The sequence below is a fragment of the Malania oleifera genome, chromosome 4 (genome assembly GCF_029873635.1).
Source record: "Malania oleifera isolate guangnan ecotype guangnan chromosome 4, ASM2987363v1, whole genome shotgun sequence".
NCBI lineage: Eukaryota > Viridiplantae > Streptophyta > Magnoliopsida > Santalales > Ximeniaceae > Malania > Malania oleifera.
In genome coordinates this window covers 119,593,081-119,665,169 of record NC_080420.1, presented here as the reverse complement: position 1 = coordinate 119,665,169, position 72,089 = coordinate 119,593,081, and the positions used below count along the sequence as shown (strand labels likewise).

The window sequence follows — 72,089 nt, the reverse complement described above, 5'->3', positions numbered from 1 at the left end:
GGGTGGTAGCTAATAGTGCAGTCGTAATCCTTTATTAGCTCCAACCATCTCCTCTGCCTCATATTCAATTCCTTCTGCGTGAAGAAATACTTTAAACTCTTATGGTCAGTAAATATCTCACACCTACCCCCATATAGATAATGCCTCCAAATCTTCAGCGCGTAAACAACCGCCGCCAACTCCAGATCGTGGGTAGGGTAGTTCTTCTCATATTCTTTCAACTTTCGTGAGGCATAGGCTATCACTCTCCCCCGCTGCATCAACACGCATCCGAGCCCTTTATGGAACGCATCACTGTAAATTACGAACCCCTCTTCTCCTGAAGGAATCGTCAACACAGGCGCAGTGATGAGTCGCTGCTTCAACTCCTGGAAGCTCTACTCACATTCATCAGACCACTCAAACTTCGCTCCTTTCCTAGTCAATCTGGTCAACGGGCCTGATAATCGAGAAAAGCCCTCAACAAACCTGCGGTAGTACCCAGCCAATCCTAGGAAACTCCTGATCTCGTGCACATTCTTTGGTCGTACCCAGTCAACTACCACCTCAATCTTACTCGGATCAACAGAAATACCACCCTTGGATACAACGTGTCCAAGGAAGGTAACCTGTTCCAGCCAGAACTCACACTTCTTGAGTTTTGCATATAGCTTCTTCTCTCGCAGCACCTGCAACACTATACTCAAATGCTCCTCATGCTCCTCTGCACTCTTCGAATATACCAGTATATCATCAATAAATACTACCACAAACTGATCCAAATACTGGTGAAAAACCCTGTTCATAAGATCCATAAACACCGCAGGAGCATTCGTCAACCCAAACGGCATAACTAGAAATTCATAGTGACCATACCGTGTTCTAAATGCCGTCTTCAGAACATCTTCGGCCCTGACTTTCACCTGATGATACCCGGAGCGTAAATCTATCTTCGAAAAGATCTGTCTCCCCTGTAACTGGTCAAACAAATCATCAATACGCGGGAGCGGTTATTTATTCTTGATAGTTACTTTATTGATTTCTCGATAGTCGATGCATAATCTCATCGAGCCATCCTTCTTCCTCACAAACAAAACTGGTGCTCCCCAGGGTGACACACTGGGCCGAATGAACCCCTTATCTAATAGCTCCTGCAACTGCTCTTTCAATTCTTTCAGCTCTGCCGGTGCCATTCTATACGGCGCCTTCGAAATCGGTGCTGTCCCCAGAACCAGATCAATAACGAACTCTACCTCACGATCAGGAGGTAGTCCCGGAAAATCCTCTGGAAATACATCAGGAAAATCTCTCACCACTGGGATATCCTCCACCCTCAATTCCCCTTCTGATACAGTCTTCATATAGGCTAAATATCCGTGACAACCTTTTGATAGCAATCTACACGCCTGAATAGCAGATAATAACTGAGGTGGGGTGCGCACACGTGATCCCACAAATCTGTACTCCTGTCCCTCTGGAGGTATAAACACTACCACTCTTTGATGGCAATCAATGCTAGCATAGTGGGCAGCTAGCCAATCCATGCCCAAGATTACCTCAAACCCATGCATGTCTAAAATCACCAGATTAGCTAACAAATACCTCCCTAGAATATCCACTGGACAGTCCCTGAGTACCTTCCTACATACCCCTACGGTCCCAGTTGGCGTAGCAACAGACAAACTAATTTCTAACTGCTGAGGCTCAAACCCACACAATTTAACATAATCCCAGGCGATAAATGAATGCGTCGCCCCAGAATCAAACAAAACAGTAACTTTAAATGACAGTATTGAAACAGTACTTGTCATCATATCTCCTGCCGCCTCAACATCACCCGGTGTCAAAGAAAAAACTCTGGCTGGGGCCGTATTCCTCTGCTGGCCTCCTCGTGGTGCCTGGTAACCTCCTCGTGCAAGTCTAGGAACAATACCAATCTGTGTCGGACACTCCCTCATCATATGTCCTGGCTCCCCGCACCTGTAGTAGACACCTCGCCCAGCACGACACTCTCCCAGGTGTCTCTTCCCGCAAGATGGGCAAGCGGGAGATGGCTGTGCACCCTGGAAACCGCGATTCCCTGTCCTCTGTCTCCGGTCCCTATAATAGCCACCTTTCTTCCACGCGGCACGGTCGGCTCCCTGCTGGAAATCAGAAGGTATGGATCTCTTCTTCTGCCTCTGCTCCTCAGCCTCCAATCGCTCACCAATCTCTGCTATAGTGGCTCGGTCGACCAACTCGGTGAAGTCCTGCAACTTCAATATCGATACCTGCTTGTAAATTTCTCTCCTCAAGCCTCTTTCAAACTGTCGTACCTTCTTCGTTTCATCTGGAATAATGTACGGGGCGAAGCGAGATAGCTCGATGAACCTCGCCGCGTACTGCTGTACTGACAGCTGTCCCTACTTCAAATTCAGGAACTCCGTAATCTTAGCCTCCCTGGAAGAGGCTGGAAAATACCTATTGAAGAATATCTCTCTAAATCGCTCCCAAGTCATCTCTACAGGTATAGTCCTCTGCTGCTCTAATACTCTCATCGCTGACCACCACCTCTCGGCCTCTCCAGTCAGTCTGTAGGTGGCAAACAGCACCTTCTGCTCCTCTGAACACTGCAGTATTGCAAATATTTTCTCCATCTCCTGCGCCCAATTCTCAGCAACTGCGGGGTCCGTTCCTCCTGAGAAAGCTGGAGGATTCATCTTTATGAACTTCTCAATCGTACAACCGTGGCTTACAGACAGACCACCCTGTTCTCTCGAACTCCTAGCAATTTCTGCCATAACCTGCTGTGCTACGCTGCGTAAGACTGCACCTGAATCACTACCCGCAGCGCCTGAGGGTCCAACGCCCTCACTCCCACTGGCGTGGGCACTATTTCCACCATGGTCCATCCTGAAAGAAGAAATAACTTAACTCAAAATCTCATTCTCTATACATATCACTCAGCTCATATGGTATATTTTCCTAATTAACTCGTCACTCTTGATCTTATTTCAAGGTTCAATCCTGCAACCTAGATACCCGACCCGACGATAGTTTACAATGAATTTCCTGAAATTGTCACCCCAGGAAAATCATACAAACCACCACGGAAGTCCTGCATCTAGACTACAAAACCAGACCTCAAATCCCCTTATCCTATACTCTGGTATTAATACTGCTGCACTCTAGAGTCTACAGAACCTAGTATCCTAGGCTCTGATACCAAATGTAACGTCCCTCAATTTCTTAACATAAAATATCACATAATAAATAAAATGGTCAACCCGAACCCGTGGGTAGCGGGGACACCTGTCATACACAGCGAAAAACCTAGCAGCAGTACACATAAAATCTCAAACATCCAGTCATAAAATATAATACCAGAGCTTTCTATAACATTATGATACTGTACTACTATACATCCTCATATACATCAAAATATCTCTAGGGTCAAACACAAAATAATTCTAACCCTAGTACAAAATCTTACCCTCCTCACGGGGTAATCTCACTAATCTCAACGGCGGCCTTGACCCGCCAGTCTCTCAGGGACTCCTGAAAAATGTAATAATATTGGGGGTGAGACACTTCTCAGTAAGGGAAAATAAACTAAATACAGCTGTGTGGCAACATGAATATTTAATGCATTTATACGTATATAGTACATTTCATAATTCCATAAACATCATCATATCGTACTGGGTAAACATATATTTTCACATCTGTTAATAATTCATATCATACATAAAATCATTTGTTATAACTGTAGTACTAAAAATAAACACAGGATGAATAGCTAGCTGGTGTCATGTATTACCCCCCATGACGGGTTGTGCAGCCCGAAGGCGGGACCCGACAATGGCTGGCCGACCACTGCCGAATCAAATATGTCTGTAAGTACGATGAGCCCGCCACACCCTGGTCCGGACTGCCAGGTGGACGTCCACACTCTACTGAAAGCCACATCGACTATCCATCTCCCATCCCCTCGTGGGACGGTAGCACTAATAAGGCCTCGTGCCAAAATGAACCCATAGCTACGGTACCGAGCTCCTAGTCTGAACTAAACTAACATCCTGGTTGTGAAAACATATAATACATGATCATACGTAACATCATTACGGCCTCGTGCCGAAAACATAGATACGGCCTCGCGCCGAAATCATACATATGGCCTCGCGCCAAAATCATAGTAAATATGGCCTCGCGCCAATAATATAAATACGGCCTCGTGCCGATAGCATAGATTCGGCCTCGTGCCGATAACATAAATATATGGCCTCGCGCCAAAATTGTTTCAGGTATATATATACTGAAAATACATCATTTATCACAACATAACTCATATTTCCATAAATGCTTGGTTCGTAAAATCTTTCACATCATAATACATTTCACATAAAATAATATTCATGCCACACATATGCTGTTAAAAGTCATACTTCATATTCTAAAATCGTGAATTCTTTACATCTCATACATACATATACATTTTAATCATCATAGCAGTATTTTCCCAATCGTACATTTCATTCGAAATACACAATATAACATATGTTTTTCTAAAAATAAATTTACTCATAATCAATAATAATTTGTATGGAAAATTACTGCTTTAGTTTATTCCCTTACCTGACTATTAAGAAATTCCTTAGGACCCAAAATTTGACGCCCTTGGCGCCCGAAATTTAATTCCTGCAATTTACATTTTTTCCCAGATTAATTAATCTATTTCTCCAAAATAATACTCATCTAGCCTTCCTTAGGCTCTATATACCTCAAATTAATATTTAAACTATTATTTAATATCCCTACTTAATTTTTCAAATTTTGCCTGCGGGTCCCAAAATTACACCCGCGGCGCTCACCCGAGCCCTAAATTTCGGAAATCCTATTTCAGTCGCAGATGCTTAATATTTTAGCATTTCTAAATTAATGCTAATTAATTAAAAATAAGCCCCTTAATAATCGCCGCACCCCAAATTTGGAGTTTTGGCCCGACACCCCCATGAGAATTTCGTCCCACTAGACTTGTAGAGAATCATCCCTAGATTCTCGTGGTGGTGTCCGTTCGTCAATTGGGCTTATATTTTGCAAGAAATTAAAGAAAAATGGGGAAATGGCTTACCACAGGGAATATGCCTACGCCGCTCCTATCACCGATCCGCTTCGGTAGAAATGACGGCAGCAGCGAATGGAGTCCAGTGGTATCTTCGGATTTTCGATCGGGCGAAAATCCGTCGCGAAATCGAGGAGAGAGGGAGAGAGAACGTGAGGAGAGAGAGAGAGCTCAGAGAGTTACAGAGAAAGAAAAGAAAAGAAAAGAATGGAGAAGAAGAAAGGTGGGGTGGGGGGCGTGAATCAAATTGAGAAATCACCTGAAGCTTCTTTGAAGCTTGAGGTGATTATATATATATATATATATATATATATATATATATAATAATAATAATAATAATAATAATATATTTAATTAATATTAATAATAATATATTTTATTAATAAAATAAAAATAAATTTTAATTAATTATTTTTTTTTCTTTTTCTTTTAAAATCTGATTAATTAATTAACTAATTAATAATTTTTTTTAATTAATTAATTAATTAATTTTTATTTTTTTTTGGAAATCAATCCACTAATATTTTATATTTCTTTTTTTTTTTTTTTTATATCTCTGTTTTAGGGGTTTTTACACGGGCGCGTAGGGGGTGCTCGTACCTTCCCCTCGCGTAACCGAACTCTCGACCCCAGCTCTGGTAACGTAGACCCATTCTACCCCTAACGGGGTAGTAATCATGTGTTCTAACCACACTAAAAGATTAGTGGCGACTCCGACATTCCCTATTTTTCCTTGAAAATTAAACCATTGATTTTTATTTCGCCGCCCGGGGCACACGCGCTCTGGGACGTCGCGACACTTCTTATTTCTAAACACCCATTTTGTTCCTATAATTGATTTATCTTTGGGTTTTGGTATTAGTTCCCATACTTGACTTCTTTCAAATTGATTTAATTCCTCTAACATAACTATAATCCAAGAGTTATCATTTAAGGCATCTTCAATATTTTTTGGTTCATGTTGGGATAAGAAAGCACAATGATTGCAAATATTTTTTAGTGAGGCTCTAGTAGTTATTCCTTTTGATGTTTCACCAAGAATTTATTCTTTTGGGTGATTTTTGTCATATTTTCACTCTTTAGGAAGTTTCAGTTTCTCTGAAAGGTTTTCATTTAATGCATCATTGTTCTTTTCTTCTTTTATTTCAAGAACATCTTCCTTTTGTGAAGTGACTTCTTTTTCATCATTCATCATTCATATCTTTAATGTTATAATGATTTGATTCATCAAAAGTTATATGAATTGATTCCATAATTGTAGAAGTTCTTTTATTATAAATCCTATAAGCTTTACTATTTGTAGAATAACTTAAGAAAATACCTTCATCCGACTTTGCATCAAATTTTCCTAGGTCATCTTTAGTATTTAATATAAAACATTTGCAACCGAATGCATGAAAGTAGGATATGTTTGGTTTTCTATCTTTCCAAAGTTCATATGGTGTTTTATCTATTTTTGATCTTATTGATACCCTGTTTACAATATAACATGTTGTATTTACAGTTTCTGCCCAAAAATATTTAGGTAAACTATTTTCATTAAGCATTGTTCGTGCCATTTCTTGCAAAGTTCTATTTTTCCTTTCAACAATTCCATTTTGTTGTGGAGTTCTAGGTGCTGAAAAATTGTGAGTTATTCCATGTTCATTATAAAATTTATCAACTTCTTTATTATTGAACTCTCTTCCTTGGTCATTCTAAAGCTTGTTACATTATAACCTTTCTCATTTTGTAGTTTCTTGCATAAGGTTATTAATTGATTGCAAGCTTCATCTTTGTTTGCTAAAAAGATTACCCAAGTAAATCTTGTAAAATTATCTACTATTACAAAAGCATATTGTTTTCCACCTAAACTTAAGGTTCTCGTTGGACCAAACAAGTCTAGATGTAGGAGTTCTAGGGGTCTTTTGGTGGATATGAATTTTTTCTTTTTAAAGCTTGTTTTTACTTATTTTCCCTTTTGACAAGCATCACATATCTTGTCTTTTACATACTTAATATTTGGTAATCCTTTTACAAGATTTTTCTTAGATAATTTAGATAGTAGCTCCATGCCGGCATGTCCTAATTTCCTATGTCATAACCAACTTGCTTCATTTATAATTGTTAAACAAGTTATGTTTTGATTTGTTATTTTCTCAAGATTTATACAGTAAACATTATTTATTCTATGAGCCATAAACAAGGTTTCTTCATTTTTGGTATTCTGGATGACACATTTTTCTTTCATGAACATTACTTCGAACCCTTTATCACTTAATTGACTGATACTTAAAAGATTATGTTTTAGTCGTTCTACTAATAGCACATTATCTATAGAAAGTGAAGGTTCTTTACCAATTTTACCCATACCAACAATTTTACCTTTGGCATTGTCGCCGAAGGTGACGTATCCCCCATCTTTTTGTTTTAAGGTGGTGAACTTGGTCTTGTTACCAGTCATATGTCTTGAGCATCTACTATCCAAGTACCATTTGTTCGTTGTCGTTGTTGTCCTAAGGCAAACCTATAATAAGGGACACTATGTGTTAGTTTTTGAAACCCAAATTCTTTTGACTTTCATTGTTTTACTGTTGGTTCCATTATTTGTTTTTCATTCTCCTTCGACTTTAACATATTTCTTCTTTAATGGGCAATTAAACATTATATGACCTTTAGTCTTGCACATATAGCAAGTGGTGTGTTCATGTTTGTTATTTGATGAAGTGCTAGTATAAAACCTAGCTTCCTTATTGAAGTATCCCATGTATAGCTTTTTATTCTTGTTATTTGTTTTACCATTGTAGCCTATTCCTTCTTTATTTCCATAAAGCCTTTGCTATCCAATCATCTTTTCAAAGTTCTCTTTACCTTTAGTAAAGTTATAGATAATCTTTTCCTTGTCCTCAACTATCTTTTTGAGTTCATTTATTTCTAAATCTTTCTTATTCAAACCATCTATATGAGTTTTATCTAATTCTTGTTTTATTTCTTCTTCCAGCTTCTTAATATAAATATTTTTTTCTTCTTCAATAACTTTGAATGATTCTAGTTGCTTTACTAGTTCTTGATTCTGATCTTTCAAAGTTATATTTCTTTTAGACACTTTTATAAATCTTTTATGTAGTGAAAATAATTCAGTTTGTAATTCCTTATAAGAAGGCAAACTGTCACATGATTCATCACAAGACACATTTTGAGATTCTATTGAAGAGTAATAAGAATTTACCTCTTCATCATTTGCCATGAAGCATATATTTGTCATCTCTTGTTCACTTGATTCAGTTTCAGTTTCGCTGGAGTTTGAATCATCCTAAGTAGCTTTCATTGCTTCCTTCTTTTTCTTCTTGTCCTTCTTGAACAATGAACACTCTGGTTTAATATGTCCTGGCTTTTTGCAATGATAACAGATTGGTAATTCATTCTTACCTTTATTTTCTTTCCTACTTGTATCTTCTTTTTCAGTTTTCTTTTTGTAGAATTTTCTAGGAAACCTTTTATTTCTTCTATAGAATTTTCCTAGTCTCTTAGTAATGAATGCCAATTCATCTTGATCTAAGTCACTTGTTTCGCTTTCTTCTTCACTAGAGCTATGGCTAGATGCTTTTAGAGCTATGGATGTTTTATGCTTTGGTTCGGGATTCCTTTCTTTCAGTGCCATTTCATATGTAAGAAGTGAACTTATAAGTTTATCCAAAGAAGTAGTCTTAAGGTTTCTACCTTCCGTGATAGCTGTGGCCTTTGGTTCCCAAATAGAGGGTAGGCATCTTAGAATTTTTCTAATCATTTCATATGTAGTATAGGTTTTTCCTAAGGCACTTAAAGAGTTTATTATGTGGGTAAATCTGGTGTACATGCTTGATATCGTTTCATCAGAATTCATTTTGAATGCTTCGTATTCACTTGTTAGCATGTCTATCCTATTGTCCCTAACATCAACAATTCCTTCATAAGTTACTTCTAATTTATCCCAAATTTCCTTAGCTGTTTTGTAAGCCATGACTCGATTAAACTCATTAGCATCTAATGCACAATATAACGCGTTTATAGCACTTGCAGTTATTTGAAGCATTTTATAGTCTAAGTCTATCATGTCTTTCTTTTCCTTTGGAATATGTTTTCCATCAACTAACTTAGTGGGAATAAGATTTCCATCCATAACAACTTCCCAAGCTTTCCAATCCATGTGTTGGAGATATATTTCCATTCTCTTTTTCCAAAAAGTGCAATTGTGTTCACAAAAGATTGGTGGACAGGTTGAGGATTGTCCTTCACCAAAGGGTACTACTCCAATATTTGCCATTTGATCTTTTTATAGTTTCTTGTTAGGAATTTCTATAACTAGTCTCTGATACTAATTGAAATGAAAAATAGCTTCCCAAGGGGGGGTGAATTGGATTCTTTTAAATATTTTAATGATTTTTAGACTTTTGATTTTAACAACTCAAAAAACAAGATATATATGAATGATAAACACACTTAAGAATATTGAAATTTAAATTTACAAGTCAATCAATGAAATCATGATAATTCAATCACTCAATCAAAATGTAAAAGCTTTTGTTGATTTCCCTGTAAACTCTTAGTATACACTTTACTTGATCAAGATTTTCGCAGATTAATCAACGTACTCCCTTCTTGGGTTTCCGCAAACGATTAATCAAAACGTACTTTCTAAATATCAAGTACTTTTGTTCCTTTCTCAATTTAAAACTTGCAACCTGCACTTATAAATCATATAACAATAGCAAGTAAAAAATGTAAAGTAAATCAGAGAGAAAGAGACAAGAATTTTTACGAGGTTCCGCTTCAACACAGCCTACGTCCTCGCCTTTAGCAAAACATCAAAGGATTCCACTATATCAGTTCCATTACCTGGTGGAACAATACCAATTTACAACCACTCCTTCTGTCAGGCTAGAGCCCGCCTCTCCAAACAGTAACCCCTTGTTTGGTCTAACGATTCAACAACTCTGAATCGTTTAAGAATGGTGATAAAAAAATTTGTGTACAAAAGAGAACTCTCACAATAAAGTAAATTAGTAAATGATCAGCTCACTTATACTCCAAGGTAATTTAAATATAAGAAATTTGAAACTCAACGCTTAGTATGAATTACCAAATGATTTTTCAAAGAAAATGAAAGATTCTGATTTTTGAAAGCTTTGCTTCAAAAATATAAATCAATATCAGATCAGAAATTTTCAGCACAAGAAAGTTTTAGATCCTTTGAGAAATTTGAATACTTGAAAATCACTTGATCTAAAAACCTTTGAAAAGTTGTTTGATCTAAAAACTTTGAAGATTGCTGGATCTGAGAACTTTGAAGATTTCTGGATCTAAAACTTTTGAGAATTGCTTAATTTCAAAAACCTTTCAATATTGCCTCTACAATCATTATGTCAAACCTTTGAAGCTTTTGACTATTTATAGATGTTTTTAGAAGCCATTCATTACTCCCAAAGATTCCTAAAATTCATTTCCAAATATTTTGAAATAAATATGTTTAAAAACATGATTTAAAAAATCTTCCCATTGAGAGAATTAATGCCAACGTTCAAGTGGCAGTCGCCTATCATAGAACAACTTCTCAACACAGAATGCTAGCAGTCGCCTGCCAGAACCAAGGCAGTCTCCTAGCTTGTTCACACAGGCGCTTGTCAGTTTAAGCAGTCGTCTGTCTAGCTACTGACTTTTTGAAAAACCTTCTATTTAATTTGGCATTCGCCTGACCCTTCATTATTTCAAAAAAATTTTCTTTTCATAAACCCTTTCTTTTTATTGATTTGAAAATTATTCTTTAGGGTATATGTATAAAAACATATTTTTGAATTTCTATGAGCTTCAAACCACTTTATACTTGAGATTTACTTTGAAGTACTTACGTTTTAGAATATCCTTAAAAGTATAATTCTTTTAGTCTTCAAACTTGTTCTTCCATCATCTTTGTAGTTGCAATCTTTCCTTTGAACTTTTCACAATATAACTTTGTTTTTCATGCTCTTTGTAATCCATGAGCTATACTTTGTGTTCTTTAAGAATTCTTTGTAATCCATAAACTTCCTTATGCACTTGAGCTTTGTTATTTTCATGAAAACTTTTACTTGAAACACATTAAACATATCATTTGATTTGTTATCATCAAAATAAGAATTGTAAACCTTATTAGGCCAACATTGGGTTCAATGTAGTATTTTTATTCATCCACGCATTTGGACATGAACATTATGAGATGATGAGAGCATTTAATTTAAATAATTATGAAATTGATGCTCCCTGTGAATTATGTATATATTCAACGTATGCCTTTTTCAAATTTTCAAATCCTCAGCCAAGTGTATATAATATTTTCAATGATTTCGGAACAGCAATGAATGCTTTAAACTTACCGAACCAAAAACATATAAATGAATGTCCGTTCTAAATGAACTAAGTCTACATTACCTCATTTATTATGATTCATAAGTTTCACTCATCCTTTCAAAAATATTTTAACATTAAACTAAGCTTATCTTTTCTTTTTTTTTTTGGAAAAATTTTAACGCAATTTCGACAGCATGTCGTCTATAAATTGGACGTTTTCCCACAAAACCTGCATTAGATAGGTTCAAATAGACCATTTATAAGAAATTGAAGGCACACGAGAACCTATATCCACTACCAGCATGCAATACACATCAACTGCATCCTCCATGCAGAAGGCATTCTAGACTAGCATGAAATCATGTAGCATATTCACGACAATAATCCATGTAACCATATCTTAAATTCATAATTTAAATAAAAATTGTTATCTCGAGTCATCCGATAATATGCTCGTTGAAAAGCTTTTAAATGACTTAAACATATCTTGAAAAATCGATGTGAGACCCAAATAGACATGAATCTGCTTTGCCACTATCGTACTATATAGAAAATAACATGCCTCCGAATCATCTAGGTATTGAAGTAGCTAATGAACTGAGACACAAATGTTCTAATATCATATGCGTAAAACTGAAAATTAACATAGTCTATGAGGTTCTCATAACTCTTCCACAGAGCCAAGTAATGTTTCTGAACTTCATTATCATCAAATGGAGTTATAGAAGCAAAAAAGATTACCCCATTCTCCTTAAGGGTCACTATGAGCTACCCTATGCACTTTAGGATCAACTTTAAAATGTTACTTTGACATTCGAATGTTTACCCTTGATGGAAGAAACATGGGAGGGTTTGAGATCATCTGAATCCCAGAAGATGCTTAAGTTTCCATTTGTTGGACGAGAAGAAGATAAGGTAATGTAATCAATGGCAAAGGAGAGAATGAAGTGGAATTGGACTTATGGGTTAATGGGTACGTCTGAAAACATGACATGTTTGAACTCAGCTCCTGTAAAAATGTTTGTTTTTATCAACTCATGATATGCTATGCTCATTTGGCAGCCACTCAGGTGGGACAATTCATGAAGTTTGAAGAAGCATTCGAAACATCTTTGAGCCATGGTGGGATGACAACTGCAAGGGTAATTCCTGTCCCTCAGTTGCCAAAATTACAACAAAATGTGTGCAACTCCATGTTCTTCTATTGAATGGCTTGGATAAACTTCTTTTGGAGGGGGGGGGGGGGTTAAAATGACTGAGCACAGCATGCATTGCTTCTGCATAGTTTCTGGATTTTATTCCGTGTGTTGGACAACGTGAATCTTTAGAGGTAATAGTAAAAAAAAATGACAGCAAGTCCTTCAAACATTATAAAGAAGCTCTACTATTACTTCTAAAGATTCAAATTGTGCAACACACGAAACAAAATCCAGAAACTATACAGAAGCCATGCATGTTGTGCTCAATCATTTTAACCCCCCCGCCCCCCAAAAAAGAAGTTTATCCAAGCCATTCAATAGAAGAACATGGAGTTGCACACATTTTCTTGTAATTTTGGCAACTAAGGGATAGGAACTGCCCCTACAGTTGTCATCCCACCATGCCTCGAAAATGTTTTGGATGCTTCTTCAAACTTCATGAATTGTCCCACCTGAGTGGCTGTGAAATGAACATAGCATAGCATATCATGTTTGAAACAGTTTTTATAGGGGAAAAGTTTGGAAATAAGTTGGATGTGTTAGATAACTATTCCATCTCTGAATCGTTATCAAACATAAATCAGGATAAAAAAATCTTTCCTGAGTTGACAAAAACAGACGATTTGGCACAAAAAGCCAACAGATAAAAGGTGCCCAAATCATATCAAAATAATTCAATTATCATTAAAAGCACATTTGCAAACCTTAGAAACCAAGCTTGCAAAGGACTAGAAGAGGAAGTAACATCATGGGGAGGAATTCAAACTTGTAGAGCACACACATATTCAAATGTTTGGACCCCAAAACCTTCAAAGTAAATGTTTTAAATGAAGTTTAGATCTTTTTGTCCAATCTCCATGCAACATATATTGCAACTACTGAAAGTAACTTGGCTTTCAAGTCGCTGTTGGCGCAAAAAGCCAATAGATAAAAGGCAATAGACAAAAAAATCAAAAAAAAAAATTAAACTAATTTTGAAAGTTCCACTATAAATTTGGATTTAGGAGATTATAATGAATCACTTCAAATCAAATGTACATAAATTTGTAATCTACATTCTAAATCTAAACTCCGTAGTCTATAGTCTACCTCTAAATTGTAAATTTGTAACTAAGTAACAATTATATTTATATAAAATAAATACTTCACTAATTTACAACTAGAAAAATTAGAAAACATTTAAAGACAAGTAGAGATAATATATCTAGAGACAATATCTCTAAGTTAGAATGATCAGATATATATCCTAAACCATGAAGAATCAAAGCAAAAAAGCAAGGGAAGCCACATTTTAACCCTGCAAACAAATCCTGGCTTGAAGACCCTCGGTCCTTCAAAATCTTGATTTGAAGCTTCAAAATCAGTTTTTGATGCACAGTATCAGCTCACACAGCTTAAAAAATCAATTTGAGAGACTCGGAGACAAGAAACAAGCTGAACGAGGTTATAGGATGTCATGTGATGAATTCTTGTACTTCCATTCAATCAACCCATAACATGCTCGTTCTTACAATATGTAAATATATGCTTGAAAGTAAAAAAGATAAAGGGAAAGAAGAACCTGAGCTTGTGGCCGAGAGCAGGGGGAGACTGGGAGAGAGGATCGTCAGAGCAGGAGGGGTGGCTTGCGGCCGAGACCAAGGGGATACTGAGAGAGATCTAGAAGATCGCCGGAGCAGGATGAGAGGGGAAGAGGACGAGCTGGAGTGCACTTGTAGCCGATCGAGAGTAGGGGGAGACTAGGAGAGACGATCGCTAGAGTAGGAGGGGAAGGGGAGGAGCTGGCGCGGTGGCTTGCGGCAAAGAGTAGCGAGAGATCGACTGGGATTTCTATTCACAGAAGCAGGTGGAGGGGAAGGGGAAGAAGCCAGGAGGAGGGAAAATATCTCGCGGACAGCAATAAAGGTTTTTGGGTATTAGTGACGGTTTCAAAGCCGTCACTACTACTCTCCATTTATTTTTTTAATAAATAACAATGCATTAGTGACGGTCCAAATTCATCACTAATATAGAAATTCGTCACTAATAAGACACCAATGGTGACGAATTTATAAATTCGTCACTAATATTCTTGATATTAGTGACGATTTCAAAATCGTCACTACTATTCTTCATTTATTTTTTTATAAATAACACAGCATTAGTGACGGTCCAAATTCATCACTAATATAGAATTCATCACTAATAAGACACCAATGGTGACGAATTTATAAATTCGTCACTAATATTTTGAACTTAAATTTTTTTATATTTTTTTAAAAAAAGGAAGTATTAGTGACAAATCCAAAAATTTGTCACTCTTAGTCTCTTATTCGTGATGAATGTACAACATTGTCACTAATACTCTGAATTGAAATTTTTTTAATTTGTTAAAAAAAAAAAAGAATTATTAGTGACGATTTTCAAATCCGTCACTAATAAAGGACAAATAGTGATGAAATCATAAATTCGCCACTAATACTCTGAACCTAATATTTTTAATTTTTTTAAAACAGGTAGTATTAGTGACGGTTGTCAACCGTCACTAATAATGGCCAATAGTGACGAATCTACAAATTCGTCATTAATAGTCTGAACTTAAATTTTTTTAGTAGTGACAGTTGTCAAATCCATCACTAATGCCCTATTAGTAGTGAGGGCTCTCCCAAACCGTCAATAATACCCTTAACTAAATTTATTTTATATTTTTTAAATAAAAAACTAGTAGTGACGGTTTCAAAACCGTCGGATCTCCCAATCCGTCACTAATACCCTTTACTTAATTTTTTTATATTTTTTTCAATAAAAACACTAGTAGTGACGGTTCAAAACCGTCACTAATATGATCTTATTAGTGAAGGATCTCCCAATCACTAATACCATTTACTTAATTTTTTTTTTATATTTTTTTAAATAAAAACACTAGTAGTGACGGTTTCAAAACCGTCACTAATACGCTATTATTAGTGACGGATATCCCAATCCGTTACTAATACCATTAACTAAATTTTTTTAATATATTCATAACTATTAGTAGTGACGGTTTATTAATCGTCACTAATACCATAAAATCGTCGCTAAAATTTTTTTGAACAAATTTTCACGCGAAAATTGTTTGCCGCGCGATTTTAGTGACAAAATGTATTAGTGACGATTCTAAACTGTCACTAATAGTTTTGTATTAGTGACGGCTGCTAAAACTGTCACTAATGCTTACACTATTAGTGACGGTTGTCAAAAATCGTGACTAATCAAAACACTATTAGTGACAGTTTTAAAATCATCACTAATACTTTCGTCACTAAAAACTAATTTTTTTATAGTGTGAGTAAGGTAAGTGCTCTGATATGCTTCAGTTGTGACCATTGGTTACCTAATGTATCATAGCAGAGGGGTGCTACTTTTATGGGCAGGTAATCACCCCAATCCTTAGGTATTCTCGTGGGTAAAATACCTTGCATGTGTTTGATTAGGCTCAAGAAAGGATTTTAGAAATTATGATAATGATTTGCAAATGATGAATACATATACATATGTTATTTACAAACCTCATGTTGGTCACACACTAATTTAATATATTGTTTCTTTCCTTACTAAGATATGTCTTACCCGAATACAAATTTGTCTTTTTTTGGACCTCCACGTGATCGAGCTTAGAGAGTTTGGGGTTATTATAGCATTTTTGGTTATAGAAAGGAAAAAGGGTATAAACTTTGATGATACTTTTGGGATGTATAAGTTTTATGTTTTTTGTTTTATGTTTTAAGTCTTCTGAGTTGTGAATACTAGAAGTTGTGGCTTATGTTTTTTGGATATATGTATATATGTGGATACAAGTGGATGGATGGTTTATTTTGGAATGTAGATAGAGGTAGAAAACTCTGGTATTGTCTTGGTTGAGGTTTGTGTTGACTTTGGTATATTCCCAAGAGGGGGGGTGAATTGGGTATTTAAAATTTCTCCTTAGGTTTAACCAGACATTTGCAGTATTACACAACCTAGAGTCTGTCTATGTAATCCCAAATGCGCAAATAAGTATAATATGTGGGAATTTAAATCATGCGCATCATTCACACAATAACATACACATGCAAAAATATAAAGTGTGGAAATATAAACAGACACACGATATGTTATCGGGGTTCGGCCAACTATGCCTACGTCCCCGCCTCTAGCTCGCAAGTCCAAGGATTCCACTAATGCTCACTTAACGGGTGGAGCAGCACCAGTTACAATTAGGTCAATTCATGAGACTGACCTCAACCTACACCTTACCAGGATGGTACACCTAACTTTCCTAACCGAGTTTAAGCCAATTCGGGACTATTCAACAGGGCTAGTCTCCCTCTTTACGCCCAAGCCTGAAATACAACGAATGTAAATAATTTTTGGGTACAAATAAATGCTTCTTAACTAAGCAGACATGTACCACTAACAATCAATCAATGCACATCAATGATATAGGAACAGTAAGCTCGGTGATGTGATTTTTGTGCAAGTAACACTCAACAAAATATAATCACAAGTATGCTCAAGAGTGTATAAACAAGTTATTTCTTTGAAACAAGATATTCAAATCTCAATAATAAATTAGGGTTTCAAAGAATCGCAACAATATTCAAATCAACTCAAAAAATATTTTCTTCAACGAAATAGGCTCAAGAGTTGTTTGAAAAATAATATAGCTTGTAAAATATTTGCAACCCAAAAGTATAGCTAAAGGAATCTTGCAATGACAATGCAAAGATCCTTAAACTAATGAGTTTTTCCCAACACTAGATTTATCAAATAAAATCTATGGGATAACTCTTTGCTTAACTCTCAAAAATTAACAAACAATCAAGCATAATGTTGAGAATATTAAGCAATGTAGGATGGATCTCTAGCGCTCAAGGTACTCTCACTAAGCTTGGTTTAATCAAGAAAATCGGATTGGGAGAGTGTATGGGAGTAGTATGAGCAAAATAGGGTTTTGAAAAATAGAGAAAATTTTAGCTTAATCCTAACTGCTAATCCATGCTTAATTTTTCCAAATGAATGGATATATATAGAGGAAGGAAAAAAATAAACATTGGGGGACACGCTTGTCTTTTCAAAATTGTTCTAATTAGACTTAGAAAATTAATCCCACAATTTCCCTTAATTTTCTTGGGTAAAAATTCACCAACCCGAGAGTTTCAGTCGACCAAACTTATGGTCTGGTTGCCCGAATAGACATAACGAAAACGCACGTTTTCATTGTTCGGTAACCCAAAGGAATGTTCGGGTGGCTGAACAAGGCGATTTCCTAAAGGTCCGCGATTCGGTCGCTTGTCCCTAAGTTCGGTAGCTCGAACTTGTCAATTCGGTCGCCCAAGAGTAAAATGAACTGTAGGTTCGGGCGCCCAAGGACGATGGAAAAGTACATAGTACTGGTTCGGTTGACCGAGGAGGCTACGGTCCTTTTTGAGTTCGGTTGCCCGAACCGAGGTCAACATTTTAACTAGTCAGCTGTTCGGTCGATCAAGCCAAAATACACTGCCAAGTTCGGCCGCCCAAAGTCATATGATTTTGCATTTAAAGTCCAATTTCAAAACATAATATTCCCCAGATAATATATGTGATAATGGAGACTTTCCTAAGTATTGTGCAAGGACCTAGGGTCTTTCTAAGGTCATTTGAGGACAACCGAAAAAATCTGACATCGGTCCTTAAGGTCTTTCTATGGTCTGTGTATGATCATTTGCTGAACTTACTTCCTATATGCATGACATGCAGAAATTATTACAGACCCATTTAAACTGAAATTATTACAGACCCAATGATAAAAAAATACAACAATAAATATGTTGGGTCTTCGCTTCTCTTCAAGTTGCCACATACTCTCATATGAACTTGTCAATAAGAACCTGCACACAAATTTGGAAACCATTAAATATCAGAGTATTTGTCATCATCAAAACAAGGGTGTGACCCATAGGGTCAACAGTTTGTAGTTATGTTTTCCGCTACATAATTGTAAATGGAATAACTAGTATAGGAAAATGGATTATGTGGCACCTGAGTCCCACCAGGCGGGTTCGGGGCACCACGAAGCACGATTCATTCAAGTATAATACACCAAACTGGGTTTTCAGGTTCGGGGTGTTACAAACCCAATCTATATTGAAACCTAAATCAAACCTAAACCTAATCTCGTTTGGCTCACGGGAAGTTGTTAGAAAACAATGATAAAATCCAAAGAAAAATAAAAGAAAAGGAATCAGAGAAAATAATAAAGGTACTTATCATCAAAGTATTTAATTCGAGTTTGGATTTGAAAACAAAGAGCCCAAAGCTCTCTGTTCATGTTCCCCTTTTGATCAAAATCTGCAAAATGAGAAAAGAAAATGTAAGAACAAAAAAAGAATAGAGAAAGAGTATTAAAAAAATAGAGAAAGAGAAAGAGGCAAAGGGTTGAAAGAGAAAGATCTGTGCGAGAATAGAGAGAGAGAGAGAGAGAGAGAGAGAGAGAGAGAGGAGAGAGAGAGAGAGAGAGAGAGAGAGAGAGAGAAGAAGAAGAAGAAGAAAGAGGAGGTGAAATCTGTAAAAAAAAGAGACCATAGGAGAGGGAAAGAGAGAGAAAAATAGAGGAAAAATATAGGGAGAGGAATTTGTATGGGAGAAAGAAGGGCAGAGAAACAAGAAAGAGAAAGAACAAAGAAGATAAAGAGGAGAATGCAGGAGAGAGAGAGAGAGAGAGAGAGAGAAGAAGAAGAAGAAGAAGAAGAAGAAAAGGAGAAAAAAAAAGTTTCTATATTAAATTTTATAATAAAAAATCATTAGTGAGACACGTGTCACCTTATGGACAATGACACATGTCGTGCCAGGACCGCACATTTAAAGAGCGGTGTAGTGTAATCCTGACCGTCTGATTTGTGTGTTTCTCTAGACAACATGTCAAATTCCCAAAACCAATCGGAATCTGCAATAAATTCAAAAAAATAAAAATAATAACAATAAAAATAGAAATGCAATGTGTCGCCATTACTGGCTAACACGTGACCACCCTTTCCCCTACTAGGTTAACCCGAGTCAACCTGAGTTGACCCATTGATTCAATTCAGATCGGTTGAACCAGTTTGATCAACCTGTTCAAGCCGCCAGTTCATTTATTTAAATTAAAATTTAATTTTAATTAATTTTTAAAAATTGGAAAAATTAGAAGAAAAAAATCAACCAAATATTTAAAAATTAATTAATTAATTAAAATTATTCAAGTTATTTTGAGTTAGATAAAAAAAAAAAAAAAAAGATAAAAATGCTAAAAATGGAGAAAAAGTCTTTAAAAATCCTAGAGAATTGCTGAAAATGTTGAAAAATTTTCAAAAAAAAAAATCTTTGAAAACCTAGGAATGTTTTAAAGACTCCTTTTACTCAAAGTTGATGAATTTGTTTGAATATTTGTATATTTTTATCTTTATGTGTGTGTGTTCTAATAATTAAACAAAGGGTAAAAATGTATTTTAAACCTCACTTATATTAGTTCTGAATAGAGTTTATCTAATAATATTTCCTTCCTTTAGAGGTTTTATTAGGCTTTCTTAAATCGCACCTTATTTTACATTTTCTTTTAAAATTTTAATATTTACTTGTTAAGGAATTAATTAAGACCATTAGATTCAATTTAGGGATAATTCATAATTAATTAGGTAACGTTCGTAGAACGAGTGCGTAAGGGATACTAGTACCTTCCCCTCGCATAACTGAACTTCTGATCTCAACTCTAGTAAATGCAGACTAAGACTTTTGGTTTATTGGCTTAGGTTTAGTTTAGAAACCAATTAACAAGTAGTAATTAGGTGAACCAATCGCACCTAGTAAAATAACAGGTTAGTGGCGACTCTATTGAACTTTTAATATTATTACCCCTTGTCATTTCGGACACTTTTTCGAAACGTTGCGACAATGGATATATGCCAAAGTAGAAAATTGCTTATATATATTATAATTTTCATCAAACATGCAATTGAAGCAATATATTTTCTTTCTTTTATATATTTATAAAATTAATTAACTCTTTAAATTTTATTTTATCTATTGTATAATTTAATTAAATTCTACTCCTATTCTTTAAGATGCATGTCAAAAAGAAAACATGAAAAAAGAATTATAGGTTTTAATAAATCATTCATGAATATTTGTTCAATATAAAGAGTTATACATTAGTTATAGGATAAGTGAAAATTTTCTATGTTGCCATTGATTTTTATATTTTAATTAATATGCAAAATGTATTGGAAGATTGTTTCATTCCTTCATCTGCAATAATATTTCTTTTTCTTGGTTAAGGCTATTTATTATAAGATTTTTTGAAAATATAGAATATTCTTCTTTAAAGGAAAATTAAAGTAGAGTCAACGATTTAAGTTTTTTTATTTATTTATTTAAGGATCTGGGTTCACATCATAGAAAGCTCATAGTTCTAGATTCTTCAATATGAGGATAAAGATTGTGACCAAAAATACTACCAAAATTGTCACAAATTTTCATGTAAAAAATTTCAATGTATACACTAATAGAATGGCATGCATTGACATATAGCTTCACAAAAACAAGAAAAGGTAACGAGCTTGACTTTGAGTTCCTGGATGGTCCAACACCAAAATCTTACCTTTTACAAATTAATGTATTTGCTAATGATTTTGGGAATAGGGAACAAAGGGTTACGCTTTGGTTTGATCCAACCATACCTTTTCATGTAATACCTATAAAATCCTTTAGAATACAAAATAAATAGTGTATGAATACACATGATCATTCCTTTCGAGTTTACCATTTTATTTCATATGATTATTACTTTTCAACACAATAGGGGTCCATTAGCCTTAGGCTGCACAAAAGATCAATCAACCTAGCTATCCCCGATTTCAAATCTTTCAACAAATATGATTTGCAATGATTTATCTTCAGGCTTTGAGTTTTTAAGAACAATGCTTGATTTGGATTAATGAATTATTCCTCTAGGGAAAGGTCCTCTCAATGCTCTAACATTCACACCGGAATGGGTTAAGTTCTGTCTCGAAACCTTGTGGGATTAGAAGTAAAACATCCCGAGGTTAGCGCATTATCACTCATGATGATAATAGGAACCATGTGGCAGGCAGCTTGGGTATTGCCTAGAGGAGCCAAAATGGATTGGTCAAAGCAACCCTTCATAGCTCAATATCAAGATTTCTACATTGATGGTTGCCTTACTATACACCAAGGCATTGCAGGTTGTAGCTCATCCAATCTTTCTTGGAACCAAAAGAAAACTACATAACCATGTGAGAAAATATAACTTATTTTATGATTATTGTAAAGACTGGAGAAGATACAATGGAACACCACCAGAATGCCAATACAACAAGCGACCCATTGGTCACGAGAGGAGTGTACTGAGATAATATAAGCTTGGGATTCAAACTCTTCCATTCATCCCATTAGGGATGGTGGTTAATTAATTTATTGTTCTTTTCTATGATTAAGATTAAAATGGTATTACGGATAATTTATGTGTGGTGTTATGATGCTTTCTTATGTTTAATGAATAAATGAATGAATTAATGTGCATAGAAGTTTTATCTCATATTATTTTGTAACGCATGAAAAGCTTGTTATGGAGGGAGGAAGAGTGGGAATTGTCCCATGGTAAGCGCTTTTTGTTCAAGTATTTTTATTCCTTGATTTTTTAAAATAATGTGTGTCACTATCTTCTTATTATTTGGTAGATGGTACTAGTCAAAATGATAATATGAAACCTGAATTGCATTCAATATTTTGCCCAAACTTTCAAATTTTAGTTATTTTAAAGTACATACATTGGGAAGGCCAAGTCGAAATTTGTTTTTTTAAAGAAAAAAAAAATTGGAATAAAGTTGAACCACTATATATTTCAAGAAATTATAGGCCCAACTTCAATTTTTTAAATGAGACAGCCACAATTTCGAACACGCATAATTTTAATATAGTGTTTAGTTCATAGAATCAACCAACACTAACAGCTCCCCGGAATCCATATTGATTTTTTTTTTTCCAAATATTCTCACATTTGGTTCACGTATTATACTAGAAATCACATTCTTGAGAATGGTACATGTTTCTAAAGTGCCTATGGCATCTCATTTCCATCGAACTAGGTAGATTCCTAACCTAGGGGAATCACTAACAAAACATTAATCCACGAAAATATCAGTTATTATAATTATTAAACTATTCCTAAAAGAATAAAAGAAAAAATATGGTAGTCCTAAAAATAAAATAAAATAAAATGGAAATGCATAATGTCCCAAGACCCAAAGTCCCAAATTTTAAAACACCCCTCCCCCCAAGTGAGACCCATTTTCACTTGTGTTCAAATTTCAATACACCATTTGCCATACAATGATACAATCTCCTTCAACTTCTGATTGTTGAATCAGCCATTATGGGCAGGAATGTTGGCAGTCCAAACTTTCACATCATGGGTCAGCCTTCTGCTTCATTTGTTTATAAATGACAGCTCCTACTACGTTTCAGAAAATATATCAACAATTCTTTCTACAAGACAGAGGAGTGCGAAGTAAATTCACATTTGCACTCATTCAATTTCATAGTTTTATTTTTCCAAACCCAACTAGATGCAGGCTTAAATTTTTTAGCGTGTGAAATTTTTGCATTTAACTCTGACTTAACTTTCATATGTGCATGTAACTTAAAGTAATTCCTACAAGTGATTGTGTTTCATTTTTTTTATTTGTGCTTTTAACCTTCTACGATCATGTTTCTAGTATAGTATTAATTTAGTTCTATATTGGTTTAAACATATCTCCCATTTGACATGATGAAATATATTAATCAGCAAATGGGTGATTATCTAATACAATAGTGAAAAAATTCATGTTAACAGGCACCCAATGTGAAACTTTGACTAGGATTTCTGGTTCCTTTCTGCATCAGTGGATGATGATGATGAGATGCCTGGAACCTATAAATAATCGTTGCATAAATTCAAGACCTTTCGACATAATATATACCCTCATATATATGATGTTACTAATTTATTCTTGTAAATATACTTTTATATTATAATTTTGTTAAAAATTGTAGTATTATCTCAGTTGTTAAATCACAGATAGTTTGTACACTATATTTATTTTTCCTTTTCAAAGAAGTGTTAACCATGAGTAGTGCTCTTAACAAGATACACTATAGTGATTACTGGTAAGACCATATTATATATACGTACATATTATTATTATTATTATTAGCTTGCATGATTATTGTCAATACACGCAAACCAAGGTTTGGAAATCTAAACAAATTGTTTCATTAAGTTCATTTACCTTTCAAATTATTCAATTAAGAATTACTGAAAAAAATTTATTTCCAATAAAATAGCTTTTGAAAACATAAACTTTAAACTTTAAATTTGTATAAATACATATGGATTCGAGGAAAACAACACATTATGGCCATGACAAGCTAAGGACCACTGCCATCTCAGGAATTGGATTTGATCCAATATTGATCCTACTTGCCCAGGAAGTTTAGAGCCTTCTTGAAACATGTTGGCCTGCCTTCATTCATAAGCAAATCTAAAATGAGGCCTTCAAAGCTTTGCCTGAGAAACTAGAAAGCCAAATCAAAGGATAGAAATGGGGGAGGCGCACGCTATCAATCAGCTGCCCAGTTCATCATCGACTTGTTCTCTAAATACTCTTCAAATTTGTTCATATCACAGATGATATGATGCTCAGGTAAAATATCATCCCGCAAGGCAATCCTTTCTATGAGATCAAAGCTCTCTGGTAATTGTCAAAGCTTTTATTGGAGTTCAATTGAATAAGAAATTTTCTCCACAACCTATCAGATCCTGAACAACTAAATATTATGCTAGGTATGAAAATCATGCTAAGAAGGAACAAGAAGGATATGATAATAAAGGAGCCATCTAAAAGAACAGCAACCTAAACAAAGATTTCAATGAAATTGACTTGAACAAATAAGCGTACAAGAATATGCGTCTCTCTCTCTCTCTCTCTCTCTCTCTCTCTCTCTCTCTCAATGTTACCTTTGACAAGGTAACATACAGGACAAAACAAAACCTAGAATTTTACACTGGTAAGAAGAACTAAGGGAACTAAATTACAAGGAATTTCATCTCGTCTCATCTCTGCAACTGATCCGGTGTGTGGTTGCTTGTGGCAGATGATGAACCCGTCCTGCCATTCATTGTCCCATTGTCAGCTGGCGGATTCACTCCCCACTTCCCCTCCGTTTCAGAGGGCTCTAATACTTTAACAGATCCATCGCTCAACCCAACAGCTAACTGATTGGGTTCCTGTGGGTGCACTGCTATGACCAACGGGCACACCGGCTGGCTTCTACAACAGTACAACACAATATTCACAGATTATAAAATATGAGAGAGAGAGAGAGAGAGAATATCTGGTGCTAGTGAATGGCAAGGAATTTTCCAAAGTGAATGTTAAATAGCATTCCAGAAACAAAAATTATGGGCTCTGAGATAAAGCATTTTTAAACTCACCCATTCAACACTGCCTGGGAGAGGTACGCGGATGGGGCAATGCGGCATCTTAGCCTCAGTCCATCCGCATCGAAGACCCCAATGTTGCCATCAGAAAATGTGGCATAAATTAGTTGACTGTTGCAGGAATACGCTGCATAAGATATGGGTGCAGAAAGAACATCTTGTGGAATCCACTGCCATGGATGGGCACATTAGTCAAACAGGCAAATTTAAAAATCACAACTTAAAATTTTGGACAAGATTACTACCTGACGAATTCGGTCCATCTTGGAAGCATCATATATAGCTAATTGTGTTTCATGGAATACAAGCAGGCGAATCTGATCGGAGTGGAATTGTACTCGGGTGTCACCTGTTGGTGTCTTACCAGCGGGCAGCTGGATTGAAATAGATTTCCTCTTCTCCCATGTGTCAATGCTCCATGTGCAAATCTGTAGAAAATAGCAGGCATGTCAACAAATGCGAGGCGAAAATACACTTGCATGCCAAGGTGTGTATTAAAGTCCAAATCAAGCATCACAATGCTCTCAATGAGGAATCAAATAAAATAGAATAAAGAAAATTCAAGAATTTTGAGAGAAAAGTACACAACTTCTACAACATAAGAAAACCAACTGCACAGAATTCAGAGCACAATGCTGCTACTACTGCCCTCAAGTATGCACGGCCTGCTTTGGGAAAGACTTTAAAGAAATATGATCACAATAAAAATGTTACAGTACAACAATTAGGTTCGAAAATAATCATCGATTTGAAGATCAGCATCAGACGAAGATTCAATAACCAACTTCCTCCAAAGGTACTTCAGGCCCAAAAACCTAGCCAACTCCACCCACTAAATTGGTAGTGGGTAGCATAAAACTAATTTTTTGCAACAAACCATTTCTAACTGAAAGTAGGCCCAAAGGGCACGTGTGCAAATATAATTGCTTCATGGGAAAAAATAAAAGAGGGTAAGAGCAAACCATCAGGCTTCAAAGGACTCACTGTTTGTTTCTCTTTTCTCTTATTCATTTGCATATTTGTAAAGTTCGAGATGAAGAAGAGAAGAAATGGAAGGAGTCAGATGGCAGTTTTCCCTCATACATACAGCTTCAGGTCTGCCCTCTTGTATATCAATAATAAAAATTAAAAAGAGGCCTGGGACAAAAATTCCCCCACTCAAACCACATTATTACTAAAATAGCATATTCTCTTCATGCTCCACCTAACCTCAGCTTGTTACAGACATTAAGCATGATAGGCTCACAGGCTTCAATAAAGCCTTTGTAAAAACATTGGTCAAGTGATAATGGAGTCTTTACATCCTCCTTCAACACATCATCCCTCACAAAATGAGGGTCAACTTCAATGTGCTTTCTCCTCTCATTAAACACCGGCTTGCTAGCAATATAAACAGCAGCTTAATTATTACAAAACATATCAGGTATTGTAACCAAGAATCCCATCTCTAACATAAAAGCATTCAACCACATAAGCTTACTCACAATATAAGCCATAACTCACTATTCTGCTTCAATGCTACAGTAGTTTGTTTCATGCTAAGCCAGGTAACAAGAGTACCTCTCACAAAGTAATAAACCTCTGATCATCAATAGAACCAACCCAATCTGCATCATATTATCCCATGACCTCATTGGTTCTATTTCATCTAGATTACATTTGGTTTGTTGAATCTCAATTCCAAGGAATACAGTGATTATAATAGAATAATTTGATAGTTTATACAAAAATTAGGGCCGTAAAGTAAATAACAATGTTCAAATTTTTATAAATACATAACAAGAAATAAACAATACATAACAAGAAATAAACGAGGAATCACTATTCCCAAATTTCACCATGAGAATATATATTCCTTTCTTATTCCATGTTACATGAATAGCATACACTTTCACATAAAGTGACTTCTTTCTAAATTATTACACCCCTATTCATAGAAATAGATACTACGAGAGCCAAGAGTAACCAACAAACAAATTCTCAATTTGGATGTTTCATTTTTCCCATAACTCACCCCCCAAAAGGCAGAGGATATATCAGGTCCTACATATTAGGGTATCTGGAGAGCAGTTGTCGAATCCAAGCCACTTAGGATGGATCTCTAGAACCAGAAGTCCAAATAGTGAAGGGAAAAAGAGGCAGCTGCATGATTGTAGAGTGTACCCAGAAATTTTTCTTCAATAGGGGCAAAAAAATGTATAAAATATAACATACAAATATTTTTTTTATTTCCCAAACGAAGGAATTAAAATGCACCTACATTCACACTCAACATAAGTAATAATTGTTTCAAATAACATTCATTTACCAAAAAGTCTTAAATCTTTCATGCTTCTTGTCGTTAAGAGTGGGGATAAATGAGTAATTTCAATGGGAACAACCCTTTAATTTCCAAATACCCCTCTTTATTTTTAAAATTTCAGCAGGGGGCACCTTTCCCCACTAAAAAATACTCAACTATTGGTAGTGATGTTCGTGCCTACTTTAAACCCTCAATTGTTTCACTAGGTCAATAGCTAAAGGATGGTTTTAACCAAAGGATAAGGATAGGAACATGAGGATCAACACACAAGCAGGGAACTTGTGCTGACAATGTGCGAGACATGAACAAAACATGTGCACCCAAAGACACAAGGTACCATAGAGAATATGGATGTTTCTAGATACATGATGAAGAAAATTTGTCCCTTAGAAGTTAGAACAATGGCAGAAAACAAGCTATAAGAAGAGCATCAATGAGAGGATTTTAGAAACATACATATGAAAGGGTTAGAGACTATGCTATGTCAAGTAAATGTCTATTTTTCCACTCAACTACTCCATTCTACTAACAAAAGCATACACATGATGTTTGATGAATAACCTTTGGCCAAGGAAAAAGACTGAAGCTCATCTTCAACAAACTCAAGTGCATGATCAGATTGAAAATTTTGAATACAATGCCAAACTTCGTGATACAGACAGCATCAATGATTTGTAGCCATGAGAAAAAATAGGAGAGGAGAAGGGAAGAAGAAGAAGAAGAAGAAGAACATGATGATAATGAAGAAGAAGAGAAGGGGAGAAGGAGATACAAAGGTAAAATCACACATTCACTTCTCAATTCAAATTCAACAATAACAACCTCTTACATGGCTTTCACACACTACTTAAAAGAAAATCTCTTGAAACACTAAATTACACATATATACCTACAATGACATGAAACTACAAACAAATCCCTAAATTACACAGATATAGCAAACAAGCCCCCAATCACACAATATTATACTAATTAAACTACACACACAATAAACTAATTAATTAAACACAAAAACCCTTGTCCAATTCTTCTCCACTAATATCCAACAAGGGTCAACCCATGGTTTGCCTTCTTGACCTACATAAAATCTCCCCCAAGCAGAAAAATTCAGCCTCGAATTTTGAAATGTTGGAGGATTAAAAGTATGAAGCAAACTTGGACTCTTCAAAATCAGTTGCTTGAAAGATTCAAGAAACCAGGTTCCGTTCACAGCACCATAACCTTGAATTGAGAATTGGCATCAATGAACACATCATGAAGAACAAACTCAACAACAGGCATGTATAAAATACTTTGGATGTCTTCAGACACATGCATTTATTATTAAAGTAATCGCCCATTTGGATAGGAACCAAACACCTTTCACAAACATGTAGAGTTATCAACCCAAGATAAGTCATAAGGCTTTGGGTGGGGTTCCAGATGAAGTTGCACACAAGTGAGTCCATTTCTAGAAACCGCATTTCATAGGACATTTTCCATCAATGATGAATTTGCAAACATTTTCTCCATGTTTAAAAAATGAATGGAATGGCTTGATATTATGTCTGGAGTACGACAAAAATCATTCATTTTTACAGTAAGCTGACATCACATTGCTGGATTTATTCATATCTGCTACAACTATATATCACCAAAAGCCCTTAACACAATTTGCCAAACAAATCCTTAATCTATTCATGCAAAACCACAAAATAACTCCCAATTTTCAAGAAAGGTCTTCAAATCATTTTTTATCTTGAATTTCGTGCTGAAATGAAACAAATTCACTTTGAAAATTCACAAAATGCGGCAATCAAACCTGATTTTTTATGCTAGCAGCGACAATTTCTCTCTTTTCGTATCAAATTATCAAGCTTTCTAGAAAAATATTGAATCCACAATCAAAATATCACACTGCACACCAAAATATCATGGAAGAAACCCAAAATATCAAGGCTGGATCTATTTCTCGTGATTCTGGCAGTTGCAGGATATTCTGGAAACTTTCTCACACATGTTGCTCACACAAGAGGCGCATGAATCACTGGCAGCAACTTGGCAAAGAAAATTGGGGCGAAGGGCGATCAAGGAATGAGGATTGCACTGGCAGTGAAGGTGTGATGAGGCCCTCACTGGTGACGAGGAGGTGATGAAATTTTAGGCGAAACGGTCTCGGGGGTTGTCTCTGATGGCAACGCCGTGACGGTGTCACAAAACTATTCCAGAAAAAAGATGTTCACAAAATGAGGACACAACTAAAATTTTGGAAAAAGTGCAGAACCGCTCTTATGCTATTTTTCCCCCCTTTTTCTTAGACTGAAATTTCAGAGCAGAGAACCAAAAATCAGAATCAAGAACAGGAACATAAAATCAGAATCTAAGAGATATAGGAGTGTGAAGGAGAAGCATAGAATGAAGAGGAGGTAAGAAAGAAGATAGAAGATGGAAGAATAGAAGAAACAAAGATAAAACAGAGGAGAAAATAAGAAATAGGAACAGAGTAGAGAGAGAAAAGGAACTGAGAGAAGGAAGACGAAATAAGAAAGGAGAGGGAGAGAAGATGAGAACAGATAATGCTGCAAGCAGAACAGAGAATTAGAGAAGAACGGAAAGAGAAGAAATAAGAAGTAAGGGGGAAGCAGAAGAATGATTTAAAGCAAAATGGGGAACTGAAAATTGAAGAAAGGAGATCGTGGTTTGGCACTGATACCAAGATGTGGAACAGCAATCAATGATCTGCAGCCATGAGGGAATATAGGGGAGTAGAAGGGAAGATGAAAAAAAGGAAGAAGAAAGAGATGCAATGGAAAATCACACATTCACTTCTCAATTCAAATACAACAAGAAGCAACTCTCACATGGTTTTAACACACCATTTATAAGAAAGCCTCTTAACACATGAAAGAACACATATATCACTAAAATTACATGAAACTACAAACAAAACCCCTAAATTACACAAATACAAACAATCCCCAAAATACACATAATCTTGTACTAATTAAACATTTAAACTAAACACACACAAAAAACAAATTAATTAAACACAACAATCCTTGTCCAAATCTTCTCCATTAACATCCAACAAGGGCTAACCCATGGTCTGGCTTCTTCTCCTACATCGGTTTTCATTTAGAGTTGAGTAAACACATTAAGAATCCATCCCTCTCTTTCTACATATAGATCTAGGTCATACACAAAAAAAAAAAAGTATGTATCCACAAAGGGCGCAAAATATTGAAGAACAGTGAAATTCTTGATTGTACACAAACCCCAAATATCTAAATTGTTGACTTTTTGAGTCCAAACCCTGTTTTGATTATGACAAACCACAGCATCTCATCTGTGTGCTGAGTGAATGAACAGGTTTACCTTTCTAGAAGCACAGATGATGCTGCAATATGGAAGCCTTGAAAAGTAGCTAAAAGATCGTATTCCATGGCGTATTCCATGAACATCAAGGGAGCAAAGCTTGAAGACTTTGTTTATTTTTAAGTTGTAATAGTAATTAAGGTGAGATGAGAATGCTTAGATGGATGAGTGGTATAACATTGAAAGATAAATTAAGGAATGAACATATTCGTGGTAAGTTAGGTGTAGCTCCTATAGAAGATAACATAAGGGAGGGACGACTCGAATGGTATGGACACTTGCAACGTAAGCCACATAGTGCACCTGTGAGGAAGAGTGACTTAGTTACTGTAAGGGGCAGTAGAAGGGGTAGGGGTAGACCAAAAATAACTTGGGAGGAGATAGTGAATAAGGATTTAATATCCTTGAATCTATCAAAAGAAATGGTCCATGATCGCATAAATTGGCGAAAAAGAATTCATATAACCGACCTCACTTAGTGGGACTAAGGCTTGGTTTTGTTGTTGTGTTGTTGTTGTTTTTAATAGTAATTAAGGTTTAATTTGTGCATGCATCTCATGATTTAAATTGAAGCTCTACCTTGACCTAGATTGACCTTAGGAATCCTGAATTTAAATGAAAACATTTTTATACTCAAAGTTAAACATTTTCACATAAGGTTTAAAACACTTTTGAAATCAAATACGAGGCCAAAAACTCATTTTTGTTAAGGCCAGTCGATCAGCATAAAAGGCCTAGTCGACCAAAGTGCTTATCAAGCCAAATATAAAGTTTTACAAAGGGCCCAGTCGACTAGTTGTTCAAGCCCACTCGACCAGACTGACCACACAACTTTTTATATAAGGCCCAGTCGACCGGCCTCTTGCAAGTCTATTTGGCCCAGCCGACCGGCTAGCTCATAAGGCCAAAATTGTAATTTAAGATGGCCCAATCGACCGACCCGGCTTAGTCGCCCAGTGGACCGGCCTTATGATCTAGCAGACCGGATCTTGAGGCCAGTAGGCTGTTTCTCGCGAAATTGGAAATTGCCTTAGGGCCAGTCGACCGAACTTCGGGCCAATTAACCGGACCTCTCGGGATTTCGAATTTCTAGGCATATAACGGCTAGAAAATTCAAAATAAAATAATATTATATTGCCCAATGGTCACCTAATGGTCATATTTCCAAAATGCCTATAAATATTTGGCCAAACCTTTTTTAAAATGTAAAAGAGAATTATATTGAAAGTATAATTGATCATTCTTTGATTTCTTCTTACACTTTATACTTCATTTCAAAGATCAAACTCATTTTCTCCTACTCTTTATTTTAACAAATCTTTTCGGAGAAAATCTTGGGGTTATACAAGTAAGCTTTGAGCATATATTAAATCCATATATATTTTCTTGAGGAGCTTCTTGTTCTTGAGATTTTAAAGATCAAATTTCTCCCATATTTTTTCTTTTGAAAAATTTTTTTGGAGAAATTTTTAAGGGTTTCTTGAATAAGGCTTGAGCTTATATTCAAGTTCATATATCTAGCTTGAAGAACCTGTTGACTTTTTGAGTCCGATCCCTATTCTAATGTTGACAAAACACCAATATATTATGCGTGCATTTAGTGTGTGAATAGGTTTTCATTTCAGCACAAACATAAAATACCGTAAAATGGAAGCCAGCAGAGCCTTAAAGCTTACACACTCCTGACGAATTCCATGGAAAATGAAGAGCAAAAGAATAAGAAATTTTGATTTTAGTTGTATTGAATTTAATTTTCATATTGTTGGTCTGTAATAATGCATGCATCTGCATGATATGTTTGAAAGCTCAGAACGACCTTAGGCTGACCATAGGGGACCCAACAATAGCACCAAAATTTTTTTTCTAAAATATTAAAATTAAACAAGGATTTTTGGAATAGCTTTAGGGTCAAATTAGGGCTTACAAAGACTTTGATTGACCGACGTTGGATTTTTGGCTTAGTTAAAGAGTCTTGGTTGATCAACCCCTTATGTACTAAATGACTCGGTCGACCAAACCTGCCATGCGAGGCATCTACTGTAAAGCATCAGTCAACCGAACCATTTACTACTTAAAGCGCTCAGCCGCACGAACAAGGTCAAAAGTCAACGTTCAACATGGCTCTGTTGACCGACCAAATTTGAATGTAGCTTTCTCGGTCGCCCGAACATTAAACCTTGTACTTTTCACTGCCTTTAGCCGACCGACCGAATGAGCTAAAAATAGCTCAATCGACCAAACCGTCAAAGGTTCGAAAAATCGCCTTTGGCTCAACCAACTAACCATTTGCTCAGCAGCCCGAAATCTTAAATTGTTTTAAATGTCTTTGAGGGCTCAGCCGACCGAAGCAGTTGCTTAGGAAACCGAACTGCATGATCAGTCGACCGTACCTTATTTCGGTTGACTTAACCTTTCTATTTGGCCGAATAACTAAGTGCTTAAACTTAATTCATTTGTGATTAAACTTTTTTAGAAATACCAGTTGTGCCCCCAACGGTCATAATTTTCAGAAAAACTATAAATACCCCTTCATTTGCTTTGATTAGCAATTTTGATTAACTCCAAATTCTCTCTAAACCCTTCGTTAATCAAGGTTCCCCCAAACCAATTTTTATTGATAAAATCATTTCTTTAGGGCAATTTTTTCAAGCAAATCTCTCTCAACTCTCTTTTGCTTATCTTTTTCAAAATCACTTTTGAAGAGAGAATTTTATTTTGGGCGTTTTATTTGCATATACTCTTACTTAGTATTTATTTTTTGAAAATCATTTTTAAGAGTATTGCTTGAGTTTCTCCCGATTATTTTCATGATAAATATTTTTGGGAGAAATTATTTATTGCACAAATATTTTTTTCTTGAGCTTAAAATCCAGATTCTCCAAATATTTTTATCTGCAAAAATCTTTGTTGAAGATTACACCTTTTATATACACACACACATATTTGATGTACAAAAATTATTTGATAAGCATCCTTACTCTACTGAGCATTTTTCATATCATATTAGAGTGTGCATTTTATTAACTTAAATGTGTACATCACAACTTATTGTTTAAAGCATGTAATATGTACAAAAATATTTTTTATTGTATCAGTTGAGTTCACCCATAAATTGAACTGGGCAATCTCAGCCCCGTAAGTGAGACCGGTTCGGTTCAACCCGAAAATTGAACTAGGGAGTCTCCGCCCCGTAAGGGAGACCAGTTCGACTCAGCCTGATAATTGAGTTAGGATTTTCCTTACCCCATAAGGAGAGAATGTAAACGGCTTTTGTTCCGCCCGTTTAAGTGAGTAGAGATAGTGCAATCCTTGGGAGGTATGTCAAAGGCCAGGACGTAGGCTGGTTTGGCCGAACTTCGATAACAAATATCACGTGTCACTCTCTCTTTATCTCATTTAATTACTGCACTTTAGTTTCCATATGTGTATGCTTGCTTATTTACTGTCATAATTATTCGCATGCACACATTTAATTTAAATAAGATATGCTGCTCACGTGTATGTCAGCATTGATAGCCTAATCGTTTTACATACACGCTTTTAATATTGAATGGAATATAAACTGTGGTGAATCGGCAAATATTTAAATTAGCCAAAAAGTTTTAAATCCCAATTCCCCTCCCTCCCACCCCCCCCCTCTTGGGATCACACAAATTCCAACAAAACCTTTTCTTTATTTTATCTTCAAAGATTAAACTCTCCTATACACTTCATCTTGAATATTGTTTGTGGAGAAAATCTTTGAGTAAATCAAGAGAGGTTTGAGCAATATATTCATTCATATATCTTTGCTTGAAAAGCTTCTCATATTTTGATTTTACAAAACGTCAATCACTTGAGGAAAATCATTTTCCCAACTCTCACTTTTACTTGAAAAATATTTTGAGAAAAAAACCCTAACTCTACCGAGCTTCATTTTATAAATCACTTGAGAGTGCATCTAGTTTTTCAAATTGTACATCTTAGCTTTTGAGAAGCAATTACTTGTACGAAAATTTTTTTCAAAAAAGCTCTTCACGGTTCAGGTTGTGAACCGTGGCCAAGTGAAGGTACATCACTTGAAGAGGGGGACTCTACCCTATAAGGAGTTGTTTTACGGTTCGGGTACAGAACCAGGCTAAGCGTGGGGTATCTTTTAGAGAGGGGGGCTTCACCCTATTGAAGGAGTACTAAGCGTGGGGTATCGCTTAGAGAGGAGGGATCCATCCTATTTGAAGGAGTGTGCAACAGTTTCTACTTCACCCGATTAAGTGAGCAAGTTTAGTGAAATCCTTGGGGGGTTTGACCAAGGCGAGGACATAGGCAGGTATAACCCAACCTCATTAACTATCGGTGTCACTCTCTCCCTCTCTCATATCTCATTTACATTACCGCACTTTAATTTCCGCACATGTATGTTGTATAAATTGCTGTGATTATTTTTTACATACACGCCTCTATATTTTGATTGGGATATTGTTGAGTGAATCATTTAAATAATCCGCAAAAGTTTTTAAAAATCCAATTCACCCCCCCCCCCCTCCCCCCTCCCCCCTCTTGGGATTACACCATTCCTGTCATAAATGAATAAAGAGAATGGTTTTCTACGAGACACAAACTCTGGATGGAAAAAATGTCCTACTATGCTTTCCTAATTAATATGTTGAACATTCAAAACAAGTAATAAACATGAACATTGGAAAATCTGTTGCAGTTTTTAAAGGGATGGAGGACCCAAAAGGGCATGCCACTTATCCATAGAAACACCATCAGTAAAAATTGATGAAGTTGTATGACAAGAATTGGATCTACCACCACCACCATCAAAGTAAATGCCATCCTTCTCAAGCCCTCCACCAATCCTCTTCTAACATTATGAGAAGGAAATAAGATCACCAAACAATTATGAGATTTAGTTAATTGACTAACTAACATCACATTCAAGGGAAACTTAGGCAGATAAAACCCAAAGGAAATAGGAATAGAAAGAAACAAAAGAATATTGCCTCAAAAATAAAAACGATGTAAATGAACTATCTGCTACCATATGAGAGGAAACACCAAAATCAAAAAACACATGCCTGAACCACAGTAGCACTAGAAGTAGAGAACCATGCAGACAAGATTGTTATACTATTCTGGGAATAAAATAGGTGATGTACTCAACTCCCCAATAGAGTGACCAAGTACACTAAGTGTCAACAGTAGAATCATCCTAACAAGACTTCTTGGCCCAAGTTAGTTTCCTATGGAGATCCTAACAGCAATCAACCACAATGTGTGCTAACGCGAAAATTGCCACAACGAATCCTTGTCCTCGGTCACAACTACCATCCAAACATCAAGCACTTTCTGTAGCACTTTTAAAGGCAGTACTAATCATGGTTGAACTATCACAAGAACAAGCTTGAGAAGAAGACTAATAGCCATCTTTGTTATCTGTTAGATTCTAGCATCTGTGTTTCATTCATGTATAGTATGGGCTCACTTGTAAAAATCTGATGATGATGGGTTAAAGCTCATGACTCTGTTCAATGCCCTCTTAATCATCTTAGAACTAATTCACTAGTAAATGTTAAGTTCCTCCCACATACCTTTCAGAGTGCTATTATACTCGCTAATGGACCTACATTCTCATATAGGTTAAAAACACAAGTTTGAATTTCATTTAATGAGAAGCTTTCATGAATACCATCTGGGTTCTATGAAAAATCACCTTCACAGCAATTCATGCCGCCATGTTATTCCACAACCACACAAGCTGTGGAGTCTGGAGATGTGGTAGAATGACTCAGATACTTGGACTGCCCTTTTGCATTATTACATAATACATACAGTTATATATGCAAGGAGACCATAACAGGTAGTTGGAGGATCCGACTAATTTGATGGTTGCAATGTGTATGTTAATGGTATCAGCCAAAGCTCTCTTCGTAGAGGCCAAAAATTCACCCTAACGCACTACAATTATTGCACACTAGTATTTCGAATGACCAATGCAGCATTAGGCAGCACCCATTAGAACAGAACAGAACAGTACTTCAGAACTTAAAAGATCCAAAGCTTCAAGAGGCAGTTATGGCCATAGAACTGAAGTTACAATATCCTAAGGTGGATCACTTGACCACATAGAACAGGGAAGATCACAACAAAGCACTGCAGTCACTTGATAAGCAACATTGCAACAGCTAGAGAGCACAATCATTATGGCTAGCAGCAACTATAAGCGAGTGCAGGCAAGAACAGGAAATAATCATCAAACACAAATCAAACCCAAACAGAAATTGACATAAGATTGCAAGCAAATCAATAACCAACAGATGTAGTATCAAAACATCATCATCATGCCACAACCAGCTAGCGAAACAGCAACAGCAGTATGCAGTATACAAAAACAGAGTATAACTAACCTCGCATCATCAAACCTCCACTAACACACAGTATCCAATCAAGGATACTGCATAGCCTGAACGACAAGAAGTGTCCCTAAACGCCTCTCAAACCGAACAAAAAATTATATTTAAGGGCCGATTAGGAAAAGATAAGTGTTCAAAATCAACTCCGATAGAAGGAGATTGACACTATGTTACCATGTTGTAAAGTTAGAGGTAAAGACGAGAAGAAAAGAAGAGGGAAAAGTCACATGGCAGTTTCATTGAGCATTTGTACAGTTCCAAGACTGCCCTCTTATATATCAATAATTAAAAGACATGGAAGATAAAAAATGCCTCACTCAAAACATATACTTACTAAAATACCATATTCTCTTCTAATAATTTATTTTGAGCAAAAAGTGAAATCAAAATAGGTTTTCTGTATTTCTTGAATGAATTAATTTGTACAAGCCTATACATTCTACTTATAATACAATCCGGTATGCTAAAGATGGAAATATTCTCCTAACATAATCTCTCTCAATAATAGACAGTCCTATACATAAATAACCCTCAAATCACTCCAAGATACTTGGGACTTCTACACTCCCCCTCAAGTTGGATCATAGATATTTATCATGTCCAACTTGCAAATGAAATCATCAAAACTCTGTCGAGCTAACCCTTTGGTAAAGATGTTTGCTGTTTGTTCCTTGGTAGGAACATAAGTCATACAAATTGTTCCTTCTTCAACCTTCTCTTTGATAAAGTGTCGGTCCACTTCTACATGCTTAGTCCTATTATGTTGAACTAGATTGAGAGAGACACCGATGGCTACTTTGTTATCACAGTAGAGTTTGATGAGGGAATTCACCGTGACTGTAGTTCTTCCAAAGGTTTCCGTAACCACAGACCTTCACATATCCCTTGTGCAACTGCCCTGAACTCAGCTTCAGCACTACTTCGAGCCACTACATTATGTTTTTTACTTCTCCAAGTCACCAAATTTCCCCATACAAAGGTGCAATATTCGGTGGAAGACCTTCTATCTTTCGTTGATCCTGCCCAATCAGCATATGTGAAAACTTCTACTTCATTGCTTTCACACTTCTTGAAGAAGATTCCTTTGCCCGGAGAACCCTTGAGATACTTGAGAATCTTGTACACAGCCTCTAGATGAGTCTTCTTTGGTGAATGCATGTGTTGGCTTACCACACTTACTGCAAATGTGATGTCGGGTCTAGTACGTGATAGATAGATTAGTTTACCAACCAATCTCTGATACCTCTATTTTCAACCGATGTTCCACAGTTTTCTCTCTTTATTGCTTCAATGGGAGTTTCACTAGGTTTCCATCCAAACATGCCAGTTTCGGTTAGGACATCAAGGATATACTTTCGTTGAGAGACACAAATACCCTTTTTTGATCTAGCAACTTCCATTCCCAAGAAGTACCGTTTTCGTCCTAGGTCTTCAACTTCAAACTCAGCAGCTAAGACTTTCATCAATCTTTCCATCTCCATTGTATCATCTCCAGTTAAGATTATATCACCAACATACACAAACAGAATTGTTTTCTTCCCACTTTCAGATTATTGGAAAAACATATGTGATCTGATTGCCCTTGTCGATATCCGTGGTTCTTTATCACCTTTGCAAATCTGTCGAACCATGCTCTAGGAGATTGCTCGAGTCCATACAGGGACTTCTCAAGTTTACATACTCGGTTTTCTTCACCTTTTTTACTGAAACCTGGTGGTATCATCATGTAGACTTCTTCTAACTCGCCATTTAGAAATGCATTCTTAATGTCAAGTTGCTGAAGTGGCCAATCCAAGTTGGCTGCCAAAGACAAGAGAACCCGAACATTGTTTAATTTTGCCACCGGTGCAAACGTCTCCGTGCAGTCAATGACATAGGTTTGTGTAAACCCTTTTGCAACAAGACGGGCTTCATACCGTTCAACTGTCCCATCAACTCTATATTTCACCATGAAGACTAATTTGCAGCCTATTGGCTTCTTCCCTCTCAGCAAATTCATAACATCCTAAGTTCCATTCTTTTCTAGAGCCAACGTTTCCTCCATGATGGCTTCCGTCCATTCAGGAATCTCCAAGGCTTCCTGGATATTCTTTGGAATTTTTATCCTGTCAAGGTTGGAGGTAAAAGCACGACCCCCTATAGACAAAGTTTTATAAGACATGTATTTTGACCAGGGATAGAGAGTACATGACCTAATTTGTTTTCTGATAGCAATGGGTAAATTTATGTCATCAGCTGCAAACTTATTAGAAGGAAGCTCATGGCCATTTGGCTATATTACCTGATCGAGATTGGGCGTGGACTCATGGTTGCTCAAAGCTATCACTGGTTCCAACTCTCTTAGTGCCTCAGGTATGTGACTCTCCCTGTTCTTTGATTTTGGCTTCCTTGAGTAAACAAGTATCGCCTTGTTATTTTGTTTTTCTACATCCCCTGAGTTTAAGTGGTCTTTTGTACATGACAGATCAGGGAATGGTATAATGACAGGTTCAGTGTATAGCACAGACTCATCAATAGAGAAATCACTAACAAACAATTTTTTGGTGACAGTATCATAACATTTATAGCCTTTTTGAGTAGGAGAGTAACCAATAAAAACGCACTTAATGAAGCGAGGTTATAATTTATCCCTATTGTGAGCATGAACATGTACAAATACAGTACACCCAAAAAATTTTTGGGAGAGATTGGAGTTGAGCCGAGAATTGGAAAAACATTCTTGGAATTTTTGGAGAGGAGTGGCAAAAGAAAGAACCCGACTAGGAATTCTATTAATGAGATATGTAGCTGTTAAAATGGCATCACCCCAAAAAATATTTTTTCATATTTGTAGTGAACATCAATGTTCGAGCTACTTCAAGAATATGCCTATTTTTGCATTCGGCAACCCCATTTTGTTGAGGGGTATCTACACAGTAACTTTGATGGATGATTCCATTTTCTTGTAGATAATTTCCCAATGTATTATTGAAATATTCTGTACCATTGTCAGTACGCAAGATTTGAATGTGAATTTGGAATTGTGTTTGAATCATGGAGTGGAAATTGATAAAAATTGAACGGACTTCAGTTTTATCTTTCAACAGGTAAACCCAACAAATACGAGTGTGATATCAATAAAAGAAACAAACCATCTCATGTGAGTGCGATTAAGAGAGTGTGAGGGCCCCCATAAATCACTATGAATCGTAGTAAAAGGTTTGGATGGTTTGTATATGGATTTTGGAAAGGAATTACATTGGTATTTTGCAAGTTCACAAATCTCACACTGAAAATCAGAAGACGTTTTATTTGAACAAATAGAAGGAAATAAACTTCTTAAGTATTGAAAATTTGGATGACCCATCCTAGAATGCCACAACAAAATTTCACTATCCCTAGAAACAGAATCAATCATCCATGGTGATTTGTAATAAGAGATGGTATTTAAGGTTGTCAAAAAATTACCTCGGTGGGCTAAAGAACTAGAAGGAATACTTGTGAAAAACTGACCCAATGCTTGAATGGTAGAGAACATTTTATAGAGTTGCTCCAACTGTTCTGGACTGAATGCGCCACTTGACATGGAACTATTATTTTTCTCACCTTGTGGTTTCTCGGCTGGGTTATCAATAGTAGCTTGGTAACCACGATTTTTAGGATTCTATCTTGGCTTCCAATCTATAGGCTTCCCATGTATTTCCTAAAAATTATCTTTTGAATGGCCCATCTTGCCGCAATGCTCACGCCAAGGTCTCCCTTTCTGCGTTTTTTGACTCGTCCCAGTAGGGGCTCCTCTCAAAATTAGGGTAGACATTTCGGCCCCATTATTTCCGATCGGCTCCTTCAACATTACTTTGCACCGGTTCTCCTCACGCCTCACCTTTAAGAAGACTTCCCAAGTTGAAGGCAGGGGACGTCGGCCGAGAATCCTCCCTCGCACCTCGTCCAAGTCACGATTGAGTCCGACAAAAAATTTGAAGACTCGTTCATTCTCGAGTCTTTTCTCGTATTGGGCACCATCCCCCAGGCATATTCCCATTCTTCCTCAACGCTCAGGTCGAGTTCTTGCCAGAGATTCGTCATCTCCATGTAGTAGTCTATGACTTCACTTTCTCCTTGCCGCATTTGTCATAGCCGAGTTTTGATCTCAAAGATTTGAGAATAGCTTTCAACATCTAAGTATGTCTTCTCAAACAGCATCCCAAACGTCCTTCACCTACGGTAGGAACAGATAGGTCTTGCCGATTGAAGGTTTCATGGAGTTCACCAGCCACGCAGTCACCATGGAATTCTCGGACTTCCATTTCTGCAGAGTAGCAATGTCGGTTGAGGCAAGCTTCTTCTTCTCGCCGGTAAGGCAGCCTAACTTTCCTTTGTCGTCAATCACGAATTTGATTGACTGAGCCCATTCACAGAAATTCTTTCCGTTTAGTCTCTCCACTGAGAGTGGGAAGGGCGAGTTGTCTAGCCCATTCGAATGCAAGGTGGAGGTGGCTTCAGTCTCACCGTCGAGAGCTTTAGAGGTGCTCAACCCTCTGCTGTTGACGGCTCCTTCTCGGACTTCCATTTCTGCAGAGCAGCAGCGTTGATTGAGGCAGGCTTTTTCTTCTCACCGGTAAGGTAACCTAACTTTCCTTTGCCGTCAATCATGAATTTGATTGACTGAGCCCATTCACGAAAATTCTTTCCGTTCAGCCTCTCCATCGAGAGTGGGAAGGGCGAGTTGTCTAGCCCATTCGAATGCAAGGTGGAGGTGGCTTCAGTCTCGCCATCAAGAGCTTCAGAGGTGTTCAACCCTCTGCTGTTGACGGCTCCTTCTGCCATCGTTAACTAGGACTATAGAAACCCTAGCTCTAATACCATGAAATCAGAATAGGTTTTCTGTATTTCTTGAATGAATTAATTTGTACAAGCCTATACATTCTACTTACAATACAATCAGATATGCTAAAGATGTAAATAATCTCCTAACATAATCTCTCTCAATAATAAACAATTCTATACATAAATAACCCCCAAATCACTCCAAGATACTCGGGATTTCTACAAAAAAAAAAACACAAAAGACAACTTACTTGAGCATCAGCCCCAGATGAAACTAGAATGTTAAGGTTGGTGGAAAAGGCTAAACCCGTTATGCGCCTTTGGTGACCTTTCAATTTTGACTTTACCTAGGGAGAAAGACAAATTGAAAATGTCAGCTCCAACTGAGAGTAATTCAATTCCTGATAAACTGGAATAATATTAATTACTTACATCATCCACCCTAACATTGTAAATGTGGATGGTTGAATCCTCCATTCCAATGGCTATGATATTGTTATCTTGAGGATGGAATGCTAGGAAGGTCGAAGCAGGGGGAGGTGGCATGAATGTTGTCATTACCTACAAATAAAAGCAACATTATGCCCAACATTTAAAAAGCAAATCTTGACAAGTTAGTGCCGTGTGCAAGCCCAGACATACCTTGAATGTCATCATGTTGAACAATGAAACTTTGCCACCACAGGCTGACATTACATATGAGTCATTCTTTGAGAGTGCTATACATGGGACTGCCTCTTCAAGGTTGACACCTGAGACATCATTAGTCATAAGAAGACCACTGTTTGGTTGCCAATGCTGCGGAACAACACTGGCAGTGGCCTTTAAACCCTCACTGACTTCAGAAATCTCTTCTCCAACAGATTTAAAACATTAAAAAAAAAAAACTGAAAACACTTTCATTAAAAAAAGGGGCAAAAAAAAAGTGAACTTATTTTTTGATAGTCATTACCTTTCCAGTTGGATTTTGCTCATTACGAACCCACTTCCATAGCTTCTGGGTACCATTGGACCCAAGTGCCAATATGCCAACTCCAGAATTTGTGTAAAGAAGTCTAGAAACCTGAATATATGCATAATAACAGTCAAAGCATCATATGACAATACACAGGATTGCAGGGGAAAAAATAAATAAATAAATAATAGCTAGTAAGAAATAATTAAGACACCTTGCTGGCAGAATCTGTAGGGTCTAGCATGGTAACTTGCCGGCACTGAACAAGATCCAATATTTCGGCCAACTGCCACGGCTTGGCTTTATCAGAAACATCCTCCAAGATTCTTGGCTTTTCCAAACTTCTAGCTATTGGATCGACTCCATTCTTAAGAAACAAAACAAAGGAAAAAACAAAATAAAAAACAAACAAAACAAGGAAAACAAAAATTAGAATGCAAACATGCTCAAATTTGTCTTTTGGCAGCAGCGAGCTTGGCTAAGTTGCCATAGCAGATTAGAAATTATTTTCGAAATAACCAGTAAATACATAATTTTGTAAATAATTTAAACCGGCTCCCTTATTCACTTCGTTTTATTGAAGTTCCATTTCATGATCTTCTGTCAACATATATTATATCAGGGATAATGTACAATATAGCACATAAAAACATATACTATAAATAGTATGATCTTATGTTTGACTTTACAAGCATATTACTATATTTTCTATCAAATCAAGTCATCATTAGATCTGAATACCCTATATCTTAATCCAATTTGTTAAGTAACAGAACGTTTGAACTTGGATCATTAACATATTATAAGTCTAGGTCCATTTCCCACAGCCAAACTATTGGATGAGGCTCAGATTGGATTTGCATCAAAGCCCATTCCATAGAAAGGGACTGTGTATAAAGAGAAAAAATATTTAAGAAAGAACATCATCATTTGTTTTAAAAGCTCTAGCTGACATACAAGAATTGCAGATGGCCTGGAAGGAGAGCCTATTTCCACTTTACAATTGACTGGAGTTACATTTGCTACAGCAGAAGTCCCAGAAACCTACTCAACAAACATGAAGGGAAGATCACTTATTGTAGATTTTTTTTTTTTTTTTTTTTTTTTTTGAGAAAAAAGACATACAAACTAAAAAGAAAGAGTGTAACTTTGATTCCAGAAGATTCAATTGGTGCTCTCAGTGCTTCAAATGATGGGGTTTCAATTGCTCTTAATGATCTGAGACCAGCAGCATTTCCAAGTATCTTGAAACCATTGTCTGCTGTGGTAACAGCAAGAAGATTTCCTTCTTTGTTGAACCTCAAACGAGGAAGACTCTGAAGCAATTAACATGATGATATATGAGAATTGATCAAACATAGAAGTGTTTCTAAGAATACAAAACCAACCATGAAATACTGACCTGGAGTCCAGAGTCAGCATCTGTACTTGTGAGGAGACTGGTATTGTCCATGTCCCAAAACTTTATCTGGCCATCTTCACCCACAGCCAAAAAGTGATTTTGTGTTGTGTCAAACTGCACGACACCAGCTGATTTCTTTCTCAACCCTGAATATGTCCTTTTTATTGCTCCCTCACTTTCATTCCATTCAACCAGAAAAGAATCGCCATCTTTGCTCGTTCCACAAGAAAATAATCTGGGAAAAATCCCAATTCCCCGTAATAAACCACAGAATCCAGGACTAATTGCATATTATTTAATAAAATAATTTTCAACATCGTTGCTATGACACATCCAGTATGGTGCAAGAAACACTTTCTGTACAACTAAATACACACTTGCAGACATGCATGTATATAGTGTAAAGACACAAAAAAAGTGAAAATTACAATTGGATTTTGCTATTGTTACCTGCTTCCATCTGCACTATAAAGCATTGTAGTGCAACACTGTCCAGGAGCATCATAATCAACTCTAGAGCCCATATTGTCATACAGCCAGGCCTTAATTTTCCCATCAATAGCAGTTGCAAATATAAACTGCAAAATAACAAACAAGAGTAGAACAAAAGGTCAATTAAGTTATAATCTGTTGCCCATTTCTCCATGTTAAAATATGCTGTGTCAACATGATTATAACATGAGAAAGTTGTCCACCACTGTCCAGCAACTTTTTGGATCCTTTCATAATTCTCCACCATTATATAGAGCACAAGCCATGGTATATGAGTGTTGCATGTTTTAGCACACTCATTACCCAGATAATTATTCTTATTGTTGTTTAATCGATGCTTTCTAATCTAGATTTAGGGAGTCACCATATGGAAACACACTCCATGTCACATCTTAAGAATATTCTGGCCAACATCATTAACTAAACAAAAATACATAATAAAGATTTAGCATCAGCCAAGTCCGGTTCTCAGTTCCAGAGTAGCTCCACAGTATACAGGTAAACAAACACAATACAAAGTGTACTGCACTGCTCGGTTCATAAAAATTGAAAAAAGATGTCACAGTCATGGAAGGTTGGCAATGTGATCAGGGAACCATTAGTCCTGCATATAAGGCAGTACAGAAATAGTGATCTGATGCAATACAAATGAAACAGATGGCTTAGCAACATAGTAGTAAAGATAAAGTTGGCACGATAAAAAATGATACGACACTTTCTGCTGAAGTGACAGCAACACCAACAATGACCATACTGTTGAGGAGTTTGTACTAGTGGCAGACCACTACACTGGTGGTGCTGGGGTGTTCGTTACAGTAATTAGATCTACGATCTGGTAGTAATGGATTCAAAGTGGATTCGTAGCACAGCATTCAGCAGAGTGTGGTGAGCACAACATGATCATTTTCACAAGCAATTGACAACAGTTAGGGTAATATAATATTCATGTTGCAAATTTATTGGAATATCAAAGAACTCATATTCACAGATTGCACCTACAACAGAGAGCCTAAAGTGCAATCAGCGTTCTTAAAACTATTTTAATCACTAATATTGCAATCTTATCCATGAATGAAAAATACATTCAAGTACCAGTACACTTTTTACCCATCTTCCTCTGAATTGAAAAAGTACAAGAAATGGTGTAATCATCATTTCTTTGGAGTCAACCGGCACTAATGCAAGCACTTGTGAGTTACAACCAGCAGATCAAAATGAGCATAAATTCAACTAATTTATTTCAAAAATAATAATAATAATAATAATAATAATAATAATAATAAGAACTGTGTATGTAAAAAATTTAACAGCCAAGGCACAATGCTCCCACGCAATTGGTATATGAGGAGGGCATGGTGTACATAGTCTTACCTCCATGCTAGGAGAGTAAAACATGTATGTTACATTTGACTATGGAATTTCTATTCCTTGGAATAGAATGGAATAAGATGGACATGTAATAAAAATTGTACAAGGATATAATAATTTTGAAAAAAACCACCCATGCAAAAGCTGGTGCAATACCATCCAACATGGACTAGGATAGGAATACACATTCCCATGGTAAAATTTGGGAATAGTCATATCCTTTTCTATTATGACAACACATCTTCTTATATAAGCTAAAAAATCCTTGTATTATGACCCTTCTATTCACCAAACATAACCTTAATGTATGTGCTTCCCAACAGGTCACAAATGTATATACTAACAGGTAAGAACCAAAAAAGATCTTTCCTTTTAATTATCATACCTGGATGTTTTCTTTGTGATGAGGGCAGATAGAATACACCGGTGATTCATGGCCTTCAAAGCTGTAGAGTTTCCGTCCCGATAAATCCCATACCTGTTTCACTCCTTCCATTTAGAGAATATAGATAAAAGGTAAAAATAGATGGATCTTCTAACACTTGCCAAATCATTTCTTGAAAATATTTGATACAACTCACCTTTATCAATTTATCATCTCCACAGGTTACTACGCTCAGTTGTTTGTTTGGATGAGCAAAAGCTAAATCATTCACTCCCCCAACATGAGCATCAATCTGCAGGGACAAGGATGCAAGTCAAGCTGCAGCCAAAAAAAAGGCATTGACGGATGGGCTGCGAAATCTCTACACACCTCTAAATGTTGGCGTAGATCATTTGATCCAGGATAAGCATACAACTGAACTAAATGTTTGCTAAATGCAGCCCCTGCAGCATATAAAACAATAAGAAATATAAACATGAAGTTCATAAAATCTGTTTCATTTGTTAATTCACATACCTATGAAATTTCCATCTGGACTCCATGCAACACGATTAACAGATATTGGAGCATCTTTGCCAATGGCCGTCTGTAAGAAACCATCAATTGTAAGACTAACCAATTACTTCAAATTGTTGACCATCAGAAAAACAGGGAACCAATCAAACCACATCACAATTCAAAACATTGGCCTGCCCAAGACATATTATACATGGACACACCTTTGACATGCCTTCAAAATGTCCTGTATGTGAATCAAAGTAAAAAATATAAAACTTGCACATTGCCCCAAAACGGCTGTGACACAGGCTATTTTGCAATATGGCTTTAAAAAAAATTGCTAACAGTCACTTTGTGAAGTAAAGAAATGTGACTTCAAGATGGAAAATGTGACAAAAAATTTTAAAAGTAACGTGACTTGAAAAAATACAACCCAAAAACAGAAATTTTATTCAAAAGATTATCTTTTTTACTATATAGGCAAAGATAATTGTTGAGGGAAAAAAAAAAAAGAAAGAACAAAACAGGAGAACAAGATGTCCTCCTACAACAAAGAAAAAAATTCAATAAGACTACCCTCCAACCCCTTTGCATATTACTCAAAGGAACTTAGGAACCCCTGAAAATATTCCTGAAACTAAGGCCTTAAGTGAAGCAAGAAAAATCACTCTATCCCAAAACAAGAAAGAAAGCAAACCTATTTATAAAATTCTACCACTCATTTTCTTGCACAGAACCCAAAATATAGCAAACAAAGCACATTTCAGCAACATCTGTCCTTTCTTACTCTTATCAAAGCCCCGAAATTTCATCCCCATAAAATTACCACATAATGAGGGCCCACCCACATGTCAAGGGAAAAAAACTTGCACCAGCCTAAAATTTTTCAAACCACCCAAGACTTGTCAACCTGAGTAACTAAACCTGGAACCAGGCCCCTGTCCAAGGGAAGTTACATCTATCCTCCAGGCCTCTCAATTATGGTCCCAAGAAGGACACCACCTTAAAGCAATCAACCACTCCATGGTGAGTTTGTGCTGCCAACCTTGATTACAGCCTGCTGTTCTTGAGGTGCATCTTTCAAAGGTTAAAATTTTATTTTACTAAAATAGAATCTAAATCATAAAATTCTTTCAACATGAGTGCGAGCTTTTTTATTTTGGTGGCTTCAAGCACTTGGTGGTGGTTGCAATTTGTTTCAGCAGCAGAGGCAAATGGGGGTAATGTTGTACCAAGGTTTTGAGCCTCAATGACTGAGGTGGTGATGGAGTTGATTAGTTGCAAGTGGCTATGATTTCCAAGTGTCATTGAAAAGGAAAAGCGTTCAGAGTGAAGACTCAAAGAGAAAGGAGGAAAACAGGAAAAGATTAGAGAGAGAGAGAGAGAGAGAGATAGAGAATAGAAAGAGGAGAGAAAGCTTCTTGGTTTACTTCCCAGTTGCCAAGTTTCAAGAAAACATGAGGGTTCCACATCTGTTGCTGTGGCTCAAGAATATATTCCATTATAAAAGGTGTAACACCAAGTATGCCACCAAAAAAAAAAAAAAAAGGAAAAAAAAAAAAAGACAAGCACCTGAAATGCCATTGAGCAAGCTGTCATATCCCAAATCTTAAATGGCTTTGAAACCAGCCTCTCTCGCAACGCTATTTCCCAGAGGGTAATTTCACCACTTCGAGCACCAACTTCTCAAAATACAGTGAGTGAGAAAATGAAAGGGAAAAGGGAGAGAAGAACTCTCTACTGCAACCTATTTGATAGGAAGTTAACAATAAACAATAAATTAATAGTAAACATGAGATACCCAGAAGCAATGTGTGGTGCAAAGGGTGAAAATCCATGCTTGTGACAGTGGATCCTTGATGCAAGGTGAAAGCTACTGTTCTTGGAAGATCGTCCAGTGAAAACGGCGCTTGCTGACGGGCTGTTGGGTATGTAACCTATACATTTATAACCAGAAAAAAGTACAAGTCAACCAAAAAAAGAAAAAAGAATGAATCATGTCAAAAAAAGAAACATCCCAGATATATTTTAGTAGCACAATGATAAGATGTATGATTAGTAACTGATAAATGCACGCGTGAAAGCATGAATTTTCAAGATTACCTCCTCAATGGACTGTGCAGGCCGCAAGCGTTTCATCAGATGTTCATGATCTGGATTCTGATAATCAACCATACCTAGAGTTGTTGGGGGTGTTCTTGGATGTTTTAATATCGAAACTATTCAAAAGAAGAAGTAGATTACATCAATGCATACAATTATAACCCTCAACAACAATTCATCAGAAGCACATTGAACATTTTAAAGAGGTAGCAAATGTAATGATCTTCTAAAAAATGCTACCTTTGCGCAAAAAAATTGTAATTATTCCATAAATATAAATTAAAAAATAACCCCCCTCCCCCCAAAAAAAATAGAAATAAAAATAAAAATAGAGCAAAACAAAACAAGTGAGAGAGAAAGAGCTCCCGAATTAAGGTTAGCACCAAAAGTGGGGAAAAAGCAAAGAAAAATGGTAATGTAAAATGGACGTCTCTTACATTTACTAAGCAACCAAGAAAAAAATTTGTTGTGTAGGATAAAAAATTGCTTTTATCGTGCATAAAGTGCTTTTATCAATCCCAATAAATAAATAAACACACGTTCTCATAATTCAGTTTTTTTTTTTTTTTTTTTTTTTGTAGTTAATTATGACTGAAATATAAAATTTGTTGTGTACTATAAAAAATTGCTTTTATCGTGCATAAACTGCTTTTATCAATCCCAATACATAAATAAACACACGTTCTCATAATTCAGATTTTTTTTTTTTTTGTATGTAGTTAATTATGACTGAAATATGAAGCCAAATGAATGCCTAACCTTGATTTGGTGGAACAGGTATTGATGATGCCGTCACAACAGTTGCTTGAACAGATGAAGAAGCAGCTGCATTTGCCATCCAGCCAGCTAAAGCATTAGCATTAGCAGCAACTGCAGTGGGTGGAAAAGGCTACAAACAATAAGTGAACATAAAGCATTCATCAGTATACCATGAGCAGGTCCTATCTCAAGGAATTAAAAAATTTTAAAAACTTAAATATGAACACCATACGCCATGTGCTCCAAGCGACGTATAAACAGCAGGCTTTGCAACAGCAGCAACTGGAGGATTGATAGGTGTAGCCCCAAGAGCCCCATTTGGAGGAGTACATGCGTGGTCTGTGAATAAGGTTTTAATATCTGGATTCGGCCTTGGATTCTTGCAGAGTTGGTGCTGCCAATTCAAACTGGATTGACCATGAACTTGTATCTTAGGGGTCAAGCATACATTGGACAGCACAGCAATTGAAACCAAAAAAGCCAACTTTAAGCAGCTTATTTTGTTTAGTGACTGATAAAGAATGTCAAGTCTGTTTACGCATAGAATAATCCCTCAGAGAATCTGCTTGTGTAAATGAAGGAGCTTCATCCACCATGGAAATATACCAATGAAAACCCTGTGCGAATAATTATTGACTTCCTCCCAGCAGGAAAAGAAAACAGTAATTATTGATTTCCACAAAAACTCGAGTGTGAAAAATGACTACACCTTTAGAACTTTTCTTTCCATCTTAATAAAGTTATTGCTTTATTATTTAAAAAAAATTAGGGCAATTAATATCCCCTTAGGTTTAGTAAAAAGTCGCAGATCTCCCCTAAGGTTCCAAAAACCCAACAGACCTTCCCAGACAGAGCTACACAAAGCATAACCATAGCTTTGTGTTGAAAACAAAGAGACAAAATGGATAATCAGTGACTGCATATTAATCACTCACTCTTCACAATTTTACCTTTGATTAATGAGCGTCCTCAATCTCGATGACTTTAAAGAAGGGAAAACAAGTTTGTCACGGAAAAGGGGATTTGCTTCTATTAATTTTTTAAGCTCTACCAACATTATGCCACGAGCTGTTTTGGTGTCCCCATACTTTGAAAGCTGCTCATTTTCCCTGATTATAAAAGGACAAGTATAAATTAAAGAAAAAAAAAGCTTAGTAAATATTAAGTTCCATTAAATGAGACAAATTTAAAACGAAAACAGTGGTATGCATTTATATCCCACATCACTAAAATCCAAGCCAGCATGGAATTAATACAACGTAAATGTAAGTGATTTTTTCTTTTCTGCTCGGCAATGCATAAATAGTCACCATAGCAAAAATCCTAGAATCCTAACCACTTGGGATTCCCCTTTTTCCGTTCAATTCTGTCCAAGCTTCTATAAACAAAGTAAATTACATTTCATCAGGATTCTATCCACAGGGTTGATCGACTTACTTCTCCCCCTCCTCTTGTCCACTTACTTGGGGTTTCCCTTTTTCTGTTCAACTGTGTCTAAGCTTCTATTAATGAACTAAATCACATATCATCGTGCCATTATCCACAGGATTGATCAACTTACCTCTCCCCCTCCTCTTGTCCATGTACTGCCATACGCTTGAACTAAAACCGTACCACAACGACAAAAGCATCAACATACCTTATACGTATATATTCAACAGTTTATAATACCTGAAATTGCTGAGAGTTAAAAGCTGAGTAATTTCCTTATACAAATCCTCATTGAAGGTCGAGAACACTTTCAAGTCATTCACCAAGATCTCAACAGCCCTCGCTTTGTCTTGCCTAACATCATTTAAACGACCCAAAAGAACAGATATTATAAATCTCAAGAGATATAAACACTTTTTAATAGACACAGGAAAAACTATACCGATCAAGTGCTTCTAGATACTTCTGCTTCCTGATTTCAAAGAATATCTTCATGGAGTATCTGTTATCATCAACTTTGGTAAACCCAGATAAATACTTCTCGACTTCTTCCCATTCTCCTGCGTGTACTTTCTCTTCAAAGTACTTCATGTTGAAGAAAAACCCTGATTCTTGCTCAAGCCTGCACAAAACCAACACAGAATACCATTATTTGTTTGAAAATGTTTCCAATTAAACTATGTTGACTAAGAAAAATACTTATTTAACTGCCAAGAAAAAAATGGAAATTAAATAAATTAGTCTAAATCTTATCTAAGATTCATCAATGACTATAACCCAAGAAAGCGCACTGATCCTACACCAGACATCTGACGCAACCGAGCTATTATTGACAGAAATGTAAGACAATAAATAAGAATTAAAATCAGAAGTCCCAGATAATTCATTATTAAAGAAATTTTTTCGTGTACTCCTCTTTATTATTTTTATTATTATTTCTAAATTGAGACATACAAACGTCTGATTCAAAACTTTTTATACATCCTCCTTCGATTTTCCTCTTTTTTTCTCAGCAACCAAAATCAGACAAAGACAAAACGGAGACAGGAACAGAGAAAGAGACAGACACAGAGGCTTACTTGTGCACAGACTCCTTAAACTTCTCTTCCTCCAGAAACTGGAGTATCAGAAACACCAATTCTCTGCTCAGAGACGACATTTCTCTCCAAATCAAGCCCCAAACTCCAACAAATCCAAGAAAACCACAAAAATCAGGGCTTCTCGGCACCAGAACTCGAACGCACTCCCAGAATTTCTAGGGTTTCTGTTCCCGCAGAAACGAGAAAGCTTGACAAGAAAGGCTGCTTCGAAGGGAGAGCGAGAGAGAGAGAGAGAGATAAAGATGAGAGAGAATGAGAGAGAGAGACTTGGTCTCGCTATCTTCGATGCGTTTTGCAGGAGTCTTTCATTTTCTACTGACCTATCTGATAAGTTATGGCACTTATACCTGATAATCTGATAAGTTCTCGATAAGCTATCATTGCGTGAACTGCTAGAAAAAGGGATGTGTTGTTGCGGATTCGAAACCACATTCAAATCTAGTTGAATATTCGCGGTTTACGTCCACTCATTGGACTTGGATTTGCTATGGTCAGAGAATGCCACAGCTCTGTACTTTATATCCCATATATTCTGCCACCCGGCAGTCACTTCGTGAAATGTCACTGCCCCTGCCTGACTGCCACGTGTCCCTCCTTTGCCAAACTCAAAATGATGTCGTATTATCCATGCATTCTAATTGAAAATTGCCCCTTTTATGGCATGTCTTTTTTGAGTTCTAAAAATGTCGTAAGTAAATTTCAAAATCCTATAGTTATTGGATTTTATGCTGTTGTTTTTTATAATATTTTGAGAAAAAATTTGCCTTTTTACTTTTTTTTTTCTATAATTTTTTGGAGTTCTCATTGGCACGTACTAGAAAAAATTATGTTTTATTTAGTAAAAAATTGAGCTTTTATTCGAGTTTCATTAAAAGCATATTAATTCTATGCAGTATTATGTGGGTAATTCTCATTCTACAATTTTAAAAATATTCATTTAAAAACGTTAGTTTAATTGACACTTTTTTAAAAAAATTATTATTAAAAATATTTTTTATTTTTATTTTATAATTTTAAAAAAATATATAAAAATGCGACTTTGTTTTTTAAAATTTTTCAACAAAACTTTAAATTATTTTTATTACTTTCTTAAATTTTCATATCATTAACATAATATTTTGAAAACAAAAATTAAATGTTTTTAAATAGGAAAATATGACTTATTTCGTATTTGTTATATGACTTACTAACATATATATATATATATATATATATATATATATATGAGAAATTATATTAGAAATATGCCCCCTATATGTGCCCATGTAGTGGGGAACCCAAAAAAATTTTCGGGTAAGGACGAAAAAAATATATAAATAAAAAAATTTAAATTTTATGATTCAAAAGACTCTTAAATAGTGTTTTACTTGTAAGATCCTTTAAATTTCTCGATAATGTAATGCTCGCATGTTTATTTTGACGTCAAAAATGACCATTGTAATTACATATTTTTTGAAAATCTTATCCTATTAACCTTATTAGTCATATCTCATTTTGATTATAACAAATACTCTGGTATCTAATGATTAATGAGCTTGTGTGCAAGACCAATCGGAAGTATCATATAGTACACGCACACGGCACATGAAGTGAAGACGTGAAGACCTTGTTTATGTTGTATTGTAATTTAATCATTTATTTTGGCCTATAATAGTCAATAGGATATGGTCTGTAATATTTAATGCATTTAATGCATATAAGAACTACAAAACTCAAAGACCATAGAATGACTCTAGGTCCTCACACATCACTTGAAAAGCAAATGACCATAAAAAGACCTTAGGGAACACCCTTCGGTTGACTGACACGGAATTTTTTCAGTGCCTTCAAAAAGACCTATAAATGACCCTATGACACTCACACATGCATATATATGAATGATCATTTGAATAGGGTGTTTGCATGCTTAAAAAGAACCGAAATGCACTTAAGTTGCATGTTCGGTCGACCGTATTACTCAAGTACAAACTCCCTCGGTCGACCGAACCGATGCCGGGTCAACAGTTTGACTATGGCTCGGTCGATCGAACTTCCCACTTCATTACCTTCCGGTCGACCGAACCGATCACAAGGTCAACGTTTGACCACTTCCCGATGGACCAAACTTAGTTAGTTCAAATGCTCTCGGTCGATCGAACTCCCTAGAAATCAATTTTTTAACCACCTAGTCGACCGTGCCCAAAATGCAAACCAACACCCTGGTCGACCGAGTTCCCACGAGTGGAACTCAATGGTCTAGTCGACTGAACTTAATAGTTCAAATCTTCCTGGTCGACCGAACTGCCCTAATTGAGAAAATCGCCTTTGGAACTCCGAGTCCAGTCGACCGAACTCATAGTTCATTTCTTGCCTGATCAACCGAACCTCAAGAACTTCGATTGACCGGTGCTCTTGGGTTGGACATTATTTTTTACCGTGGTTTAATTTTTTAAACAGGGTTAATAGGGTTAAAATGTTTTAAAACAAATATAATAATACCCTACACGTCCTAACAGCTATAATTTTTCCTATCTCTATATATAGGGCTTCATTTGCAATAATTTGTAAGAAATTAGCCAAAATAATTAGCAAAAATCCTCTCAATCTCAAAAACATATTTTTGCCTATTCCACTCCATATACTCTCAAACATTCATTCCTTTGATACATTCTATCTTTATGAGAGTGTTATATTGTGTTATTGATTATATAGTGTGCTCATACTTCCATTTGCTTGTTTGTTTATTTGATATTGATTTTGGAGGGTTAAGCAAAGAGTTATCCCACATATTTTACTTGATAAATCTTGTGTTGGGAAAAACTCATTAGCTCGAGGATCTTAGCATTGTCATTGCAAAATTCCTTAAAGCTTTATTTGCTTTGTGTGTGTGAAATATTTTATAAAGTTAGATTTCAAACAACTCTTGTGCTAAATACAAGTTTAGAAAATATTTTTGAATTCATTTGAATAAATATTGCTAACATCTTTGAAACACTAAGCTGATATTGAGATTTCATATACTTTACTTTCAAAGATTAGCTTGTTTGAACACTCTTGTGCTTGATTAGATAATATCATTATATTGAGTGTAGATTGCACACATACACCAGTCAGCTTACAGTTCCTACATGTTTCGTGTGAATTGATTATTACTTGCGCGTACTGGGTACATATATGCTTTACATGAAAGCATAATCACTGTATCAGTTTCTTTATTAATAAATTTGTTGTATTTCCAGGCGTAACCTGAGAGGGTGGTAATCCAGCTTGGAAGGATTGTATTGGTTGAGGTCAACCATGTGTTAATTAACTTGGTTGTAAAGATTGAGGTCAGTTCTGTGCTAATTGACCTGATTGTTTTGATGTCACTCCACCCGTTAAGTGAGTTTATAATGGTAATCCTTGTACTTGTTAGCTAAGGAGGGGACGTAGGCAATTTGGCCGAACCTTGATAACATTTCTAGGCATCGTCTCCTTTACTGTTTTATTGTGCATGCTTGATTAAATTTCTATTGTAATTTAAATTCCATTGTATATTTGCATTGATTTGTTTTACATGCACTAAATTGATCTTATGTTTGTGTAATACTGTTGATTAGTAGATTGACTTATGGGTTAAAATTTTTAAATACCAATTCACTCCCCCTCTTGGAATTGTACCAAAGCTAACATATCCACATAATCGAACAAATATATTTGTATGAAATAAATAATTTATTTGAAAATAAGATATTTTAACTACATCGTTACATGTTATATTTTTTAGGTTCTATGTACTAAATTGCATCTTATAAATAAATATAAAAATAATATGAATTCGTAATAAAAAAAAAGAAAAATAGAAAGAAAGCACTTCCTAAAATCTTCTTATAATTGACTTGCCTATTTTTTTAAGAATGGTGGCAGCATAGTATTTTTTTTTTAGTAGAACAAACCTTTAGTTTACTAAAAAGTCCTTTCCATTTTAAAAATTCACCGGAGATGTCTGCCTCCATTGAGTTATATGTAAGTCCGTCACTTGCTCACAGTTACAAGTTTCAAATATGTGAAAAGCAGGTCTTAATTGTCATTTGACACATATCTCAAAAATAGATATACAAATAACATACAATGAAACACATTTATTCAAGTGGTACACGAATCTCAAACTTGACTTGAGCTTTTGCTTCGCCTGTTTGCCATGATAGTTGATGACTGTCCACATATTTTTTCAAGTGGTGACACCTACATAAATCTCAAACTCGACATGAGCTTTGTTTTGCTTGTTCACTATGTCAATCTATAACTATTCATGCATTTATTCAAGTGATGACATCTAGGGGTGAGCATAATTCAGTTAAAACAAAACTAGTTGAGTAAATTCGCTCGACTCGGTTCGATTAAAAAATTTATTCGATTTGGTTCGATTTTCATTTCGATGAATTTCGGTTTTCGAATTGATTTTTTTGGTTCAGTTAATTCGGTTAACTAAATTAACCAAATGGTATAAATTAATAATAAATAATTATATATATATTATATTAAAATTTTAAATCAATTAAAATTAGTTAATTGATTTAACTAAAATTCGGTTTAGTCGATTTTAACTTTGGTTAAATACAAAAATTTGGTCAATTCAATTAATTAACTAAATTTATCGAATCGATTGAATGCTCACCCCTAATGATACTCACATGAATCCCAAATCCAATAAGAGTTTTGTTCTACACATTCACCATGTGAGTGGATGACCATTACAAACCCAAAACAACCAGTCGTTACTTGATATAAATTATATAATTTAAATTGTTGGGAATTTAATGTACATGGGCTAATGTGTTGACTTTTTGAGTTCGATTCCTATTTTGATGCTAACAAAGCACGTGTATTTTATGTGTGCATTTAAGTGCGTGAACAGGTACATATTTCATACCACACATGAGATCAAGGGAAAATGGATACTAGATGAACTTAAAGAGTGATATTGTTTAGCATATTCCATAAAGACATGAGAGCAAAGAAAAAGAAGAAGAAGAAGAAGACATATGTTTCAATTTGTAAATGTATTTAGTTTTCATATTTGGTCTGTAATAATGCATACATCCTACATGATATGATTTGAATGTTTAGATGACCGTAGTTTGACCATAGGGAACCAAATGATCTTAGGGTACTTAACATTTCTAAGAAAAACCTTTTTCTAAAAGACTAAAATCATAAAATAAAATAAAAAGTTTTAAAATAATGTATGGTCATATTTGGGGTAAAAACAAACTTCGGTCGATCGATGTTAGGTTTTTAGGCTAAATTCAAAAGTCTCGGTTGATCGAACCCTTTTAGTTCAAATCAACTTGGTCGACCGAACTAGCCCTAAGTCAAAAGTTTGACTTACTCGGTCTACCAAACCCTTTTAATTAAATCAGTTTGGTCGACTGAACCAGCCTTGAGTCAAAAGTTAGACTTGCTCGATTGACCGACCCACTTTTGAACTGAACTTCCTCGATTGACCATCCCTTGAGAATCTCACTTTTCCACCAACTTGGTTGACCGAACTCATAATTCAAAATAGTCTTGGTAGACCGAACTTAAAAAATGGTCAACCGATCTTTTACCTTGGTCGACCGAACCTACGAAGGGTTCGGAATCGGTCTAATACGGTCGACCAAACCTATAATTTAAAATTGCCACGGTTGACCAAACTTATAAAAGTGGTCGACCGAACCTCTCGGGTTGTTAGGTTTTACTGTGGTAAATAGGGGTTAATTTTTTAATTAAACATGGTTAAAATTTTTTTGAAATTCCTTTTATGTCCCCAACGATCATATTTTGGTCAACGTCTATAAATACCCCTTCATTTGTTTAAATTAGTAACTTTAATTAACTCCAAATTCTTTTTAAACTTTTATCAATCAAAGTTCCCCTAAATCAATTTTTATTATTAAAATTATTCTTTTGAACAAAATCTTTTAAACAAAACTCACAAACTCTCTTTCCATTTACTTATTTCAAAATCACTTTAGAAGAGAGTATATTTATTTTGGACATTTATTTTTATATTCACATGCATATATTCTCACTTATTATTTATTTTTGAAAATCATTTTTGAGAATATAGCTTTGGTTTCTCCTGGTCATTTCTTTTGATAAACATTATTCGAATAAATTATTTATTACACAAATATTTTTGAACTTAACTCTCATATTTTCCAACTATATTTTTATTTGTAAAAATCTTTGTTGGAAAACATATTTGTCATTTATATATATTCATATATATTATTTGTGCAAAAATTATTTGAAGAGCAAACTCTAAGTTCTCCTATATTTTTATTAAAATCTATTTTTAAGAGAAAATTATATTAGGATTATATTTTTGAGTATTTTATCATACACATCATTTCTCAAATATTGAAAATATTGTTTTGAGAAAACATCTTTTCTCTACTGAGCGTAACTCATATCATACTAGAATACATATTGAGCTTAAATGTGTACATTTCTACTTGTATTTTTAAAAATATTATTTTGAACAAAAAAAAAAGTTTTAATGTATCGGTTGGGTTTATCACGTAAATTGAATTAGGAAGTCTCAGCCCTATAAGTGAGAACGGTGCAGTTCAACCCGAAAATTGAATTAGAGTCTTCGCCCCCGTAAGAGAGATAAGTTGGGTTCAATCTTGTAATTGAATTAAGATTTATTATAACAACATCTACTCCTCTCATTTATCCAAAGGGTTTGACAAAAATTAAAAATTGTACAAAGTTTCATGGATGTCGGCTGCAGCTAATAATTGCTCTCGAAATTATTATTCTTTTTTTGTTTTATAACTTCTCTTTCCATGAGCTGAGATATTGAGGGAATGTGGGCTACACGCTCTCTGAGGCATAATGCGTGTATTTAACTCGCGGCAACTTGTTTCCGTACGTGTAATGAATAATCAATTATCACCACTTTTGGGTGATAATTATAATAAAATAATTATATATATATATATAAGATATTATTTTAGAAAAATTATGGATAATTAAAGGTATTTTTTAAAATATTTATAGATAATTATAAATATATGTTTATAATATATATAAATACCTTTTTTTTTGAATTTTTTATAAATAATCATACGGATATTGAAAATATTAAAAATAAGACCAAAAAAGGATATCCCTTTTCTTATAGTAGAGATAATAATTTTTTTATAAACTTTTAATTTTTCCATAACATATAATATAATAAATGAATACTTATAAATTTTAACTTATAAAATACAACAATAATGATAACAAAATCAAGTCTTAAGTTCCACTTGATAAGGTCGATTATATGAATATTTTTCTGTCAATTTATACGATTATAAATCATTTTTTTTTACAGATTAAGGGATATTAAATATTTACTCATTATCTATTTACAAATTATTTTAGGTCTACCATTACCCCTTCTACTACTAACTAACTCACTTTTTTTCACTGATGTACTATATGACTTACGTTACAAATGTGCATACCATCTAAGTTGTCATTTCTTTATCTTATCTTTCATATGAACTATACCTAACTTAACGCGAATATATTCATTCATTATTTTATGTTTTAGTGTTACATCACTCATCTATCTAAACTATAAAATGATTTAGATAATTGTGTTAGTTTTATTAAGCCTAAATTATGTTATCTTATATTAAAATTAGCTATTAAATTTTATTAGTAAAATCATCTCTATGTGGTAGTATAAGGAGACATAATAATACATTCAAATTTTAAAAATATATAGTTAGGTTATATATTTTAAATTGCTATAAATTAATCAAAATGAACATGGAAATAACCTATCCATGAAATCTTAACAGTGTTTCATAATTAATATTTATGTAGTTTTTAAAAAATAAAAAATAAAAATTATCTTTAATGATTGAACCATCCCTAAGGAGTTTAAATTTTAGTCGGTATCATTTATAATTTTATTTTTATACAGTAAAAAAATATATTTTGAAAATATATTTTATTTATCTTACTAATTTTTATTTTTATCAAAAGTTTTCATGAAAAAAAAAACTGAAAATTGTAGGTAATATGTTGACAAAAAATTTTAATATCCAGAATCAACCTTTTGGATTAAATTATTTATCCATATATAATTTTTAATTAAAATAAAAATAAACTAATTATATAAATTTAAAGTATAACTAAATTTCTATCATAAGATTTAAGAAAAATATAAAAATAATAAAAGTCATTTTTGGTTAGCTCGGGGATAACGTGAGCTTCCAACCAAAATATATAAATAAAAGAATGACCTTTTTTTTTTTAAATCTAAAATGATGTCGTTTTCTGATTGTCTTTCTACACCATTCGGCATGAAAGCCTCGCCCAGCTAACCCCCACTCCTGCATTAACTCCAAAATGCAAAATGCCAACACCTTTTATATTGTATTAATAATAATATATAACTATAAAAGGGTCGCATGCAAAGCCGATTTCTATTTTTGGAAAACATGTTAGGTTTGATTTGCATCATAAATAATTTTGCCTAATATTCAAAGGGTACATAATTAATTTTTTTTTACTTGATAAAAAAAGAAAGAAAAAACAAAAACTTAGATGGTATCGAAAATTTTATATTTAGGATCTTGAATTTATATTTTCGCAAATCTATAAAAAATTGTATATAATTTATTAATGCATTCAAATCCAAATCCAAATCTCGAAAGTGAAAACACTCATAATTAATGTCAAGAATATTTATATTAGCTCATACTCTTTTATGCAATTCTCTTTTATAAGACGAAAATGTATGTTCTTAAAGTCTCAAGGCATCTAAGTTATCTGGAATTTGGATTTTTTTTAGAGATCAAACTTTTGTGTTTTAAGTGAAAAAAAAAATTAGGGATATAAAAATCGATATAGATGAAAGAGTTTTGGACACGATTATATGTGTGAGCGCACATACACACGATTTTAGCATATAAATGAAAATAAGCGAATGCATAAATGAGTCTATGAAAATGGGGTCTATTATTTTGATGTATTTTTTTTTTATTTTTTATTTTTTTTTATAGCCTGAGGACTCTAGCCACCATTGCGCCACTTTGAACATTGTGGTAGGGGTGAGCAAACGGTCGGTTCAATGAAATTCGGTTAATTAACCAAATTAACCGAAAATTTTGGTTAACCATTTCCATTAACCGAACTGACCAAATTAAAGATATTAACCGAACCTCAACCGACTGAATTAACTGTTCGAGTAATTTGGTTAATCGAATTTAACCGAAATTATTTAAACTTAATTATTAAAAACAGAATATAATTATAATTTTTTTACTCTGTAGCTCATTTATTAATTTTATTAAAAAAAGGATATTTTGCATCTATTCATTTTAACAAACATGACAAGGGGCTGTTCAAGTGTAGTTTATTAGATCATTAGAGACTCATTGAATAAATGAGAAGTACCTGAACCTAAGTGAAGAACTGTCACCGCGCAAAGAGCCGAAGAGGGATTCAGGACGGGTGAAGCCGCGAAGACGAAGAGGGAGAACTAAGAGGGATTCAAGAATAGGGACCTCAGGTGAGCTGAGCTGAAGAGGAGAACTGGAACTGGAGAACTGCTGAACACTTGACTGAGAAGTGGAGATGGAGAAGCCGAGTACTCGAGAAGGAGTGAAGGATCGAAGGAGAAGTCAAGACTCGAGAGTGGAGAGGAGTCGAGGACACTGGATAGCGGCTGTAGAGTGCAGACCAAACCACTAAACAGAACCCTAGTTAATTTATGCTTGAAATTTAAGTAATTATTAAATCGATTAATCGGTTAACTGAATTTATTTTTTCTGTTCACTGAACCGAAAACTGATTAACCAAAATTAGATAAACCCTAACCGAACCGACCGAACCAGTTTTTTTATCCTAATCAAACCGACCAATTTCGATCGGTTAAATCGGTTAATTCGAATTTCCCCGAATTATGCTCACCCCTACACTATGGTGCGGCACCAAATCTGGGATAAACTCTCAAGGGGGAATCAAACCCATGATCTTAGGGTCACCAAAGTCACAACTTGTCATTATCACTTGAACCAACTCGGCTGGGTTAATTTGTATAGACATCGTTGCTTACACCTATATGTGCATAGTTATAACAAGGAAAGTAGTTTTTTTTCTTTTTAGTTCAATTCGATTGTGTAATCTTAAGGGATCATTTGAGCCACTTATGTTAAAAAAATGTTATACTAAAAAAAAAAGGTACTTAATTTAAGTGTTGACTAAGAAAGCGTTAGAAGTCATAAGTATGGTTTGGTTGTATAAAAAAATAAAAGTTGATTTATTAATCTATGTTAATAATATTATTAATTTAAATAATATTTTCGTTAGACTTTTCTAATTCATAAAAGTTACTCATTTATTGTTCATGATTAAAAAATTATATTATAGTATAGTACATAATAACATAATATATGATTATTAATATTATTAATTAAATTCACAAATGTAATTAATATTTTATAATTATCATAGTCATCATTATTATAATAACAACTTCAATTTATATTTTCTAATTAATATAATCCATTAACAACAATATATTATAATATGTATAAAATAATGTATTATTATTAATTTATGTTAATAACAATACTTTTAATTTAACTAACAACTTTAATTAATCTTTTTCAATTAGCATAATCATCATTATTATTTGAAGTAGCAATAATATATATATATATATATATGATTATTAATTTATGTTAATAATAATATTACAAAAGCCACTATGCATTTACATTACCCATTTCTAAAATGCAAAAAACAATCTTTCTTGCTTCTTAAAATTTGTTTAAAAAATGACTCCAGTTTAATATTTAAATTTTTGGGCACTTGCTAAATAGTTTTTTTTTCCATTGGTACTTTCATTTGAGTGATATATATGACAAATAGTATTTTTGAGTGCTAACAGACATTATTTAAATAATCCATTCAATTAAAATGAGTCAATATATTAAAAATCTATTCACTCAAAAGTTTAAATTGTTTGTGAGACCCTAAAATACGAGCTCCAAAAGTAGATAAAATATACGCTTGTCATACCCAGTGTTAATTTTTAAAAAAATTTACTTAAAAGAGTGAGACCACAAGGGTTTGAATTCAATATCTTTTTAAATTTAATTAACCCTATTAAAGAATTAATTCACTTAACTTTTAAGTAGGTGTATATAATTATAATTACTTTTAATATCTTACACATACATTGTGTAAGCCTTTCAATAAGTACATGAAACTCAAGATAAGTTCATCTTTAAAAAGTTCAAATCGAATCAATAATTTAATTCTAGTGCAACTTTGGATTATTTTCCATATAAATTGTCGCATGTAATCTGTTGCGGGATGAAAATAATGGGGATGCTTCTTCGACTCCCGTTGACCTGAAAGAGGAAGAGAAGAAAGGCTTGGAGGACCCGGGGTGTACTCCGGGGGATCACTTTGATGCCTAAGTAAGAGGAACACTTTTAGGAAGGCTAACCGTAGGTTGGCTCGAATTTATTGCGCGGGAGCGTGAATTGCTCCCTAGCCATAAGTGTGTGCACCTATTACTCGGCTATTAAAGCCATTGGCGTGGATCTCTCATCCTCTTTATTGGGTTGGAGCCGATCTCTCGTCAGGATGTCAGACCCGGAGAAGGTGAGAGTTAGGCGTTGACCTGCCCTTATTGGCTAGATTATTTTGGGCGTATCAGTTGTCCCCCCCTCAGTTTCAAATTTCTAGACAGAATGTTGAATAATTGTTTTGTCTACATCTTTCTCCTTAGAAGGTTTAATGCTCCTACTTTCTTCTTCTTCTTCTTTTTTGTTTTTTTTTTTTTGCATGGTTTACCGAATGAGTTGCTGAGCAGTTCGGGCCAAGCTGTTTTGTCCGAGCTGTTTTGAAGAGCTGTTCGTGTTGAGCTGTTTTGCCGAACTGTTCGTGCCGAGCTGTTTTGCCGAGCTGTTTTGAAGAGCTATTCGTGGCTGTTTTGTCCGAGCTGTTCTGAAGAGCTGTTCGTGCCGAGCTGTTTTGTCGAGCTGTTATGAAGAGCAGTTCGGGCCGAGCTGTTTCGTCCGAGCTGTTTTGAAGAGCTGTTCGTGCCGAGCTGTTTTGTCCGAGCTGTCTAATCTGCTTCATGAAGGGAAGTTGGCAGACTTGTCTGATCTGCTCCCTGAAGGGAAGTTGGCCGATTTGTTCGACCTGCTCCATGGAGGGAAATTGACCGATCTGTTCACGGAGAGAAATTGGCCAACCTGTTCCATGAAGGGAATTTGGCTGACTTGTCTCATAGAGAGAAATTGGCTGAGCTGTCTGACCTGCTCCATGAAGGGAAGTTGGCAGACCTGTTTGATCTGCTCCCTGAAGGGAAGTTGGCCGACTTGTCCGACCTATTCCATGGAGGGAAATTGACCGACCTATTCACGGAGAGAAATTGGCCGACCTGTTCCATGAAGGGAATTTGGCCGACCTGTCCCATAGAGGTAAATTGGCTGACCTGTTCACGGAGAGAAATTGTCCGACCTGTTCCATGAAGGGAATTTGGCCGACCTGTCCCATGGAGGTAAATTGGCCGACCGAGCTTATCTACTGGGCTGTTTTGGCCTTACGAGTCGTGCTCGTCAGTTTAGCCTCTCCGCTTGATGAGTCGTGCTCGTCTACTGGGTTGTTTTGGCCTCACGAGTCGTGCTGGTCATTTGGGCCTTTGTGTCTATTGAGCTGTGCTCATTTGCAAGGCTGTTTCGGCCTTACGAGTAGTGCTTGTCAGTTTGGCCTCTATGCCTGATGAATCGTGCTCATCTGTTGGGCTGTTTTGGCCTCACGAGTCGTGCTCGTCATTTGGCCTCTTCGCCTGATGAGTCATGCTCATCTGCTAGGCTGTTTTGGCCTTACGAGTCATGCTCGTCATTTGGCCTCTCCGCCTGATGAGTCGTGCTCATTTGTTGGGCTGTTTTGGCCTCACGAGTCATGCTCGTCATTTGGGCCTTTGTGCCTGATGAGTCGTGCTCATCTGCTGGGCTGTTTTTGGCCTTAGAAGTCGTGCTCCTTTATTAGGTGTTTCATCTACCCATTTTTCTGAGGCGTCGTCACATCCCTCTATCCTGCAAAAAGATTGATAAATGCAGGTTTTAAATGTGCTATACCTTGGGAAGTGGGTTGGATGAAGCGTTCTCATTTATGGTCACCCTTCTAACGTTGTGTCCGAGGCGATGTGGTCTTTCCGAGCCACCGTTTGTCCTTGGGAAGTCGCGGCTGTGCATATGTCAGAGATCTTCTGTGGGTTCATGGATTTTGTGTCTCCTTTTTTTCTGATTTGCATCAGTAACTCCGAGCGCGATACATTCAGGGGTGTGTAGGTGGAGAACTTGTTGTGCTGTCCTCTCATCTTTGAGCCCGGGTGCAGCGCACTAGTCTCATGCCTTTTTACGGATCTATAGGAGCCTCCTGATTCTTTGCTATTGTTTTTCCTTTTCCGCTCTATGTGACTTCCTCTCGTATCCATCATCTCCTCCAGGTTGATGTATTTCTCTGCTCGGATCATTAGCTCCTCCATATCCACCGGTGGTTTTTTTCCCAGGGAGTATAAGAAGCTTCCAGGTTGGAGAGCTGTTGTCAAGGCTGCCAAAGCCACCCCCACGTCTAAGTTGCGGATTTCTAGGGTTGCCATGTTGAATCAATGCATGAAGTTCTTTAGAGTCTTCTGCTCCCCTTGCGCCATACTCATGAGATGGCCCGTTGTTTTAGCAACTCTCCGGTTACTAAGGAAGTGGCCGGTGAACATTTGTTCCATCTCTTAGAAGGAACCAATGGATCCTGGTCGAAGAGTTCGATACCAGTCTCTGGCAGTACCCTTAAAGGTGGTTGCAAAATCTTGACACATGATGGCGTCTGGAGCCCCTTGCAACTGTATCAACATTTTAAAATTATCCAGGTGATCAATTGGGTCAGACAAACCTTCGTACCTTTCAAAGGTGGGCATCTTGAATCTACTGGGCAATGGAGCCTCCATGATTTCTTTGTTGAATGGCGGCTCCGAGGACCTTAGGGATGCTTCCCCATAGTAGGGTTTGGTTCTGCCCTCTTTCATCATCTTCTCTATACGATCTATCTTCTTGATTCTTTCTTCGAGCTCCGTGGATCTTTGTTGGTTAACGTCCACGCTGTTCTCCTCGTTCTCCGCTGGTTTGTTAGCTAGCTTGTCTGCGCTGGGGTTCTCTTGCGGTTGGTGGAGGACATGCCCTTCTTGACTCTTTTGTTGTAAGAGTTGGTTGAGCATATCCTTCATTTCCTTTTGGAAAGTAAGGAACTCCTCCCTACTAACACCCAATGACTTTGCGGGCATGGATTGGGATGGTTCTTTTGTAGTAGGGATGGAGGTAGAACTGTGTAAGGTCGGCATTGCTAGAATGTCGAAAGTCGAGAGCAAGATATGATCGCCTCCTAAAAGTAGGTTCCCACAGACGGCACCAACTGGCGCCCACCGTGGGGCTCGAACCCACGACCACAAGGTCGTGATTAGGGATCATAAAGGTCGTTCAATTTTCGGATGCAACAGTTGGCGTCGTCTGTGGGAACTTCTTGAGAGGTTTTCTCTTTCAATCCTTAATCATGACTACATCAAATAAAAATTGGCCAATATCATCATTTTAAATGGTTATTTTTTTCTCATGGAGAATTTGGATGCTTTTATTGAAGAAATTAAAGAGAACAGGTTTGATCTATTGGTATACCTCTTCATAATCTTCGAAAAATTATCAATTCTTAAAGGCATGTTTAGTTGTGTTAAATAATTTTTAAGTTTCTTTACTCTTATTTTTTGAACGAAATCAAAGAACAACAAAAAGTGATTCTAAAATGTTTTTTCACCCCTTAGATTTCAGAGGACATATGTTTATTTTTCTTATAGTATTAGACTTCTAATATTTATGAAAACATGGTATTTTGAAAATATACGAGCCTAAAAATTAAAATTCTTTTATACATACATACATACATATATATATATATATATATATATAAGTAATGTAATTAAGTAATCGAAAAGGTTTTAAAATTAGTTAAAATGTTTACTTTTTCGCAAATTAGAATAAGGTGTTTAGTCATTTGTACAATTTTTTAAAGTTTTCTGTTGAGGCTATAGTACTATATGTTGTTTGATAACCTTTATTATTTTAAAACAAATATTTGGTTATTTTCAAAAAGTGATCACGAGAACTTTAAAACCTCAAAAAATGTGGTTGGCAAAAAAATTAAATTATACTGTTTCTTTTCTAATCACAACCGCAAAGCATTAATATCTAATCACAAACTATAACAATAATCGGTAATTGCATGCAACTACATATAGGGATGTGCATAATTCAGTGAAAATTGAATTAATCGACTAAATTCGGTCGGTTTGGTTTGATTAATTTTTAATTTGGTTCGATTTGATTTTATATTTCGGTAAAATCGGTTATTCGGTGTTCGGTTCAGTTATAGAGAAATTGCATTCTAGTTAACCGAATTACATAATTAATTAATAATTGAATAATTTATAATTAGGGTTCCATAATTATTATATAGTTAATAATTAAGTATAAATTAAATGTTGGAAGCATACAATCATATTTTTTCCATAATTAATTATAATTTGATTTGTTTAACCAAATTAACCAAAAATTCGGTTTGGTTGGGTAAGGTTCGGGTAAGAAGGGTAATTCGGTAAGTTCGGTTATGATGAATAGTTAACCTTATTTTTTCGGTTAATTTGGTTAATTGGCTGAACCGACCGATTGCCCACCCCTAACTATATAATCGTTGCATAATAAATTTCACCTATAAATTTGATAACTCATATTCTCTCTCCTTAATTGTAACGATCTGCTTAATTAATTGATTTTTTTTTTTTATAATAACAAATAACATACTCTGATACCATGATATTAACCTAAGCGGCAGGAAGCAAAATCATACAAATATAACCATTATATATAATACAAAATCAATACCAGAGTACTATTATGTTTTTCAAAATATACACATATAACTGTTTTTCAAAAATTCCCTCAACTGTACTGGGATATACAAAAACGTTCCCAAAAGTGATACTCACTCACTGACAAGGCACTACTGATGCCCCTCTATTTGTGAGCTTGGTCTGCTTGCCTACCTGGATCACCTGAAAAATATATCAACACTGGGATGAGCTAACGCTCAGTAAGAAGAAATATGCTATTACTAGTGTGTGGCAAATGAGCTAACAATATTATGCTAAATCTGATTTCATATAAATATGTATAACTGGATATGTTAAGTACAGTGTAGATAAGAAAATACATCCCCTTTCCATGTTGCTTAACATAACAGTAGTGTAAGTTATAATTCAAGATACTTCTAGTGTATATAAGTAGGGTCCCTGAATCTGTAAATCCATATATATGTAATAGTAATTGAAACTGTTCCCTATGGCTATCTGTGTCATGACATGCTCCTCATGACGAGGTTGTGCGGCCCATAGGCTGGATTTACCCTAGCTGGCCAACTAGGAATAAATCACTGAACTCCGTCAGTCGACCTGCCCACCTCAACCCATATCTGGATGGGGAGCCTAACCTCTTCAAGGGCCTAGGTGGTCGACTTTACCACGTATATCTGGATAGGTGGTTGCACTCGTAAAGTAACATAATATCTGTAGCAACGGTACCGTACTTTGTAGCTGCAAGTCCAACAGGGTCTGATATCATATAATATATTTCTATACATAACTAACTGATTTACCATGATTTTGAAGTACTGAAATAATCATGTTGCTGCATAACGTACTGAAATCTAAATAATCATAACATAGAACTGCATATTTGTAATACTGGAATTCGTATAATCATGGTACTGAGAGTCGTATAATCATGGTACTAAAATCCGTAAAATCATGGTACTGAAGTTCACATAATCATAGTACTTAAATCCGTAAAATCGTGGTACTGAAATTCATAAAAATCATGAAACTACAATACGTAAAACATATCCCAGTACTACATACATATTCACAAGCCACAAGTACTAAAATACATAATTTTCGTAAATAAATACATTGTATAATATTTGAAATTTTCCTAACATAGTATATTTCCCTTACCTTAACTTTGAAAAGCCCCTACTGTACTTTAGCCCGATACCCGTAGGGCCTCCTACAAAACACCCTGAAACCAATATTTTCCAGAACTTAACATCAGTATTTTTCTGCCTGTATCATTTCCTATAACTACCACAAGACCAAAAGGAGACTAAAATGTCTTACCCTGAATTTGGGATGATTTCCAACTCCGATTTCCCGACGATTCACTCCAGTAGATGCGTAGAGAACTCCGCCAGGAGCGTCGTGGTAGCTTCGGATCGTCGATCTGGCGACTAGAAATGAAGAGAGAAGGGAGAGGGAGTTGTAGAAGAGAGAGAGAGTGGCGAGAGAAATGGTAAAAATCCCGGGTTTCCACTATTTATAGGGCCAGGTTCGTCGACGAGACCCTGTGTTCGTCGATGAGCCCTTCACAAAATTCGTCGACGAGGCTCTGTGTTCGTGAACGAAATTCAGAGCAGTTCGAACCGTCTCTCGGTATTTTCTCGTCGACGAAATTCTGAAGACCGTCGTCGATAAAACCCTGTGTTCGTCGACGAAGCCTGGCAAATTTCTTAAAATTAAATTAAATTATTTTATTCTTCAAATTGCAATGTCGTCAACGAACTCCTTATGTTTCTGTATCTATTTTCTCTCCCTTTTAATTATTAAAATGCTATTATTCTTCGGGTCACTACATCAATAATGCAAGACTTGCTCAATATTTGATAGCTTAGGTAATGTTTGGGAGTACAGATTTTTTAACTTAGATTATTTTTTAAAAAATTTGGAAGAAATTTAAAAATAAGTTTATACTATATTTTATTCAAATCCACACAAAGTTAGATCCAAAAATGTTCAAAGACTATATTTTCAAACGTAAGGTTATATTTTATCCTTTGAATTTTTAGATTAGTATATATGGATTTCGACAAGATATAACAGAAATTATACTAACATGTTTTATTCAAAAACATACAAATTAAAATTTAAAACCTAAAACTCGTGGCCTTAAACACAACTTTATCTTCGAGATCATGAATTAGAAATCCTAAATTAAATTCTTTTATATATAAATAAAACTTAGTACAGTTTAATACTATACTTTATTGAAATTTAGGCAAATTCAAATTTAATACTCGATTTTCACCAATGGGGTAACTTTTTTTTGTGAGTCTGAATTATTTTGTAATCTTTTTGGGAATGCAATATGGGTCACTTAGTAGTCAATGCACCATATGTTACTTCTAATTACTTTTTGGGCCACAATGCATTTATGATAAAATTTTAACGTCAGCACAAAAATTTGAGAGAGGTGCCCATCCTCTCTAATTTTTATGATTTTGACTCAGTAAAGCAAACTTGTCCACATTGCAAGTTGTGAAGTAGGAAATTTCCTGGATGAAACCTTTTTTGGTCAGTTATTTGGCAATAAAATTTTATTCTATATAAACAAATATTTATGATTTTCTAATGGAGTTTTCAATTGTTGAATTGTGATGAGGTCACATGAATCCATCCATCTCACATGTACCCAAAATGTCTACATCAAAAATAAATTATTTTAAATTATTTTTATAATTTGTGGGCAACTATGAAAAGGGATATAATTAAACGGAATGCTTAATTTATCTTCAACTTACTAAATACTAAGGGACTGTTTGATATATTTTTTGTTTTTGTTTCCTATAGTGAAGAAATAAATTATAAAAACTCGTTTGAGTATGTTGTCAGTTTTCAATTTTTGTTGCTAGTTTCTACCTGGTTGACAAAAATATGGTTTTCAGTTATTTTGGTAACCTGTTGTCAAAAAATTTAATGCCTAAAAATAAATTTTTTTGGGACTAAATTGTTCATTTTATACACTTTTAAATTAAAATCAAAATTAAATGATCATATGAATTTAAATATAATTAAAATAAAATATACATAAATTAAAAAAAAATGGCAATAAAGCTAATTACCAAATACTTTTACTATTTTTCAATTTTCATTCAATAAAATGCTTATTTAAAAGCAAAATTTGAAAGTAGAACAATTAGTAAAATTATTATAATAAATTTTAGTTTTATCATAGTAATTTTTAATATGTATTATTTGTACTTTTATTATATTAATCATATTTTTATAATATTATTTGAGTTAAAAATGAAAATGAGCATTTTTTAAATTAAATTTTAAATTAGTAATTGTTTTATAAATGCTAACCAAACAGGTTGGTGGTTTTTGGTTATTAGTGTCTGTTTTTGGTTTTTGGTTTTTGTTTTTGATTTTTGTTTTTTTAATTTTTGATAGTGATACCAAACAGCCCCTAAGTTTGTGCTCGATTTACGAAATGTTGATTTTTATAAATAAAATAGTATATAAGGATATAATCATTTAGAAAAAGTTCATATATTTTTCTTGTGCAATTCCATCTAACATTAAATATGATAAACGTAAATATTGTAATTGTAAAATTTGAGAGCACTTATTTTCGTCTATTCAATTATGAATTCATAATTTTTTTAGTTATTTGTAATATTATGCCACCACATTTTTA

At 35.2% G+C, this 72,089-nt stretch overlaps 1 protein-coding gene across 2 annotated transcripts; it reads right to left on the bottom strand.

Moving 5' to 3' along the window:
- Positions 1–24,549: 24,549 nt before the first annotated feature.
- LOC131154189 (topless-related protein 3-like) lies at positions 24,550–52,769 on the bottom strand. Of its 2 annotated transcripts, none has more exons than XM_058106777.1 (25): positions 52,465–52,769; positions 51,828–52,007; positions 51,626–51,739; positions 50,905–51,063; positions 50,187–50,361; positions 49,955–50,084; positions 49,196–49,311; positions 48,894–49,029; positions 48,665–48,774; positions 47,111–47,180; positions 46,964–47,037; positions 46,791–46,886; positions 46,595–46,687; positions 44,800–44,927; positions 44,350–44,584; positions 44,096–44,263; positions 43,905–43,991; positions 43,162–43,314; positions 42,945–43,055; positions 42,635–42,814; positions 42,425–42,553; positions 42,244–42,339; positions 25,381–25,563; positions 25,130–25,305; positions 24,550–24,965 (listed from the first exon to the last, which is right to left on the bottom strand). In XM_058106777.1, the coding sequence occupies exons 1-25, from the start codon at positions 52,542–52,544 to the stop codon at positions 24,749–24,751; spliced, it is 3,396 nt and encodes a 1,131-aa protein (XP_057962760.1). In that variant the 5' UTR covers positions 52,545–52,769; the 3' UTR covers positions 24,550–24,748. The 2 variants fall into 2 exon arrangements, with proteins under 2 accessions (XP_057962760.1, XP_057962762.1); XM_058106779.1 differs by having other exon boundaries at positions 24,550–24,962.
- Between the last annotated feature and the right edge of the window lie 19,320 nt (positions 52,770–72,089).

What these genes read in the sequence shown, in the direction of transcription:
- LOC131154189 (XM_058106777.1), bottom strand. Translation starts at nt 52,544, where the DNA reads ATGTCGTCTCTGAGCAGAGAATTGGTGTTTCTGATACTCCAGTTTCTG. An exon ending in GAGATGATAAATTGATAAAG is followed by an intron (nt 46,688 to 46,790) that starts GTGAGTTGTATC and finishes GGAGTGAAACAG; the next exon opens with GTATGGGATTTATCGGGACG. An exon ending in ATCACAAAGAAAACATCCAG is followed by an intron (nt 44,928 to 46,594) that starts GTATGATAATTA and finishes GTTATTTTGCAG; the next exon opens with TTTATATTTGCAACTGCTAT.